The sequence below is a fragment of the Salmo trutta genome, chromosome 22 (genome assembly GCF_901001165.1).
Source record: "Salmo trutta chromosome 22, fSalTru1.1, whole genome shotgun sequence".
In the NCBI taxonomy this organism is placed as follows: domain Eukaryota; kingdom Metazoa; phylum Chordata; class Actinopteri; order Salmoniformes; family Salmonidae; genus Salmo; species Salmo trutta.
In genome coordinates, this window is record NC_042978.1 from 30,404,445 (window position 1) to 30,476,533 (window position 72,089).

The window sequence follows — 72,089 nt, forward strand, 5'->3', positions numbered from 1 at the left end:
CCATAATAGCAAAGTGAAAACAGGTTTTTAGACATTTTGGCAAATTTATATAAAGAAAAACACCTTATTTACATAAGTATTCAGACCCTTTGCTATAAGACTATAAATTGAGCTCCGGTGCATCCTGTTTCCATTGATCATCCTTGAAATGTTTCTACAACTTGATTGGAGTTCATCTGTGGTAAATTCAATTGATTGGACATGATTTGGGAATGCACAAACCTGTGTACATAAGGTCCCAGAGCAAAAACCAAGCCATGAGGTCGAAGGAATTGTCCGTAGAGCCCCTAGACGGGATTGTGTAGAGGCACAGATCTATGGAAGGGTACCAAAACATTTCTGCAGTATTGAAGGTCCCCAAGAACACAGTGGCCTCCATCATTCTTAAATGGAAGAAGTTTGGAACCACCAAGACTCTTCATAGAGTTGGCTGCCTGGCCAAACCTAGCAATATGAGGAGAAGAGCCCTGGTCAAGGAGGTGACCAAGAACCTGATGGTCACTCTAACAGAGCTCCAGAGTTGGGAGAACCTTCCAGAAGGACAACCATCTTCGCAGCACTCCAAAAATTAGGCCATTATGGTAGAGTGGCCAGATGGAAGCCACTCCTCCATAAAAGGCCCATGACAGCCTGCTTGAAGTTTGCCAAAAGGCACCTCAGAGCATGAGAAATTAGATTCTCTGGTCTGATGAAACCAAGATTGAACTCTTTGGCTTGAATGCCAAGTGTCACGTCTTGAGGAAACCTGTCTCCATCCCTACGGTGATGTATGGTGGTGGCAGCATCACGCTGTGGGGATATTTTTCAGGAGACTAGTCAGTGTTGAGGGAAAGATGAACTTAGCAAAGTACAAAGAGATCCTTGTTGAAAACCTGCTCCAGAGCGCTAAGGACCTCAGACTGGGGGCAAAGGTTCACCTTCCAACAGAACAACAACCCTAAGCACACAGCCAAGACAATGCAGGAGTGGCTTCTGTACAAGTTTCTGAATGTCCTTGAGTGGCCCAGCCAGAGCCCGGACTAGAACCCGATCGAACATCTCGAGAGAGAGACCTGAAAATAGCTGTGCAGCAATGCTACCCATCCAACCTGATAGAGCTTGAGAGGATCTACAGAGAAGAATTGGAGATACTCCCCAAATTCAGGTGTGCCAAGCTTGTAGCGTCATCCCCAAGAACACTCAAGGCTCTAATCGCTGCAAAAAGGTGCTTAAACAAAGTACTGAGTAAAGGGTCTGAATACTTATGTAAATATGATAATTCAGTTATTTATTTTCAATACATTTGCAAAAAGTTCAAAAAAACTGTTTTTGCTTTGTCATTATGGGGTATTCTGTGTAGATTGATGAGGATTACATTTTTTTCCATTTTAGAATAAGTAACGTAACAAAATGTGGAAAAAGTAAAGTGGTCTGAATACTTTACGAATGCACGGTATATACACATACATTCCCGGTCACTTAGAAATGTCCTTGTTTTAGAAAGGAAAGCACATTTCTTGTACGTTAAAATAACATCAAATTGATCATAAATACAGTGTAAACATTGTTAATGTTGTAAATGACTATTGTAGCTGGAAGCTGCTGATTTTTTTATGTAATATCTACATACCGTAGGTGTACAGAGGCCCATTATCAGCAACCATCACTCCTGTGTTCCAATGGCACGTTGTGTTAGCTAATCCATGTTTATCATTTTAAAAGGCTAATTGATCATTAGAAAACCCTTTTGCAATTTTGTTAGTACAGCTGAAAACTGTTGTTTGATTAAAGAAGCAGTAAAACTGGACTTCTTTAGACTAGTTGAGTATATGGAGCATCAGCATTTGTGGGTTCGATTACAGGCTCAAAATGGCCAGAAACAATTAACTTTCTTCTGAAAATCATCAGTCTGTTCTTGTTGTGAGAAATAAAGGCTATTCCATGCGAGAAATTGACAAGAAACTGAAGATCTCGTACAATGCTGTGCACTACTCCTTTCACAGAACAGCGCAAACTGGCTCTAACCAGAATAAAAAGAGGAATGGGAGACCCAGGAGCACAACTGAGCAAGAGGTCAAGTACATTAGAGTGTCTAGTTTGAGAAACAGATGCCTCACAAGTCCTCAACTGACAGCTTCATTAAATAGTACCCGCAAAACACCAGTCTCAACATCAACAGTGAAGAGGCGACTCCGGGATGCTGGCCTTCAAGTTGCAAAGAAAAAGCCATATCTCAGACTGGCCAATAAAAATAAAATATTAAGTTGGGCAAAAGAAGACAGAAACTGGACAGAGGAACTCTGCCTAGAAGTCCAGCATCCCGGAGTCGCCTTTTCACTGTTGACATTGAGTCGGGTTTTTGATGGGTACTATTTTATGGAGCTGCCAGTTCAGGACTTGTGAGGCATCTGTTTCTCAAACTACATTTCAGAAGAAATGTCTTTGTTTCTGGCCATTTTGAGCCTGTAATCGAACCCACCAATGCTGATGCTCCAGATATTAAACTAGTCTAAAGAAGGTCAGTTTTATTGCTTCTTTAAAACCTGTTGGGGCTAGGGGGGCAGTATTGACAATTTCGGAAAAATGTGCCCATATTAAACTGCCTCCTACTCAAACTCAGAAGCTAGGATACGCATGTTATTAGTAGATTTGGATAGAAAACACTCTGAAGTTTCTAAAACCGTTTGAATGGTGTCTGTGAGTATAACAGAACTCATATGGCAAGCAAAAACCTGAGAGAAATCCTACCAGGAAGTGGAAATCTGGATGCATGGGCTCCCTTCAAGTCGTTTCCGATTGAATACACTGTGACGTAGTAATAATTGTGCACTTCCTACGGCTTCTACTAGATGTCAACAGTCTTTACAAAGTTGTTTGAAGTTTCTACGATGAACAGAGACCGAATGACAAGGAGGGGAAGTTGTTGAGGCAGGGGGTGACATCACTTCTTGGGGCGCGTTCACGAGCGAGGATCCTCCCGTTCCAAAACCTTTTTCAAGACAGGAACTGTCCGGTTGAAATATTATTGAATCTTCACGTTCTGAAGGCCCTAAAGATTGATGTTTTACAACGTTTGACATGTTTGAACGAACGTAAATACAACTTTTTTTTACTTTTCGTCGCGACATAATTCGCGCGCTTTCTACACTTGGAGTAGCTTACTGGACGCACGAACAACAAGGAGTTATTTGGACATAAATTATGGACTTTATCAAACAAAACAACATTTGTTGTGGACCTGGGATTCCTGGAAGTGCCTTCTGATGAAGATGATCAAAGGTAAGGAAATATTTCTAATGCAATGTATGATTTTAGATGTCCCCAAGATGGCGGCTATCTGTATAGCCTAGTGTATTTTTCTGAGCTCAATACTCAGATTATTGCAAAGAGTGCTTTCCTCATGAAGCTTTTTTGAAATCTTTCATAGCGTTTGCATAAAGGAGATGTTCATCTATAATTCTTTGAAAGACAGTTTAATTTTGTATCAATGTTTATGGCAAGTATTTTTGTAAATTGTGGCGCTGCTTCACCGGCAGTATTTGAGGGAAAATATTTTCTGAACATCACGCGCCGATGTAAAATCCTGTTTTTATATATAAATATGAACTTTATCGAACAAAAAATGCATGTAGTGTGTAACATGATGTCCTAGGAGTGTCATCTGATGAAGATCGTCAAAGGTTAGTGCTGCATTTAGCTGTGTTTTGGGTATTTGTTATGCATGCTAGTTGCTTTGAAATGGCTGTGTGATTTATTTTTTTGCAGGGTACTCTCCTAACATAATCTAAGGTTTTGCTTTTGCTGTAAAGCCTTTTTGAAATCGGACAACGTGGTTCAATTCAGGAGAGGTGTATCTATAAAATGGTGTAAAATAGTCATATGTTTGAGAAATTGAAGTTATAGCATTTGAGGTATTTGTATTTCGCACGACGCGATTCCACTGGGTGTTGACTAGGTGGGACGCAAACGTCCCACCTTGCCCAGGGAGGTTAATCAGGACAACAGTTTTCAGCTTTGCTAACATAATTGCAAAGGGTTTTCTAATGATCAATTAGCCTTTTAAAATTATAAACTTATCATTCTCTAACACAATGTGCCATTGGAACACAGGAGTGATATTTGTTGATAATGGACCTCTGTACACCTATGTACAGTGGGGGAAAAAAGTATTTGATCCCCTGCTGATTTTGTACATTTGCCCACTTACAAAGAAATGATCAGTCTATAATTTTAATGGTAGGTTTATTTGAACAGTGAGAGACAGATTAACAACAAAATAAATCCAGAAAAACGCATGTCAAAATGTTATAAAATGATTTGCATTTTAATGAGGGAAATAAGTATTTGACCCCCTCTGCAAAACATGACTTAGTACTTGGTGGCAAAACCCTTGTTGGCAATCACAGAGGTCAGATGTTTCTTGTAGTTGGCCACCAGGTTTGCACACATCTCAGGAGGGATTTTGTGCCACTCCTCTGTGCAGATCTTCTCCAAGTCATTAAGGTTTCGAGGCTGACGTTTGGCAACTCGAACCTTCAGCTCCCTCCACAGATTTTCTATGGGATTAAGGTCTGGAGACTGGCTAGGCCACTCCAGGACCTTAATGTGCTTCTTCTTGAGCCACTCCTTTGTTGCCTTGGCCGTGTGTTTTGGGTCATTGTCATGCTGGAATACCCATCCACAACCCATTTTCAATGCCCTAGCTGAGGGAAGGAGGTTCTCACCCAAGATTTGATGGTACATGGCCCCGTCCATCGTCCTTTTGATGCGGTGAAGTTGTCCTGTCCCCTTAGCAGAAAAACACCCCCAACGCATAATGTTTCCACCTCCATGTTTGACGGTGGAGATGGTGTTCTTGGGGTCATAGGCAGCATTCCTCCTCCTCCAAACACGGCGAGTTGAGTTGATGTAAAATAGCTCCATTTTGGTCTCATCTGACCACAACACTTTCACCAGTTGTCCTCTGAATCATTCAGATGTTCATTGGCAAACTTCAGACGGGCATGTATATGTGCTTTCTTGAGCAGGGGGACCTTGCGGGCGCTGCAGGATTTCAGTCCTTCACAGCGTAGTGTGTTACCAATTGTTTTCTTGGTGACTATGGTCCCAGCTGCCTTGAGATCATTGACAAGATCCTCCCGTGTAGTGCTGGGCTGATTCCTCACCATTCTCATGATCATTGCAACCCCACGAAGTGAGATCTTGCATGGAGCCCCAGGCCAAGGGATATTGACAGTTCTTTTGTGTTTCTTCCATTTGCGAATAATCGCACCAACTGTTGTCACCTTCTCACCAAGCTGCTTGGCGATGGTCTTGTAGCCCATTCCAGCCTTGTGTAGGTCTACAATCTTGTCCCTGACATCCTTGGAGAGCTCTTTGGTCTTGGCCATGGTGGAGAGTTTGGAATCTGATTGATTGATTGCTTCTGTGGACAGGTGTCTTTTTTACAGGTAACAAGCTGCGGTTAGGAGCACTCCCTTTAAGAGTGTGCTCCTAATCTCAGCTCGTTACCTGTATAAAAGACACCTGGGAGACAGAAATCTTTCTGATTGAGAGGGGGTCAAATACTTATTTCCCTCATTAAAATGCAAATCAATTTATAACATTTTTAACATGTGTTTTTCTGGATATTTTTGTTATTCTGTCTCTCACTGTTCAAATAAACCTACCATTAAAATTATAGACTGATCCTTTCTTTATCAGTGGGCAAACGTACAAAATCATCAGGGGATCAAATACTTTTTTCCCCCACTGTAGATATTCCATAAAAAATCTGTCGTTTCCAGCTACGACAGTCATTTACAACATTAACAATGTCTACACTGTATTTCTGATCCATTTGATGTTATTTTAAATGTACAAAAAATGTGCTTTTCTTTTAAAAACAAGGACATTTCTAAGTGACCCAAACTTTTGAACTGTAGTGTACATTGCATTTGGATTACTGTTACAGTGCTATTTGCATTGTTAATTAGATTCGTTACGACATTTGTTGATTTCTTGTTGTGTTTAAAACATTTTATTTGTGTACTTGTTTGACATTTCACTGCATTGTTAGGAGCTAGTAATATACGCATTTCGCTGCACCCACTATAACATCTGCTAAACTGTGTACGTGACCAATACACTTTGATTTAATATGATTGTGTCTGTGACATTGTAACATGTCTTTCTTTTACATTTATAATAATAATCTGTTTGAGAATAATTAAAGGTGTGTTCATAAATTCACTCTGTCTATCTACTCCGATCTCAGAGCACTCTCGTCTGAGTGTGCGAGAGCACGTAATAACTGATGAATTTACGAACCCTCAACACACATTGAATATGGCCGTTGTCAGTAAACACCTGCAAAAAAGCGTAATTAAATTGATGCCAGCAGCACAGTTACAGTCGCCAACACCCTGGATAACATGAACACAGCCTAACCAGCTCTGCTAGGGCAAGTAAATTGGTCAGAGTGAGGTGTTCTCTCATTTGTGTGTGGAAGTAGCTAGCAAGCTAGCAACGTTGGCCAGTTAGCTTGGGTGCTTGACTGACGTTGTGAGGTCAGAATGGTCAGATCGCACTCTGAGTGCACTCTGGCACTCAAGATTAAATTTACCAACACACCCTATACTGTATGTCTCTCCTATGGGCAGTCATGTCTTACTGTCATGTTCAGTTTGGAAAAGTAACCGCATTATGAACAGTGAAAGCATAACACGCAACCCAGTTGCAATAAGACAGCCATACATGTACAAAAGACAATTTTATATATCTAACACTTTTGATTGACAGCTCAGTAAAGGTCAGACCTTCCTTCATCAAAGCCTGGCCTCTCCTCTGCCCACTCAGTGTCTCATAAGAGAGATGCCAGGCTTCCGCAGAATGAATAACAACTATTTACAAACTCACAATAATGAATTATAGCCAGCCAGCCGCCTCTGCAGCACCAGAACGAGCTTTAGAACTGAGCCTGGTAATTGCAGAACGAGCAGAGGGCTATTAAACATAATTATAGGCACATACCTGGGGATCTTTTCATTTTTACCTCATGAAGAATAAATGGGCAGACAGAATTTATTTTCCATATATTTCCTTTTACTCAGAAAATTCCACTGCCGTTTTTAGCTCAATTACTTAGTAAGGGGAAATGTTTAATTGATTGCAGGGTTGATTTGAGGTGAGAGGATGTAAAGATTTTGTCTGTTCTCTGTCTCACCTCTCTAATGGGGTGAGCTCACCAGGTGTAGGTGGGCAGGGTGGACTGATGATTTTTGGAGAAATAATTATATAATTCTGGATAGAGTCAAATGACCAAAGAGACAACCAGAACCTTAATCTTTCATCTCTTCACGGCAGCCATTTTCTAGCTGTTTTGAAAACAATTATTCTCCAATATCTGACACCCCTGCATCCAAAAGACACTAACATTTAGTTATGCATTAGACAAACACCTCAGCATCAAGCCTGCTTCATCCACATTACACTCTTTCGAGTTTAGTTTCTAATATGAGCAGGATTTGCTAAGAGGAGCGCAGACAAATGGAGGTGACAGCCATTGACCTTCATAGGTGTGTGACCTCTCCTTCATCTGCTCCGCTGGACAGCCATACCATGAGATACGGGCCATGTTAGTAAATGAGATCTGGCACCTTATAGACCTGACATGAATACTGCAGGTATGGATCTGTGACCCAGTGCACTGGATGGCCATCACTCCTGGTCCTAGAGGGCAGCTGGGGTGTCTACTGGTCTGCTCCAATTCAACCTGTTGCAGATAATGGAAAACAATACCGTGTGGGTTTTTAAAGCCACAACCCTAAAGGAACCAATTTTACAATAATCTCAGCTTTGCTCACTCATATCTGCATTTTTGGTGTGTGTGTCCGTGTGTGTGTGCACATTCACTGTACAACAATATATTGCTTAAATTGTTCCTGTTACAAAGTCTACTTAATTAGGATGGAGAAGCTTGGTCACCATCCATAAACTAACCGCATAAATTAATGAAATAGAGGTTCATGATTATTTGATCAAACTCTGCTATCATGTTTAATTTCATTCACTCAGTTCCTAAGTGGTTTTAATTGCTGCGATAAATGTGTCTGACAATGAGATATGACAACAGCTGTTACTCGGCTCTAAGTAAGTTTGACAAATATTCTCCACAGTTGTTACTCCATGATGTTTTAATAACAAGTTATCTACAAATCTGACTGACACCACTGTATTCTGGTCGTTATGGAAAGTGCACTGTCACTGAAGCAAAATAACATATAAAAGAGTTACAAACAAACAGATTGTACCATCTATCTTAAAAGGTTCCTCCAGTTGGCTTCAGTGTACACTGTATAAATGAGCAGGGTTGTATTTAAACAAGATGGTGAAGTGGATGTGGAGAGAGTTACATATTTGATTTTCTAGATCTGTTTTTGTTTTCGGTGTCAGAGTTTTTGTGTGTCTTCTGTGGACAAAAAAAGCCCCAGCTTCCAGCATCTCTCAACCATTTGCAAGTCATTGAGTCACAACCCAACTGAAAGCCAAAAGACACAATTCACGTGTCCTTATTGTGTCTCTGTAACGGTTAAGTACATACTTTTAAGGTCTTGTAATCCAGAGAATCAACAAACCATTGAAAGTCAAACCACTGTAGCAGTATACCATGTAGCCGTCCAATACTTCCCTTGTAGCCGTTGAGCTTTAACGTCTCCCAGTCGTTCCATAGTAGCTGTTAACTACACAGCTTGGTGGTCTCGTAATCCAGAGAGTTTGGCAGGCGGTTGCTGAAGGCCTGCAGGGAGGCGTGTATGCGGACCACCTCACTGGCGGTCAGTTTGAGCCGGTGTCTGAGCAGACAGGCGAACAGGTCCAGTCTCTGCTGACCTGGGGGGGACAGTCTGTTGACCCGGTCCCTGATCTCCAGCAGCTGCAGCAGAGCCGTGTCCTGGGATCCCTGGGTGTATGGGTAGTCCAGCTGCAGGATCAGGTCATGGATTGCTTCCGGGTCAAAGTGCATGCTGTAGCCAAATACTTGGATGCTGTTGATCTTCATGTAACCCAGGTTCCGTGAAGGGTCTACCATTTCTAATGGCTCATAGTAGAGGCTGTCGTTCACAGCCCCCGCCGGACCTCCAGCGCCCTGCATCTTTATCCGGCTCCGCAGGTAGATGTGGATGGTCTCAAAGAAGGTCTTCCACTTGTTGCCCAGTGTCAGGGTCCAGTTGAAGCACTCCAGGGGTAGATCCAGTTTGGTGGCTGTCCAGTCTGGGAAGCTGTTCTCACTGACTGGAATGTACCAGCTCTCAGAGTGGCTGCCTCCAAAGGGGTTGATGTAGAGGGTGAGGACGGGCTCCAGGGTGCTGTTCTTGGTCAGGCAGATCTGGAGAGACACGCCCAGCAGCATGTGGACCAGGTTGGACTTGTACTTGTTGCTTTTCAGCGTCAGCAGCATCCTCTTCCTCCAGGATGGGTCAAACCAGCTGTTCAGACGCATGTCATTGCTGATGAAGATGGCGTGGACCTGGATGGACAGATACGGTTGTTTAAGTTGTTAAGACAATATGTCTATCTACTTTTTCAAGATCCTATTCAACTTCATTACATTTAAAATATCTCTACAACTTATCCACAAAATCGTTCACAAAATCAAACAGCCATGTATTTACCTCCAGCCTACGGTCGGCCCTCTGCAGGAGGTATCTCAGCTCCAGGTCCTGTAGGTCTGTCTCAAAGCCCAGGTAGTTCTCTGTTGAGTCAGCCACCATGGGTCTGCAGGCCCCCTGGGTTAGGGCGTAGCCAGGGTTGCAGCTCCCACATCGTGTGTGGTTGTCTGGGGCACAGGCTGCGCATGCGGGACCCTCTCCGATGGCACATGGTGGGGGCAGCTGGCAAGGGCTGTGCTCGTAGCTGCAGGTACAGCTGTGGAGCTCCTCAGAGAAGGAACCCAGCTGGTTGTTCTCAGAACAGTAGAGGAGAGACTGGAAGTGTATCAGCCAGTAGGATTGGGGCCTGGGACGTAGACAGAGAGACAACATAAAATAAAATATTTGGGAATTAAAATTGATTTGAATTTAATTGGTTTATTTAGAAACTTTTTTGCACAATTATACACTACATGACCAAAAGTATGTGAACACCTGTTCGTCAAACATCTCATTCCAAAATCATGGGCATTAATATGAAGTTGGTCCCCCATTTGCTGCTATAACAGCCTCCACTCTTCTGGGAAGGCTTTCCATTAGATGTTGGACCATAGCTGCGGGGACTTGCTTCCATTCAGCCACAAGAGCATTAGTGATGTTGGGCACTGATGTTGGGCGATTATACCTGGCTCACAGCGGGCTTTCCAATTCATCCCAAAGGTGTTCAATGGAGTTGAGGTCAGGGCTCTGTCCAGGCCAGTCAAGTTCTTCCACACCGATCTCGACAAACCATTTCTGCATGGACCTCGCTTTGTGCACAGGGGCATTGTCATGTTGAAATAGGAAAGGGCCTTCCCCAAACTGTTGCCACAAAGTTGGAAGTACAGAATCGTCAAGAATGTCATTGTATGCTGTAGAGTTACGATTTCCATTCACTGGAACTAAGGGGCCTAGCCCAAACCATGAAAAAACAGCCTCAGACCATTATTCCTCCTCCAACAAACTTTACAGTTGGCACTATGCATTGGGGTAGTTAGCGTTCTCCTGGCATCCGGCAAAAAGAGATTTGTCCATCGGAATGCCACATGGTGAAGCGTGATTCATCACTTGCGTTTCCGCTGCTCTAGAGTCCAATGGTGGCGAGCTTTACACCACACCAGCTGACACTTTGCATTGCGCATGGCGATAGGCTTGTGTGTGGCTGCTCGTCCATGGAAACCCATTTCATGAAGCTCCCGACGAACAGTGCTTGTGCTGATGTTGCTTCCAGAGGCAGTTTGGGGCTCGGTAGTGAGTGTTGCAACTGAGGACAGACGATTTTTACATGCCACGCGCTTCAGCACTCAGCGGTCCCGTTCTGTGAGCTTTTGCAGCCTACCACTTCGTGCCAGAGCCACTGTTGCTCCTAGAGGTTTCCACTTCACAATAACACCACATACAGTTGACCGGGGCAGCTCAAGCAGGGCAGAAGTTTGACAAACTGACTTGTCGGAAAGGTGGCATCCTATGACGGTGCCATGTTGAAAGTAACTGAGCTCTACAGTAAGGCCATTCTACTGCCAATATTTGTCTTTGTAAATTGCATGGCTGTGTGTTCGATTTTATACACCTGTCAGCAACGGGTGTGGCCGAATCCACTAATTTGAAAGGGTGTCCACATACTTTTGTATATATAGTGTACCTCGTAAAAAATCGAATCAAATCAAAACAGGTATTATTTTAATGGGAAAATATGCTTCTGTGAGTAAAAAACGAAATAAAACATATACCATTATTAATGCACTCTGCGAAAGTACACATCTTTGAAAAAAAGAGAACAATATTGTGAAAGAGGCATTTAGAGAGCAAAATCAATAGGACTAATGGTGAAAGTTAGAACACAAAGTGGAGTTTTAACCGACTCAGAAGTCGTATTATTAGTCGCTCTATAAATCGAAGGTGACTTCTCTCTCCACATTATTCCTTCATAATGTGTAAGAAGATGGCGCTGCAGTGGATTATTTTTATTTTATTTATTTATTTTTATTTAACCTTTATTTAACTAGGCAAGTCACTTAAAAACAAATTCTTATTTACAATGACGGCCTACTCCGGCCAAACCCGGACGACGCTGAGCCAATTGTGCGCCGCCCGATGGGACTCCCAATCAAGGCCGGATGTGATACAGCCTGGATAGCAGCAGTCTTATGGGCACCTGACCAATTCTGCTCTTTTTTGTGTTTTTTTTACACTGATCTTAACTGTATTTGTACATAATGTCTCCACCATAATTTCCTATGACCAAAATCAGCTTCTGGACATCAGAACAGAGATCACCAACCTCGATTTGGACGAACATTTCTACTTCAAGGAGTTGGCAGCTCTGGACGTCCTGCTCACTCCGGACCAGGCCCTACTCCCCGGGACTCGAAAGAGGAAGCAGTGGCGAAATAGACTGCCATTAACCTCTGTTCTATTGGCGAACGTGCAATCACTGGAGAACAAACAGGATGAGCTACATTTGAGACTATCCCATCAACGGGACCTGAAAAACTGTAATATCCTATGTTTCTCAGAGTCGAGGCTGAACGAGGACATAGATATACATCGTGCTGGTTTTTCTATGCATCGTCAAGACCGGACAGCAGACTCAGGTAAGATGAAGGGAGGTGGGTGTGTCTTTGGGTCAACAACAGCTGGTGCCCAATGTCTAATGTTAAGGAAGTCTCCAGGTTTTGCTCACCTGAGTTAGAATACCTCATGATAAGCTCTACACTATACTATTTACCAAGAGTTTTAATCTATATTATTCGTAGCTGTCTATTTACCACTAAGACCGCACAAAATGAGCTGTATAGGGCCATAAGAAAACAAGAAAATGCACATTCATAGGCCGTGAATCAAGAAGAATCTTTTAATACCAAAACAGAACATGATAACGAATTAGGGCTATTATTATACAGGCTATTGTTTTTATTATTTTTTAAATTACACAGGAGCCGCATATCATCAGGTAGGCCTATATGCACTTGTAACTTTTTTTCATTCTGGAAACTGTCATTTTCTCATTTATTATATTTTATTCCAAGATATTGTTGTTCCAAAATAGATTTGTCTTGACTGTGATTAGGGCATGGGAATATAAGAGCATTTGCTAAGCTAAATTAACAAACCAGGCATGCATAGAACACCACATGATCCTCAAACCAAAGACTAGACAAACTCATGTATCTAAAACTTTATTTAAAGGCACTGTAGAATGAATGTACAGTATAGCCTAATAAGGCATTTTTCTTTTCATTATTATTTAATTCTAAATAATACTTTTTTGAAATGTCATTTTATACAGCCTATACTAATAGGCATGTTGTTGAAGTGCTGTTATTGATGTGTTGTTGAAATGCTGAGCGGTCCTGCCAGCCTGTAGCATGTCACAAATGCTTCACAATTTATTTCTTAAATGGCAGGCTAGCCTTGAAATATTAATATAGCCTAAATAATTATACCTGGATTGCTCCTGACTGATTTAGAGTTAGTATGTTGTTTAATAGCCTGTTGAAATGTTGAACTTCCATTGATAATGACAGAATCACACATTACTTCCCATTCAAAGTAAATGTTTTGTCTCCTCGGCTACAGAAGTTTGTAGTGCAGCCTCTGAATGTCATACAGACAAACCAAAGATATCCCATATGCATCAGTCTCAGCTTTCCCGTGCATTTTACAGCTTGTGTCTAGCATTACGGAATAAAGCGTTGTTATAGATCATAACAAAAGCCACAATACCATCACATACCCTCACCCACGCCCTCAATTTGAGCCCTAGTTTTAACTTAACACATTAAGCCCTTCCCTCACTGACACTGAGATATTTAAGGAGTGCATGGTGACTGAAGGAAATGGCTGACAAAATCTATGGATAGTAGACAATAATTGTGTCTGTCAAATAGGTAGGCCTACCTCTTATTCCTTGAATAGGAAGAAATAGGCTCCAACACAAAGACCTCTTGTTGTTAGTAGCCTAAAGTCAAATTAAAATGAAGACAGTTTAAATGAATTAGGACTGCTCAAATGAACCACCCATGCGCTGTCCATCTCCGCAGCTACCGCTTCATAGTAATGTAATTTATGTAAATTACTCAAATGGCTTAATGTGAGGTCAATAATGCTGATAAATAGCTTCATTATGTGCAACGAAACATATATATATATATATATATGAGGGAAGGGCTTAATGTGTCCGCGTACACAATAAGAGTGTGCAAAGCAGTATATAAGAGTGTGCAAAGCTGTCATCAAGGCAAAGCTTTGCTACTTTGAAGAATCTCAAATATAATTTATATTTTGATTTGTTGGTATTTGTTGCGTCAAAAGACAGGTATTCATATTCAAGGCGTTCAGATTTTCAACTGATTTCAAAGATAAAACACCGGCAGGGGGCGAAAGAGTGTATGCATTGTGGAACCCATCATTAGCTTGTGTTTCCCTGGGGAACATATATACTGGTGCACCTTTGTGATAGCAGGTGGTGAAATGTTTGGTGGAAAAGCCTTTCACTGGAAGTCCTTCACGGAAGAGGAGACTCATCCATACACATTCAGCTCATTTAGGATTCTGGAGACTCAACCGGTAGGCACATTTTAGACCAATTGTCTAATTTAGTATATAGTATAATTTAGATATGACTACATTGAGATTATGTATTTAATTTGAAATGACCTTACTTGAAGTAATGTATATTTATTTTGGTGTTTTGCCTTTAAAGGTTATCAACCTAACCAACTAACTTAACCAACTAACTAAAGAACTAATTAACTAACCAACTAACTAAAGAACTAACTAATTAACTAGCTAACTAAAGAACTAATTAACTAACTAACTGACTAAAGAAATAAAAGAAGTCAGAAGAAAATTGAGTTGTCCCTTGCGTCCTTCAGTCCTTAAAGGCCTTTTTCAAGTTTGGGCAAAGAGCTGCAGTGTGAACCATACACAACTTGACAAACACTTTTTTGGTTACTACATGTTTCCATATGTGTTATTTCATAGTTTGATGTCTTCACTACTATTCTACAATGTAGAAAATTGTATAAAAAAATGAAGACTGAGTAGGTGTGTCCAAACTTTTGTCTAGTACTGTAATGCCATACATTTTTTCGACAGGTACTGGGGGACAATCAGATGAGTCTTGTGAAATCTGTGGGTGTCCTAGAGGAAAACAACTGACATGTATGTGTTCATGACAGTCTCTCCTTTACACAAATGTGTATCTCAAACTGTTCGGAAGCTATAGACAGAAGTTGGAAGATCAGCTGTACCGACTTTAAACGAGTCCCAAGACGCTTGTAGGAATCATAGAGAACACCATTGTGTTTGTGAGAGTCTCATTTTTCCACAGAATGGGTCATAATGGATTCTAGGCCAAACGGTTCGGACACTACAGATGATTTCGTGAGAAGATTGATTTTTGGGATATCTTATGGTCTGACAAACACTGCTCTAGCAGATGCGGAAGTGTTACATAGGCGGATGCAGGGGATTGAGATGCATTCAATGCAAAAAACAGATATTTCTAGCTTAAACTGACAGATTTTTACGGACAACAGCCTTATTAAAACAAGTTGTTTCGTTTTGTTTCGAATTTGATTATAATTATTGGGCTCTTTTTAGACCTTATCAATAAATTAATTGCTTATTGACAAGGTTCGGCATGTCCATCCTTAGCCAGAATGCAATGTAAAGTAGGCCTAGCCCTTATATCAGTATGCATGCTATGTATATACACTGCTCAAAAAAATAAAGGGAACACTTAAACAACACAATGTAACTCCAAGTCAATCACACTTCTGTGAAATCAAACTGTCCACTTAGGAAGCAACACTGATTGACAATACATTTCACATGCTGTTGTGCAAATGGAATAGACAACAGGTGGAAATTATAGGCAATTATCAAGACACCCCCAATAAAGGAGTGGTTCTGCAGGTGGTGACCACAGACCACTTCTCAGTTCCTATGCTTCCTGGCTGATGTTTTGGTCACTTTTGAATGCTGGCGGTGCTTTCACTCTAGTGGTAGCATGAGACGGAGTCTACAACCCACACAAGTGGCTCAGGTAGTGCAGCTCATCCAGGATGGCACATCAATGCAAGCTGTGGCAAGAAGGTTTGCTGTGTCTGTCAGCGTAGTGTCCAGAGCATGGAGGCGCTACCAGGAGACAGGCCAGTACATCAGGAGACGTGGAGGAGGCCGTAGGAGGGCAACAACCCAGCAGCAGGACCGCTACCTCCGCCTTTGTGCAAGGAGGAGCAGAAGGAGCACTGCCAGAGCCCTGCAAAATGACCTCCAGCAGGCCACAAACTTGCATGTGTCTGCTCAAACGGTCAGAAACAGACTCCATGAGGGTGGTATGAGGGCCCGACGTCCACAGGTGGGGGTTGTGCTTACAGCCCAACACCGTGCAGGACGTTTGGCATTTGCCAGAGAACACCAAGATTGGCAAATTCACCACTGGCGCCCTGTGCTCTTCACAGATGAAAGCAGGTTCACACTGAGCACGTGACAGACGTGACAGAGTCTGGAGACGCCGTGGAGAACGTTCTGCTGCCTGCAACATCCTCCAGCATGACCGGTTTGGCGGTGGGTCAGTCATGGTGTGGGGTGGCATTTCCTTGGGGGGCCGCACAGCCCTCCATGTGCTCGCCAGAGGTAGCCTGACTGCCATTAGGTACCGAGATGAGATCCTCAGACCCCTTTTGAGACCATATGCTGGTGCGGTTTGCCCTGGGTTCCTCCTAATGCAAGACAATGCTAGACCTCATGTGGCTGGAGTGTGTCAGCAGTTCCTGCAAGAGGAAGGCATTGATGCTATGGACTGGCCCGCCCATTCCCCAGACCTGAATCCAATTGAGCACATCACATATTTAGCCATGGAGGACGTTCCGATTGGCCAGTGAGGGGCAAAGCCTTGACACACCCACAACTGGTTTATTCACCAAAAGTCAGTTTGTGCCACCGCCAGCACTGCTCTGATACCTTTTGGTTTTGAAAATAGCTAAAATATTTCTGACACACCCCCGAACCTACAGCGCTACCGCCAGCGCTTAGATTTACCATTGCGTTAGGTTTGTTAACCGATTACAAATTACATGACCCTCCCCTGGACTAAATAAAAAATACTAAACCCTCAACTGAATGAAAGTGAGAAAGCATGACACGCCCATTTTCTTCCGGGTAACAATTGTGTACATTTCGAACACTTCCTAAGATCAAATCCTACTACGCCGGCTCTGACACTCAACAATGTGTCAGGACATATAAACTATCACAGTTAAAAAAAAAGGAAACCCAGCCACGAGCTGACCAGCGACGCGAGTCTACCAGACAAGATAAATGCGTTCTATGCTCGCATCGAGGCAAGCAACACTGAACCGTGCATGACAGCACCAGCTGTTCCGGATGACTGTGTGATCACACTCTCCGTAGCCGATGCGAGACCTTTAAACAGTTTAACAGGGCCAGATGGATTACCAAGACGCATACGCAGAGCATGTGCTGATCAGCTGGCAAGTTTCCTTACTGAAATGTTCAACCAATCCCTGAACCAGTCCATAAAACCAACTTGTTTCAAGCAGACCACCATAGTCATCATGCCCAAGAACGTCAATGTAACCTGCCTAAATGACTATCACACCCACATCTTTAGCCATGCAATGCTTTGAAAGGATGGTTATGGCTCACATCAACACCATCATCCCAGACACTCTTGCTCCACTCCAATTCGCATACCGCCCCAACACATCCACAGATGACGCAATCTCTATTGTACTCCACACTGCCCTTATCCACCTGGACAAAGGGAATCGATATGAAAGAATGCTGTTTATTGACTACAGCTTGGCATTCAAAACAATAGTTAAAATTTAAAAACGAAAGTATTTGGGTATGAAGACTGAGTTGCATATACAGGATTGATGTCGTAGTTAGCAATATAATCTAATGAGGCTATACCAGAACTCAGCTATGTGTTATGATATTAAAGTTGGGGACCGTGGGACTGAACACTTCCCTCTGCAACTGGATCCTGAACTACCTGACGGGCCGCCCCTAGGCAACAACACATCCGCCACGCTGACCATCAACACGGTGTGTGCTTATTCCTCTCCTGTACTCCAAGTTCACCAACGACTGCGAGGCCGCGCATGACTCCAACACCTTCATCAACTTTGCAGATGACGCAACGGTGGTAGGAACTCACACAACGACGATGAGGCAGCCTATAGGGAGGAGGTCAGAGACCTGGCAGTGTGGTGTCAGGACAACAACCTTTTACTCAACGTCAGCAAAACAAGGGGGGAGGGGGCACGCCCCCATACATGTTGAGGGGGCTGTAGTGAAGCGGGTCGAGAGTTTCAAGTTCCTCAGTGTCCACATAACTAAGGAAATAACATGGTCCACACACGCACTCAGTTGTGAAGAAGGCACGACAGCATCTCTTCCCCCTCAGGAGGCTGAAAAGATTTGCCATGGATCCTCAAAAAGTTCTACAGCTGCACCATTGAGAGCATCTTGAACGGCTGCATTACCGCTTGGTACGGCAACTAAAAGGCGCAACAGAGGGTGATGAATACGGCCCAGAACATCACTGTGGTCATAATCTCTGCCATTCAGGACCTCTATTCCAGGCAGTGTCAGAGGAAGGCCCAAAAAAATGTCAAAGAATGTTCTCTCGGCTACCGGATGGCAAGTGCACCAAGTGCAGTGCACCAAGTCTGGAACCAACAGGACCATGAACAGCTTCTACCCCGAAGCCATAAGACTGCTAAACAAGGCTGCTAAATAGCTAATCAAATGGCTACCTGCATTTAATTTTTTTTTTTACTAATTCTCTTGCACTGACTCTCTGCACACACACTGGACTCTACACATACACTCACACATACTTACATTTACACCCCAACACACACAAACACTCACACACACACACACTTTCACCTTCACCCTGCTGCTACAGCTCAGCATGTTATCTATCCTGTTGCCTAGTCACTTTATCCCTACCTACAGCTGAAGTCGGACGTTTACATACACTTAAGTTGGAGTTATTAAAACTCGTTTTCAACCACTGTACAACTTTCTTGTTAACAAACGATAGTTTTGGCAAGTCGGTTAGGACATCTACTTTGTGCATGACACAAGTCATGTTTCCAACAATTGTTTACAGACAGATTATTTCACTTATCATTCACTGTATCACAATTCCAGTGGGTCAGAAGTTTACATACACTAAGTTGACTGTGCCTTTAAACAGCTTGGAAAATTCCAGAAAATGATGTCATGGCTTTAGAAGGTTTTGATAGGCTAATTGACATAATTTGAGTCAATTGGAGGTGTTCCTGTGGATGTATTTTCAAGGCCCACCTTCAAAGTCAGTGCCTCCTTGCTTGACATCATGGGAAAATCAATAGAAATCAGCCAAGACCTCAGAAAAGAAATTGTAGACCTCCACAAGTCTGGTTCATCCTTGGGAGCAATTACCAAACGCCTGAAGGTACCACGCTCATCTGTACAAACAATAGTACTTAAGTATAAACACCATGCGTGGTCCACGCAGCAGTCATACCACTCAGGAAGGAGACGCGTTCTGTCTCCTAGAGATGAATGCACTTTGGTGCGAAAAGCGCAAATCAATCCCAGAACAACAGCAAAGGACCTTGTGAAGATGCTGGAGGAAACAGGTACAAAAGTATCTATATCCACAGTAAAACGAGTGCTATACCGACACAACCTGAAAGGCCGCTCAGCAAGGAAGAAGCCACTGCTCCAAAACCACCATAAAAAAACCCTGACTACGGTTTGCAACTACACATAGGGACAAAGATCGTACTTGTTGGAGAAATATAACTTTTTGGCCGTAATGACCATCGTTATGTTTGGAGGAAAAAGGGGGATGCTTACAAGCCGAAGAACACCATCCCAACCATGAAGCACGGGGGTGGCAGCATCATGTTGTGGGGGTGCTTTGCTGCAGGAGGGACTGGTGCACTTCATAAATCGGATGGCATCATGAGGATGGAAAAATAACTGGATATATTGAAGCAACATCTCAAGACATCAGTCAGGAAGTTAAAGCTTAAATGGGTCTTCCAAATGGACAATGACCCCAAGCATACTTCCAAAATTGTGGCAAAAAGGCTTAAGGACAACAAAGTCAAGGTATTGGAGTGGCCATCACAAAGCCCTGACCTCAATCCCGTAGAACATTTGTGGGCAGAACTGAAAAAGCGTGTGCGAGCAAGGAGGCCTACAAACCTGACTCAGTTACACCAGCTCTGTCAGGAGGAATGGGACAAAATTCACCCAACTTATTGTGGGAAGCTTGTGGAAAGCTACCTGAAACTTTTGACCCAAGTTAAACAATTTAAAGGCAATGCTACCAAATACTAATTGAGCGTATGTAAACTTCTGACCCACTGGGAATGTGATGAAAGGAATAAAAGCTGAAAAAAATCATTCTCTCTCTCTCTCTTTCTGACATTTCACATTCTTAAAATAAAGTTGTGATCCTAACTGACCTAAGACATGGAATTTTACTTATATTAAATGTCAGGAATTGTGAAAACCTGAGTTTAAATGTATTTGGCTAAGGTGTATGTAAACTTCCGACTTCAACTGTATATACAATAAGCTACCTCAATTACCTCGTACCCCTGCATATTGACTGATAGTCCCTGTATACAGTGCATTCTGAAAGTACTCAGACCCCTTGACATTTTGTATTAATTTGTTTTTCCCCTCATCAATATACACATAATACCCCATAATGACAAAGCAGATTTTTTCAAATGTTTGCAAATTCATTAAAAAAAGAAACTGAAATATGACATTTATATAAGTTTTCAGACCCTTTACTCAGTTCTTTGTTGAAGCACCTTTGACAGCAATTACAGCCGTGAGTCTTCTTGGGTAAGACGCTACAAGCTTAGCACACCTGTATTTGGGGCGTTTCTCCCATTCTTCTCTGCAGATCCTCTCAAGCTCTGTCAGGATGGATGGGGAGTGTCGCTGCCCAGCTATTTTCAAATCTCTCCAGAGATGTTCGATCGGGTTCAAGTCCGGGCTCTGGCTGGGCCAATCAAGGACATTCAAAGACTTGTCCCGAAGCCACTCTTGTGTTATCTTTGCTGTGTGCTTAGGGTTGTTGTCCTGTTGGAAGGTGAACCGTCTCCACAGTCTGAGGTCCTGAGCGCTCTGGAGCAGATTTTCATCAAGGATCCGTCTGTACTTTGCACCGTTCATCTTTCCCTCGATAAGGGTTTCCTCCAGACTTCACACTTGGCATTCAAGCCGAAAGCTTCAGTCTTGGTTTCATCAGACCAGAGAATCTTGTTTCTCATGGTCTGAGAGTCCTTTAGGTGCCGTCTAGCAAACTCCAAGCGGGCTGTCATGTGCCTTTTACTGAGGAGTGGCTTCTGTCTGGCCAATCTACCATAAAAGCCTGATTGCTGGAGTGCTACAGAGATGGTTGTCCTTCTGGAAGGTTCTTTAATCTCCACAGAGGAACTCTGGAGCTCTGTTAGAGTGACCATCGGGTTCTTGGTCACCTCCTTGACCAGTGCTCTTCTCCTCCAATTGCTAAGTTTGGTTGGGCAGCCAGCTCTAGGAAGTCTGTTGGGGGTTCTGCACCAATTAAAGAGTGATGGAGGTCACTGTGTTCTTGGGGACCTTCAATACTGCAGAAATGTTTTGGTACCCTTCCCCATATCTGTGCCTTCACACAATCCTGTCTCGGAGTTCTACAGACAATTCCTTTGACCTCATGGCTTGGTTTTTGCTCTGACATGCACTGTCAACTGTGCGATCTTATATAGAGAGGTGTGTGCCTTTCCAAATCATGTCCGATCAATTGAATTTACCACAGGTGGATTACAATCAAGTTGTACAAACATCTCAAGGATGATCAATGGAAACAGGTTGCACCTGTGCTCATTTTCGAGTCTCAGAGCAAAGGGTCTGAATACTTATGTAAATAAGGTTTTTCTGTTTGTTATTTGTAATAAATTAGCAAAAATGTCTAAACCTGTCTTCGCTTTCTCATTATGGGGTATTGCGTGTAGATTGAGTAAAAAAAAATATATATTTTAGAATAAGGCTGTAACATAACATAATGTGGAAAAAGTGAAGGGGTCTAAATACTTTCCGAATGCACTGTATATCCATGTTTTTTTCTACTCTCTGTATATAGCCATGGTATTTTCTACTCTCTGTATATAGCCATGTTATTTTTGTACTCCCTGTGTATTGCCATGTTATTTTGTACAACCTATATATATATATCTATCTATCTATGTTATTTGTACTCGTCATTGTTATTTACTGTGTATTTATTCCTCTTGTTGCTATTTCTATTTTAATTTTTTATCTTTATCTTTAACTCTGCATTGTTGGAAAAGTAAGCATTTCACTCTTAGTCTGTACTTGTTGTTTATGAATCATGTGACAAATTATATTTGATTCAATGATTTGATTTGATTTCATTGTTAGCAGTGGAACTGGCCCCAGGAAGTGAAATCAATCATATATCGTCTGTGTGAAGTGCTGCGAACGAACGGGACGTAGGGGAGCCTTTCAAGTGTTGGCCTTTCAAGTGTTCCACTTCACTCCCAGGCAAACTGACAAACATTCCACTTTCTCTCTCCATCTCTCCACAGTCTATGGAGATTTCTCTTCACAAAAAAAAGTATAGTACTTCCAGTTTTCTTCAGAGCAGCAGTAATAAAGTAGATAAACATACTTTGGCTGGCTCCCTGTTTCTCCCACTCACACAGGGAGAGGTAGAGAGGATCGCTATCAGCTTCCTGGATGGGTGATTAAAGTGTAATTGGGGCTCAGTGGTAAGAGGTGTATTGTAGGAGCAGAGCGGGACTCTCACCATTCTCTGGGTAGGCGGATGTGAGGCTGCCTCTGGCACCTCTTGCTGAGGCTGAAGAGCTTGAACACCACTCTCTGGGCTCGTCTGAAGAGCACACTCATGCTGTTCTCCAGCTGCTCGTAGCGCCACTGGAACACGCCATCCAACGACCAAAGGTGCTGGATAGTCGACACGTTCAGGAAGAAGTTCTGCGGGAGCCTCATAAGGAAGGTCTTGAACTCATCTGTCAGAAAGAGAGTGAAAATTAAAAGAAGAGGCAACTTTTTTTTTTAAACGTGATTGTTTTTAAATGAACATGCCATGAGTATGGCCAGGGGACATCTGTGGAGGTAGAACTTTCTTAACCCCTGGAAATGATTTAAAGTAAAGAAATGAACAGGACACAATGATTTAAAGTAAAACAATGAAACAAATCTGCTTACAGAAGGTATAACTGTAAAGGCATTGGGATTTTCTCTGCACATTCTGTTTGGTCTTATGTTTGAAAAGAAAGTGCACACGATCACTTCAGGCATGTCGCCACATTCCTCAAGGCTAAAGGAGAACAATGTAATTGGTTCCAGAACTGCCACATTCTACGTTTCCGTGGTTACTTTCTTCCTGCTGGCATCCCATTCCGCTGATAGAGCAGAACGTTGACACGTTTTTGATATCCTTTACCGAAGGACACGTTTACGACCACACCTGAGAAACTCTTTATTCCTGGCACTGCCCTGCACTCTCCTCTCCTCCCTGCTATTAAAACATAAACTTTGAAAGTAATTGCACAGATATTTCACACACCAAAAAATAGATGAGAAAAAAGGCCCATCCATTCTGATTTCACCTCAGTAACCATGGCCACTGCAGGGTGACCTAGAGAGGCAATAATACCCCCAGATTATACTAAGTGCCCTCATTCATAAGCTGTTACTATGCCAATGTGAAACACTGGACTTGTAATAAATGTTTTTTATGTATGATTAATCTGCTCGAGACATATTGTAAACTACCTGTGCAAGGAGATGTTGATTTTGTAATCCAATCTTGTCAGGTTGTGATTTGCTATACACAGATCGTGTGCCAAGTCCCCCATGGTTTACACTGTTTCAACTGTATATATCAATATGTCTTGGGTACACACCGAGGAACGGTCCTCCACCTTTAAGGGTGTGACATACAATAAAACACTTTTATTCAGCTAACATAGTCCACTACAGAAACTTTTCAAAGATTGCCCACATGAATTTATCAATTATCAACTGCATGCACAACGAGTAAGTTTACAGCTAAGCTAGCTGAAGAAACCTGTAGATATTGCATGTCAACTGAGTGGCACTGGACACTTCGTATATCAAAGTAAACGTGTAATAGCTTGAGCATCTTAATATATAATAGGATCCAAAACAATTTTGTATTCATTTTTTATTTAAACTTTATTTTGACAGGGAGTCAGGCTGAGACGAGCAGTCTCTTTTACAGATAAGCCCTATATGCCAAGGCAGCAGCTACTCTTCCTGGGGTCCAGCAAAATTAAGGCAGTTTATACAATTTAAAAAAAACATTACAATACATTCAGACTGTGTGCCCTCAGGCCCCGACTCCACCACTACCACATACTGTATATACAGTAAAAAATCCATGTGTACGTGTGTGTATAGTGCGTATGCTATCGTGTGTGTGTGTGTGTGTATGCATGTGTCTGTGCCTATGTTTGTGTTGCTTCACAGTCCCTGCTGTTCCATAAGGTGTCTTTTTAATCTGTTTTTTTAATCAAATTTTACTGCTTGCATGAGTTACTTGATGTGAAATAGAGTTCCATGTAGTCATGGCTCTGTTTAGTACTGTTCACCTTCCATAGTCTGTCCTGGACTTGGGGACTGTGAGGAGGCCACTTGTGGCATGTCTTGTGGGGTATGCATGGGTGTCTGAGCTGTGCCCCAGTGGTTCAAACAGACAGCTCGGTGCATTCAACATGTCAATACCTCTCATAAATACAAGCAGTGATGAAATCAATCTCTCCTCCACTTTGAGCCAGGAGAGATTGACATGCATATTATTAATATTATCTCTCTGTGTAGATCCAAGGGCCAGCTGTGCTGCCCTGTTCTGAACCAATTACAAAGTCCTTTTTTGTGGCACCTGACCACACAACTGAAAAGTAGTCGAGGTGCGACAAAACTAGGGCCTGTAGGACCTGCCTTGTTGACAGTGCTGTCAAGAAGGTAGAGCGGCGCCTTATCATGGACATACTTCTCCCCTTCTTAGCTACTTTTGTATCAATATGTTTTGACCATGACAGTTACAAATACAATGCTTATAGTTTTAGAAATATTTAGGACTAACTTATTCCTTTCCACCCACTCTGAAACTAACTGAAACTCTTTGTTAAGGGTTGCAGTCATTTCAGTCACTGTAGTAGCTGACATGGATAGTGTTGAGTCATCTTCAAAGTAGCCACCCTTTGCCTTGATGACAGCCTTGCACACTCTTGCCATTCTCTCAACCAGTTTCATGAGGTAGTCACCTGGAATGCATATCAATTTACAGGTTGCCTTTTTAAAAGTACATTTTGTGGAATTTCTTTCCTTCTTAATGTGTTTGAGTCAATCAGTTGTGTTGTGACAAGGTAGGGGTGGTATACAGAAGATAAACCTATTTGGTAAAATACCAAGTCCATATTATGACAAGAACACCTCAAATGAGCAAAGAGAAATGCCAGTCCATCATTACTTTAAGACATGAAGATAAGTCAATCAGTAAATCAGGCGTTCATGGTTGAATTGCTGCAAAGAAACCACTACTAAAGGACACTAATAATAAGAAGAGACTTGCTTGGGCCAAGAAACATGAGCAATGGACATTAGACCAGTGGAAATCTGTCCTTTGGTCTGTTGAGTCCAAATTGGAGATTTTTGGTTCCATCCGCCGTGATTTTGCCAGATGCAGAGTAGGTGAATGGATTATCTCTGCATATGTGGTTCCCACCGTGAAGCATGGAAAAGGTGATGTGATGGTATGGGGTTGCTTTGCTGGGGACACTCGCTGTGATTTATTTAGAATTCAAGGCACTGTTAACCTTTCTGGAAGGGGGTTCCGCTAGCGGAACACCTGGCCTACAGCCAGTGAAATTGCAGGGCGCCAAATTCAAACAGAAATCTCAAAATTAAAATTCTTCAAACATACAAGTATTATACACCATTTTAAAGATAAACTAATTCAACCACAGTGTCCGATTTCAAAAAGGCTTTACCGTGAAAGCACACCATGCGATTATGTTAGGTCAGCGCCTAGCCACAAAAAACCATACAGCCATTTTCCAAAGAAGGGGATGTGGCACAAAAGTCAGAAATGGCGTTAAAATTAATCACTAACCTTTGATGATCTTCATCTGGTGGTACTCCCAGGACTCCTTGTTAGACAATAAATGTTTGTTTTGTTCGATAAAGTTCATCTTTATGTCCAAAAACCTCATTTGAAATTGCCGTGTTATGTTCAGAAATGCATTGTCTCAAACAAACATCCGGTGAAAATGCAGAGAGCCACATCAAATTACAGAAATACTCATCATAAACATTGATATAAGATACAAGTGTTATACATATGATTAAAGATACACTTCTTGTTAATCCAGCTGCTGTGTCCGATTTCAAAAAGGCTTTACGGGGAAAGCACACCATGTGATTGTGTTAGGTCAGTGCCTAGCCACAAAAACCATACAGCCATTTTCCAACCAAGGAGAGTTGTCACAAAAGTCAGAAATAGCATTAAAATTAATCACTTACCTTTGATGATCTTCATATGAAGGCACTCCCAGGTCTCCATGTTAGACAATAAATGTTTGTTTTGTTCGATAAAGTTCATCTTTATGTCCAAATACCTCCTTTTTGTTCGCACGTTTAATCCAGTAATCCAAATGCACAAAGCGCGGGCACAAAGTCTAGACAAAAGTCAAAAAAGTTCCATTTGAGTTCATAGAAACATGTCAAACGATGTTTCTAATCAATCCTTAGGGTGTTTTTTATCATAAATATTCAATAATGTTTCAACCGGACAATACTGTTTTCATTAGAAAGGAAAAGGAACGGAACTCGCATATTCTAGCTTCTGGGCCTGAGTAACAGGCAGTTTACTCTGGGTACGCTTTTCATCCAAACTTCCCAATGCTGCCCCCTATCCCAGCATGGCTACCACAGCATTCTGCAGCGATACGCCATCCCATCTGGTTAGTGGGACTATCATTTGTTTTTCAACAGGACAATGACCCAACACACCTCCAGGCTGTGTAAGGGCTATTTGACCAATAATTAGAGTGATGGAGTGCTGCATGAGATGACCTGGCCTCCACAATCACCCGACCTCAACCGAATTGAGATGGTTTTGGATGAGTTGGACTACAGAGTGAAGGAAAAGCAGCCAACAAGTGCTCAGCGTATGTGGGAACGACTTCAAAACTATTGGAAAAGCATTCCAAGTGAAGCTGGTTGAGAGAATGCCAAGAGTGTGCAAAGCTCTCATCAAGGCAATTGGTGGCTACTTGAAGAATCTAAAATGTTTAATATATTTTGATTTCTTTAAAACTTTTTTGTTTACTACATCATTCCATATGTACTATTTCTAGTTTTGATGTCTTCACTATTATTATACAATGTAGAAAATAGTAAAAATTAAGAAAAACCCTTGAATGAGTAGGTGTGTTCAAACTTTTGACTGGTACTGTACATATTAAAACACATCAATATACACTATACACATCAATATAAACATCAATATACTGAACACATACATTTTCGCATCAATACACGAAAAGCAAAACAACTTATTTGAGAGAGTCTTGGTGATTATTCCACAAGTAAGGTGCACTAAAAAACTAAACTAAAAGCAGATCAAAGGGATCTCTAGAGTTTCTAGGCGGTGTCAGAGGAAGGTCCAAAAAATGGTCGAAGACTCCAGTCACCGAAGTCATAGACTGTTTTCTCTGCTACTGCATGACATAGTCACTTTACCCCTACCTACATGTACAAATTACCTCAACTAACCTATACCCACTCACATTGACTCAGTGTTGCTTTTTATTTTTTTTATTTTAGTTTATTCAGTAAATATTGAAATATAAAACTCTATTTTCATAAAACTGCATTGTTGGTTAAGGGCTTGTAAGTAAGCATTTCTAGGGGGGCAAAAATCCGATACAGATTAATCGACAGATTTGTATATATATATATATATTTGTAATAATGACAATTGCAACAATACTGAATTAACACTTATTTTAACTTAATATAATACATCAATAAAATCAATTTAGTTCAATTTGTTCAATGTTCATGCAAAAACAAAGTGTTGGAGAAGAAAGTAAAAGTGCAATATGTGCCATGTAAAAAAGCTAACGTTTAAGTTCCTTGCTCAGAACATATGAAAGCTGGTGGTTCCTTTTAACATGAATCTTCAATATTCCCAGGTAAGAAGTTTTAGGTTGTAGTTATTATAGGACTATTTCTCTCTATACCATTTGTATTTCATATACCTTTGACTATTGGGTGTTCTAATAGGTACTTTAGTATTGCCTAATCTCGGGAGTTGATAGGCTTGAAGTCATAAACAGCGCAATGCTTGAAGCACAGCGAAGAGCTGCTGGCAAATGCAGGAAAGTGCTGTTTGAATGAATTCTTACGAGCCTGCTGCTGCCTACCACCACTCAGACTGCTCTATCAAATCATAGACTTGATTATAATAACACATAGAAATACGAGCCTTAGTCATTAAAATGGTCAAATCCGGAAACTCTAATTTTGAAAACAAAACGTTTATTCTTTCAGTGAAATACGGAATCGTTCCGTATTTTATCTAACGGGTGGCATCCCTAAGTCTAAATATTGCTGTTACATTGCACAACCATCCATGTTATGTCATAATTATGTACAATTCTGGCAAATTAATTACGGTCTTTGTTAGGAAGAAATGGTCTTCACACCGTTCGCAACGAGCCAGGCGGCCCAGACTGCTGCATATACCCTGACTCTGCTTGCACAGAACGCAAGAGAAGTGACACAATTTCCCTAGTTAAAATAAATTCATGTTAGCAGGAAATATTAAGTAAATATGCAGGTTTAAAAATATATTAGATTTTAAGAAAGGCATTGATGTTTATGGTTATGGAACACATTGATGCAACGACAGTGCTTTTTTTTGCAAATGCGCTTGTTAAATCACCTGTTTGGCGAAGTAGGCTGTGATTCAATGCTAAATAAACAGGCACCGCATCGATTATATGCAACGCAGGACAAGGTAGATAAACTAGTAATATCATCAACCATGTGTAGTTAACTAGTGATTATGTTAAGATTGATTTTTTTTTCTAAGATAAGTTTAATGCTAGCTAGCACCTTACCGTGGCTCCTTGCTGCACTCGCATAACAGGTAGTCAGCCTGCCATGCAGTCTCCTCGTGGAGTGCAATGTAATCGGCCATAATCGGTGTCCAAAAATGCTGATTACCGATTGTTATGAAAACTTGAAATCGGCCCTAATTAATCGGCCATTCCGATTAATCGGTCAACCTCTAGTATGGCGTGTCGTGTGGGTGAGCAGTTTGCTGATGTCAACAGAGAACCCCATGGTGGTGGTAGGGTTATAGTATGGCCAGGCATAAGCTATGGACAACGAACACAATTTTGTTTTATCAATGGTAATTTGAATGCACAGAGAGACCATGATGTGATCCTGAGGCCCATTGTCGTGCCATTCATCTGCCTCCATCACCTCATGTTTCAGCATGATAATGCATGGCCCCATGTTGCAAGTATCTGTATACAATCCCTGGAAGCTGAACATGTCCCAGTTCTTCCATGACCTGCATACTCACCAGACATGTCACCCATTGAGCATGTTTCGGATGCTCTGGATCGACGTGTACGACAGCGTGTTCCAGTTCCCGCCAATATCCAGCAACTTCGCACAGCCATTGATGAGGAGTGGGACAACATTCCATAGGCCACAATCAACAGCCTGATCAACTCTATGCAAAGGAGATGTGTCACGTTGCATGAGGCAAATGGTGGTCACACCAGACAATGATTGGTTTTCTGATCCACGTCCCTATCTTTTTTTAAGGTATCTGTGACCAACAAATGCATATCTGTATTCACAGTCATGTGAAATCGATAAATTAGGGCCTAATATATTTATTTCAATTGACTGATTTCTTTATATGAACTGTAACTCAGTAAAAACTTTGAAATTGTTGCATGTTGAGTTTGTTTTTTGTTCAATGTAATTCATTATCATTCTTTTTGAAAGATAGCTTTTTATCAATCCTGACACCCAGATATTTCTAAGCGGGAACACGAGGACAGGAGGACACCACCATGCATAAAGCATCAGATACATTTTTATGTGATTTGGAGAATGACATTGACCTGCATTAAGTATTGACCTGCATTAAGTACCTATTTCAGTTCAACAAAGGCTTTCTGCCAAGCAATGAAGGTAGATTGAAGCTCCGAATGAGCCTGGTCAACCATGGGGGCAATAGCAAACACAAGTGTCATCTTCATTTTTTTGCAGATAGACCAACATTTGTATATAGACAGTAAAATGTACATGACCTAAAATCAATCCCTTTTGTAATATCAAGGAAACCTTTCGTAAAACATTTCAGAAAATATAATTGTTGGAGGTGTAACAACCTTTGTGGAGATCGAGCACATTTAGCGAGCACATTTAGCCTTCTAAACCCTGAGATAATCGTCAGATTAAAAATATGTGTCAATGACTCTGCAATCAGGGGAGCAGAAAGCTGCAGCAAGAAACGATAAAGCAAACCAGTCCAATTGATTTTTTTAAGCAAGGCGTTAAAAAGTGGAACATTGCTGAAATGAAAACAAAGATTCACTAGAAGTTGACTGATCTTCCATTGAGCCAACTAGACGCTGGTAGAGGGAAAAGCAGTAGACTGACTGACCAGGCTAAATGCAATCACAATTTATTTCAAATAAAAAGCCTGCTGAGATAAAATGCTGATTAAAAGCATCACATATCAATTTTTTCTCAGTAATGATGCCAGTGTCTGACACAACTTGCTTAGGCAGGGAAGGACAGGAATTTCCACACTTCAGTGCATGAACTCTTTTCCAACATTTTGACGGATCACCAGCAGAGTCTGAGATAGAACTTAAAAAAGTAGCTTGATTTAGCTTTCTTTATTGAGGAAGTACATATATGTCTCCATTGCCTGAAACACTGCCAATCTGCTACCAAGTCGGTTTTCTAGCCTTGGCCCAAGCCTGATTTCTCATTATAATGAGATCTATAAGTTCAATACAAAACCAAGGATTTGTTCTATTTTTATCTCTAAGGCGTGTTTGTCTACTAGAAATATAAAAATACATGAGAAAAGTTCTAGAGCCAATTTGTCCTCACCTGAATCCTCAAACTCCTTGTAGAGTGTCCCCCAGGTCTCAGTGATCCTCTGTAGACTGTCCTCCATGGCTTGGATGTCCATGTAGGGACAGTTGCATTCTGGGAACTTGGTGTCACACTTGCACCAGCAGTCATTGTCCTTACAGACGAAGCCCCCCTCCCCGTTACAGGCGATGTAGCTTAGAGCAGCCTGGACAAAACTGTCCCTCAGGTAGTCTGGCAGGATAACCTGCAGGCCTGTAAAACAACACAACACAGCCAAGATTTAGTACCACCATCAAAGTGTACAGTTATGGTACTGTATGAGAGGATAGCAATAAGTGATTTATAGTGGGTGAATCACAAGGCAGTTCAAGTGTAGTTGTTAGCCTTGGTACACTAACAATGTCAAATCAAATCAAATGTTATTGGTCACATACAGATGGTTAGTTGATCTTATTGTGAGTGTAGCGAAATGCTTATGCTTCTAGATCAGACAGTGCAGCAGTATCTAACAGGTAATATCTAACAATTTCACAACAAAACCTAATATCTAACATATTCCACAACAAAACCTAATACACACAATCTAGTAAAGGGATGGGATAAGAATATATAAGTATAAAATATATGGATGAGCAGTGACAGAGCAGCTAAGATGCAATAGATAGTAAAGAATAGATAGTGAAGGATACAGTATACATTATATACATATGAGATGTCACACCCTGGCCATAGAGAGGGTTTTGTTCTCTATTTTGGTTAGGCCAGGGTGTGACTAGGGTGGGCATTCTATGTTCCTTTTTCTATGTTTTGGTATTTCTTTGTTTTGGCCGGGTATGGTTCTCAATCAGGGACAGCTGTCTATCGTTGTCTCTGATTGGGAACCATACTTAGGTAGCCTTTTCCCACAGGGTTGGTGTGGGTAGTTAATTTCTGTTTAGTGTTTTGCACCTTACGGAACTGTTTCACTATTCTCTTTGTTATTTTTGTTTTAGTGTTCAATTATTAAAATAATCATGAACACTTACCACGCTGCGCTTTGGTCTACTCCTTCTTCCACAGAAGAATGTTACATGAGATGAGTAATGCGAGATATGTAAACATTCTTAAAGTGGCATTATTAAAGTGACTAGTGTTCCATTTATTAAAGTGGCCAATGATATCAAGTCTGTAGGTAGGCGGCAGCCTCTCTGTGCTGGTGGTGGCTGTTTAACAATCTGATGGCCTTGAGAAAGAAGCTGTTTTTCAATCTCTCTGTCCCAGCTTTGATGCATCTGTTCTGACCTCGCCTTCTGGATGGAAGCGGGGTGAACAGGTAGTGGCTCGAGTGGTTATTGTCCTTGATTATCTTTTTTGCCTTCCTGTGACATCGGGTGTTGTAGGTGTCCTGGAGGGCAGGTAGTCTGCACCCGGTGATGCATTGTGCAGACCACACCACCCTCTGGAGAGCCTTGCAGTTGTGGGCGATGCAGTTACCGACTGGATGCTCTCAATTGTGCACCTGTAAAGGTTAGTGAGGGTTTTCGGTGACAAGCCACATTTTTTCAGCCTCCTGAGGTTGAATAGGCGCTGTTGTACATTCTTCACCACACTGTCTGTGTGCGTGGACCATTTCAGTTTGTTGGTGATATGTACACCGAGGAACTTAAAACTTTCCACCTCCTCCACTGCTGTCCCTTTGATGTGGAAAAGGGGGTACTCCCTTTGCTGTTTCCTGAAGTCCACGATCATCTCTTTTACTTTTGCTGACATTGAGTGAGAGGTTATTTTCCTGACACGAGACTTCAAGGGCCCTCACCTCCTCCCTGTAGGCTGTCTCGTCGTTGTTGGTAATCAAGCCTTCTACTGTGGTTTCATCTGCAAACTTGATGATTGAGTTGGAGGCGTGCATGGCCACACAGTCGTGGGTGAACAGGGAGTACAGGAGGGGGCTGAGAACGCACCATTGTGGGGCCCCAGTGTTGAGGATCAGTGGGGTGGAGATGTTGTTTCCTACCTTCACCACCTGGGGGCAGCCCGTCAGGAAGTCCAGGACCCAGTTGCACAGGGCGGGGTCGAGACCCAGAGTCTCAAGCTTAATGATGAGTTTGGAGGGCACTATGGTATTGAATGCTGAGCTGTAGTCAATGAACAGCATTCTTACATATGTATTGCTCTTATCCAGATGGGATAGGGCAGTGTGCAGTGTGATGGCGATTGCATCGTCTGTGGAACTATTGGGGCGGTAAGCAAATTGAAGTGGGTCTAGGGTGATATGATCCTTGACTGACTCTCAATGTAAGAGCAGAACAATGATGGTCCAAACTGTATTTTATTCTCTACAAGCGTTGTCATGGGATGTGTGGATCTCTTTGAAGATGCTATTGTATGGGAATTGTTGATAGGGAGTGCTAAAAACCTTAAGAACGTGAAATATTTTTATTTCTTAGTAACATTGTGTGATAATGCTGTGCAGGATTTGCAGAACAGGAACACATAATCAAAGGTCTGACATTAAAATGCAATATACGTGGTATGAATCAAAAACAAACAAACCTTGCAAGTGGACTTTGTTTTCCGGACTCTGAACCAGAACAGAGCTGACAGAATCAAGGTTGTCATAGTTACTGCATCCGAGAGGGCCTGTCCGGGTCTCTGTTACCTGGACAACAACAAACACACAATGCTTTGAATACACATTCCTTTTAACATCAGAGCAATGTAAGAATGACAAAAATATATTTATGCATCATGCATTTCCTTTGAATTGACATCCTGGCAATCTTACACCCACTCTTTCCCTGGATTCATGTGCATGCTTTTCCGTACGATGATTGACATTAGTATACGTACATTAACTATTCCAAATTGAACAAATATAAAAATACTACTACTTCTACAGTACTTCTGTATGAGACACATAATGCCAAAAGAAACACTTCTGAGAGTGTCTGCTCTCTGCTGGGGAAAAGCAATGAAGTGGTGGGCATGTGTGTTCCCTGGTGAGATGAGTGTTCAACCATGGGTTCCTGCTTCTTGTGCTCTATGAGTCAGAGCTGAGCCCCTATTATATACATTACACAGGCCCTTTAATGAGCATCACCCACAGCTCTGATTAGATAATGAAGCACGGCTAGCAGAGAGACGCAGAACATTGCAGTGGTAGAGCATATGTACAGTACGCCCTCTCCTCTCCTCTGCTCTCTCTCTCCTTCCTTCCACCCACATACAACACTTAAAGGTCCAATGCAGTCATTTTATCTCAATATGAAATCATTTCTGGGTAATAATTAAGTTAGTTTGATTGTTTTCAATTAAAATGGTAAAGAAATATACAAAAATATCTTCTTAGAAAAGAGCAATTTCTCAAGCAAGAATTTTGCTAGGACTGTCTGGAAGTGGTCTGAGTAGGGGAGGGAAAAACATAAAACTAGCTGTTATCTGCAGAGAGGTTTGTAACTTTCTTTCTTATTGGTCTGTTAAGTTATTTACCGCCTGGTGATGTTACCAGGAAGCCAAACCTCCATCCCACCAAAAGAGGCTGAAATTGCAAGCGCTTTTCAACAGCTCATACACTAAAAGGGCACTATCATCATTTTCCACGATTTCAGAGTATTATTCCCACCTCATAATGTGTAAATATATATAAAACACAGGCAATTCATGTTTTTTACTGCACTGGGTCTTTAATTGATTACATACATTCCTTTGTTACAGGTATTCTTATGCACCCACAGTGAAAATGGCAGCGGTGTTGTTCTTATTCTCTCCCACTCAAAAAAAAGAGAAACATCAGAGTGGTGTTGAAGGAGAGCTTCTAACAACTCAGCCATGACAGGTCTTTTCTGTCGTATTGACTGAGACATCTCTCCTGACCTTTCCCTGGCAAACCGTCTCTGCCAGACCTCATCATTCTTTCCATTCTCCCTCGCTAGCAACATGAAATCTCTTTCCAGTCCTCTTCTGTTGATAGAAAGCTCCTAATTGATTGCCATTTTTCTCTCTTTGTAGGAGAGGGACAGTGTCGTCAGCCCAGAGACGTGCCCAGGTCTAGCCTGTCACAGGACAGTTGGTGGGGGATAGACAGCTAGGAAACAAGGGTCAGTCCATCAGTTACACAATCAAACACAGTCTCAAAGTGCTGACAGAGGGAAAGACTAAAGAGAGACCTGAAGCTAATGCTGTGTAGGGGGAAACTTCTGGAGCTTTTCAATCAAACCCTGAACCAGCAAAATCTGGGTGTCTGGGAAAATGAATAGAATGTGTAAATCAGAGAGAGGGGAGACCATCTGTGTGCAATGATTTTGACATTATTATTAACAGCACATTGTAAATCACAAATTTCCTTGATATGGGATTATACTGCTGATAAGACTGTGAGGAAATGAGGAACAATGCAGAGTTTTGAGACACTTGAATATTGAATCTATACAGAGCATTATTTGATATGCCATATGATAGCCCATATGGCACAACGTTGACTGATGAGCACGGCATTCAATTTCCTCTATGGATAGCAGCTGCTTTTCATTGCAGATATATTCTGGTATATTACTAAATGCTTAATGGCACATTATTGGCCACCTGTATCTCTATGCTGCTGCTGCTGGAGGGATTTCACATGGAGCACAGAGAGAGACTGTGTTCTAGTAGTCTCAGCTAAGCTTCTTTTCCTTCTTCTCTGCTTCTGCTTTTCTTCATGACCACTAGGGTGAAAGGATTGATAGTACACCTGTATATCTTAATTTGATCACTGTTGTCGCAGAGAAATGCTAATTGTCATTTCCACTTTTAAATGTCAGACATGATTTATCCTAACTAAAAATGCATCAACCCTTCCCGAAAATGGCCACGAATTATAATGCACATGATAATTCACATTTCCGGTTGCTGCAGGATTCATTTCCAGCTGAGAAACTGGTCAAATGAAGAAAGACATATTACATATGCACAGTACTATGATAGCTAGATGAAGAAAAGAGGAGGAAGAGATTAGCTAAAAGGCAGTTATTTAAATTATGTGGTAACTTAGTGGCAGTTACATTTGCCCAAGACTCACTGGCAAGTGAAGGGGCAGGACTTTAGACTGGAAATGAAAGGTACAGATTGTAGCTTTAAGACTGCTGGATACAGTGCCCCTTTGACAACACAGACAACAATCGATTGAGTACCGGAGTGGAAACGTAAAAAATGCAATGCTGCCATAATGGGAACATAATGCAATACTGGGACTGTCTGAGTGGAAATAAATATGAATCCACACGGTGTTGTGAGAGCGCCACTGCTGAGAAACTTTCTCTCATTGTTCATCATTCTGCAGACATACTGCCAACCATCGCATGGGTCAGGTGGGGATATCAACATCGATTTAGCTGGGGAAATTGTCAAATCATAACAAAAATGATCCCTGCCGCTCTGGTAACAGCTTGAGTCATTACTCATTATAGCAACAACCTTCTCTGAACAGAGGTAGAGAGGTAGCAGGCTGCACCGTGACCTCTTTAAGAGGGAGAAGATTTCCACAGCAAACCCCCAGCACACCAGAGCACTAACAGGCTTTTCCTCTGAAATGAGCTCCCACATTTTCCCTCCATACGGCCACAAGGGGGGGGGGGGGGGGGCAGCGGAAGCACCGGCAGCCTCATCTGCTATCCTCCTACCTTCCCCTGTCCAATTCACATTCACATGGTGGAGCGGTTGGTTGTGTCTGTCCCGGCGTCACGGGGGTTGACGCCCTGTGGAAATGATGCGTGTGCTGAAGAATCCCTCCGCCGCCTCCCTCCCTCTCAGTGATTCACTCTGCTTCACTGATGAGCTGCTCAACCTCTCTGCCTCTCTGCTCTCACCTGTCACTCTCAACACATCTCTGCCTTTGAACCATTAAAGTTGGCGCTCACACACATACCCACACTTACACACACACACACACACACACACACTACAAAAGTGACTCCCAACAGAACAGACAAAGCAGCATTTCTCGCTTTCTGAGTAGTGACTAGATACCTCTGCTGTGATAGAAATGTCCGACCTCCCACACATCCTTGTGGTTCAGGGAGTACAGAGCTTTGATAGCTGTTATTCATAGTTTGCTCCGACAAATTCAGAGAGGCCGGATGCCACACACAGATGTAACTGTCACTATATAGCAACATGAAGGATCTGAAAGGTTCATGTTTGCTATTTTTGAAAAAGGGTGTGTGCACATCCAACAACTTTACAGGTGCAGGGTTAAAAAAATGGCATAATAAAGAAACATAAATATTTGCACACTTTAGTTCAGCCTGACAAAATCCATCCTGTCGAAATGTTGCAATAAACGAGGGGAGGTATTTATATCACTTTCCTTATTCACACAACATTGCAGTAACCTACTGGTACAGTGAGGGGAAAAAAACATTTGATCCCCTGCTGATTTTGTACGTTTGCCCACTGACAAAGAAATGATCAGCCTATAATTTTAATGGTAGTTTTGTTTGAACAGTGAGAGACAGAATAACAACAAAATAAATCCAGAAAAACGCATGTCAAAATTGTAATAAATTGATTTGCATTTTAATGAGGGAAATAAGTACTTGACCCCTCTCAATCAGAAAGATTTCTGGCTCCCAGGTGTCTTTTATTCAGATAACGAGCTGAGATTAGGAGCACACTCTTTACCTGTCTGGGCTAGGGGGCAGTATTTTTACGGCCGGATGAAAAACGTACCCAATTTAAACAGGTTACTACTCTGGCGCAGAAACTAGAATATGCATATTATTAGTAGATTTGGATAGAAAACACTCTGAAGTTTCTAAAACTATTTGAATGGTGTCTGTGAGTATAACATAACTCATATGGCAGGCAAAAACCTGTGGAAATTCCAAGCAGAATGTGGAAAGTCTGAGAATTGTAGTTCTTCTTTTGATTCTCTATCGAAGCTACAGTGTCTGTGGGGGACGTTGCACTTCCTAAGGCTTCCATTGGCTGTCTAAAGCCTTCAGAAAGTGATTTGAGCATTTTCCTGTCACTGGGCAGATAATAGGAGCTCAGTTACTGAGTGGTCTGCCTGGCAACAAAGGGATTGGATATGCGAGCGCGAGCGCGCCCCTCCTTCTTTTTCATCTTGAATGAATATGCTATTGTCCGGTTGGAATATTATCGCAATTCTACGTTAAAAATACCATAAAGGTTGGTTTAAACAGCGTTTGACATGCTTCTAAGTACGGTAATGGAACATTTTGACTTTTCGTCTCTCGTTCCGCACTCGCGCGATATGCCTTTGGATAAGTGATCTGTACGCACGAGCAAAACGGAGGTATTTGTACATAAATATGGATTATTTCGAACAAAAACAACATTTCTTGTGGAAGTAGCAGTCCTGGGAGTGCGTTCCGACGAAGATCAGCAAAGGTAAGAGCATATTTCTAATACTAGTTCTGAGTTTAGGTTGCCTCGAACTTGGCGGGTGTCTGAATAGCTCACCGTGATGGCTGAGCTATGTACTCAGAATATTGAAAAATGTGCTTTCTCCATAAAGCTATTTTAAAATCTGACACAGCGGTTGCATCCAGGGGTAGTCTATTGGGGTTTTATTGACACATGTCCTTGCTTGGAAAATGGCTGTGTGATTACTTTTGTCTATGTACTCTCCTAACATAATCTAATGTTTTGCTTTCGGTGTAAAGCCTTTTTGAAATCGGACAATGTGGTTAGATTAACGAGAAGTTTATCTTTAAAATGGTGTAAAATAGTTGTATGTTTGAGAGTTGAATTATGACATTTTGTTGTTTTTCAATTTGCCGCCTTGATATTTCACTGGCTGTGTCCCGCACGCTAGCGTCCCACCTAGCCCATAGAAGTTAAAGGGAGTGCTCCTAATCTCAGCTTGTTACCTGTATAAAAGACACCTGTCCACAGAAGCAATCAATCAATCAGATTCCAAACTCTCCACCATGGCCAAAACCAAAGAGCTCTCCAAGGATGTCAGGGACAAGATTGCAGACCTACACAAGGCTGGAATGGGCTACAAGACCATCGCCAAGCAGCTTGGTGAGAAGGTGACAACAGTTGGTGCGATTATTCGCAAATGGAAGAAACACAAAAGAACTGTCAATCTCCCTCGGCCTGGGGCTCCATGCAAGATCTCACCTCATGGAGTTGCAATGATCATGAGAACGGTGAGGAATAAGCCCAGAACTACACGGGAGGATCTTGTCAGTGATCTCAAGGCAGCTGGGACCATAGTCACCAAGAAAACAATTGGTAACACACTACGCTGTGAAGGACTGAAATCCTGCAGCGCCTGCAATGTCCCCCTGCTCAAGAAAGCACATATACATGCCCGTCTGAAGTTTGCCAATGAACATCTGAATGATTCAGAGGACAACTGGATGAAAGTGTTGTGGTCAGATGAGACCAAAATGGAGCTCTTTGGCATCAACTCAACTCGCCGTGTTTGGAGGAGGAGGAATGCTGCCTATGACCCCAAGAACACCATCCCCACCGTCAAACATGGAGGTGGAAACATTATGCTTTGGGGGTGTTTTTCTTCTAAGGGGACAGGACAACTTCACCGCATCAAAGGGACGATGGACGGGGCCATGTACCATCAAATCTTGGGTGAGAACCTCCTTCCCTCAGCCAGGGCATTGAAAATGGGTCGTGGATGGGTATTCCAGCATGACAATGACCCAAAACACACAGGCAAGGCAACAAAGGAGTGGCTCAAGAAGAAGCACGTTAAGGTCCTGGAGTGGCCTAGCCAGTCTCCAGACCTTAATCCCATAGAAAATCTGTGGAGGGAGCTGAAGGATCGAGTTGCCAAACGTCAGCCTCGAAACCTTAATGACTTGGAGAAGATCTGCAAAGAGGGGTGGGACAAAATCCCTCCTGAGATGTGTGCAAACCTGGTGGCCAACTACAAGAAACGTCTGACCTCTGTGATTGCCAACAAGGGTTTTGCCACCAAGTACGAAGTCATGTTTTGCAAAGGGGTCAAAAACGTATTTCCCTCATTAAAATGCAAATCATTTTATAACATTTTTGACATGAGTTTTTCTGGATTTTGTTGTTGTTACTCTGTCTCTCACTGTTCAAATAAACCTACCATTAAAATTATAGACTGATCATTTCATTGTCAGTGGGCAAACGTACAACATCAGCAGGGGATCAAATACTTTTTTCCTTCACTGTATGTCCTGTATGTCACAACATTCATCCCAACAGCTACAGTGCTCAGTTCAGATGAGGTATGTCAACGCCTGGCCCGGGAAATACCCCACCTACTGATCAACACTCCTGGCTCTTCACAACCTGACACTTCTTACAAGGGGCATTCCAGGATCTCTAATCAGCTAACCAACTGTGCTGCTCCACTTGAACAAGTATGATTGCAGGAAGTTTCAAGTTTGATGGAAGGTCAGTGTGTGTATGTGTGTGGGTATGTGTGGGTATGTGTGGGTGTGTATTTGGGTGTTGGTTGTGTGTGTGTGTGTGTGTGCGTGTGTGTAGGGTGTGTGCTTGTCTGTGTTTGTGTGTACCTTAATAGCTGTGGATGCTATCTGGATGTGGTGCAGCTTGCGCAGGGTGCTCTCTCTGTCTATGAAGTAGGAGGCAGCCAGCTGATGCAGAGCCTCCAGAGTTACGCTGGACGAGTTGCCAGAGCCAGAGTATTCGCTCACATCCGCCTTCTTACTCAGCTTTCTCTTGTCCACAAATATCGTTAAGGCCTCTTCCCCTGCAAACACAAAGATGGCGTTACGACAATGTTTGCCGATGCTGTTTAAACAGGCTTTTTTTTCAGCTGTTGGGAGAACGTTCGCTGGCTAACATGGTTTTAACAGTCTATACAAATGTCAGTTGACATTATTTAGATGGTTTCTGAACTACATAATCAACAGCTACCCAGTTTTAGTAGTATGGCAATCAATAGGAATAATATAGTGTATTATTCACTGCCAGGTATTATGACTATTAACCATGTGCTATTTGGGAGAATATGAACAAATATACATCCAGAGTCAACCATAAAGGAGGGCATCATATCATATTATCAATGGTAGTCAGTGTTTTGTGTTCTTCTTCCTCTGCTGCAGAAAAGTGCCCTTAAATCCCTATGTAATTTATTCATTTATTTCATGAAGTCCATGTGTTCCAGAACACGGACAGGCAATCCATTTATAACCCCATTCAGCAGCCAGCAGCACATCTCTGGCTCATGGCCAAGCAACAGCTCCTCATCTTCCTCTCCTCATACAGAGCTACTCTGGTTGTGTGCCAGAGCATGGAGGTTGCATCGCATCAGCCAGTGCAGCTGTGTGTGTGTGTGTGTGTGCGTGCGTGCGTGCGTGCGTGTGGCCACTCACAACTACGACCTTTCCAGGAGCCCGGCTGAGGTAATCGACAAGTGTTGCTTTCCAATGGGAAACCCATTCCCTTGGTTTCCCCGACATGCACAGGGCTTTGTAGCTGAAATAAGCTTCTCTCCTGTAAAGAGCAACCACCCTCATGGCGTTGTCCACATGACTATCAAAAGCACTGGGGAATGACTGTGTAGCTGAGGGTTATGCAGTACATGTACGTGTAATGAGGTTTTTACATGGGCTTTCATTATGTAGACAAAAATCTATTCAAGAAAAGTCTTCCACTGAATTGCTACTGTATACCAATATTGGCATAGAAGGTATGTACATGTCCTGCCCTCATTAGCTTTTTGGTGGTATTGGGACTTTACAAACACAGATAACTGACAGATTATTAGAATACCGTACCCCTCTTTCCTAACCATTAGGGGGATTAAAAAATATGTCCCTGTATCAGTGAATAGGGGTCAACTACTACTACCTACTCCAGGGGTAAGCAACCCTGTTCCTCGAGTGCTGCAGGTACTGTAGGATTTTGTTCCAGGTAGGCAGCACACCTGACCAACTGAGCTAATTGATCAGTTCAGTGATTGACTAAATTCCACAAACCTGGTCTTCCTGCGGCACTCCAGCACCAGGGTTGCCTACTCCTGACCTACTTCATCATTCCCACAGAATCCCCTGATCAAACACTATATAGGGAATAGTGTGCCATTTCAGACATAGTGGTGTGTTTACCTCCCAGCGTGGCCGACAGCAGGAAGTGTGTCCCATACTTCCTGATCAGGTTGTCAGTGATGAGTTGGGTGGTGGGTCTCCGACCCAGGAGACGGATGTTACGGATGAACTCTGGTGTCAGGGGCAACGGCGACTCCAGGAAGTCTCTCCTCTCCACAGCCAGGTTGTTTACCTTCCATCTCCCAAACTCTCTGGAAAGAAGAAGACATGGAGGAGAAGACTTTAAAATGTCCTTGAAACTGTTCGGTAAATAAGGCTCACTAATGATGTGATGGTATTAATGGTTTTCTGTCGGTCTGTCCTGTCTGCAGAAGGGTAGGGGAGAGGTGAGTCTACGGGGGCAGCTATCAACCGCAATGCCTCACTGCATCCTTAGCTTTAAGTTCTGATGGAGAGAGTGAGAGAGTGAGAGAGAGTGAGAGAGAGAGTGAGAGAGAGAGAGAGAGAGTGAGTGAGTGAGTGAGTGAGAGAGTGAGAGAGTGAGAGAGAGAGAGAGAGAGAGAGAGAGAGAGAGAGAGAGAGAGAGAGAGAGAGAGAGAGAGAGAGAGAGAGAGAGAGAGAGAGAGAGAGAGAGAGAGAGAGAGAGAGAGAGAGAGAGAGAGAGAGAGAGAGAGAGAGAGAGAGAGAGAGAGAGAGAGAGAGAGAGAGAGAGAGAGAGAGAGAGAGAGAGAGAGAGAGAGAGAGAGAGAGAGAGAGAGAGAGAGAGAGAGAGAGAGAGAGAGAGAGAGAGAGGAGAGAGAGAGAGAGAGAGAGAGAGAGAGAGAGAGAGAGAGAGAGAGAGAGAGAGAGAGAGAGGAGAGAGAGAGAGAGAGAGTGAGTGAGTGAGTGAGAGAGAGAGTGAGTGAGTGAGTGAGTGAGTGAGTGAGTGAGTGAGTGAGTGAGTGAGTGAGTGAGTGAGTGAGTGAGTGAGTGAGTGAGTGAGTGAGTGAGTGAGTGAGTGAGTGAGTGAGTGAGTGAGTGAGTGAGTGAGTGAGTGAGTGAGTGAGTGAGTGAGTGAGTGAGTGAGTGAGTGAGTGAGTGAGTGAGTGAGTGAGTGAGTGAGTGAGTGAGTGAGTGAGTGAGTGAGTGAGTGATAGATAGATAGATAGATAGATAGATAGATAGATAGATAGATAGATAGATAGATAGATAGATAGATAGATAGATAGATAGATAGATAGATAGATAGATAGATAGATAGATAGATAGATAGATAGATAGATAGATAGATAGATAGATAGATAGATAGATAGATAGATAGATAGATAGATAGATAGATAGATCCAAAGCAGGTACCATTTGGAAGATGAATGTAGCTGGGGAGGAGAATGCTCCCAAAGCCTGCAACTGACAGGTGCTCTCCTTAATAAACACATCATAATCAAAATGTGCAGTGACAGAGAAACCCATAGACATCGGCGGATCTCTGACAGTCAATACAACTCATAATGAGGAAAGAAAGTAAAGTGACCGAAAGGAAAGGAAATGCTAGAGGCAGCTGTAAAGTTCTGATTTCTCATCAGCGTCTGTAGCTTTGACATCTTCTGTTTACATTTACAAACATTACTAAGTTATTCTGTATGCAGCTTTAAAGACGGGAGCATTGTTACGCCTTGAAAGACTTTGTTTGCGTTAATCCCCTGTGTTTAAATAATTACAGTATCTAAACACTGGTTCAGTTTTAATTGGCTCTGACAGGTTCAGATAATATTTCTGTGAGGGAGGTTGAAATTAACATGCTCTGTCTGTGTCAGTTAGCTGGAGGCTACAGTAGAAGCAATGTAATGTAAAAGAAATTATGTGCAATATTTTACATCCTGATGCTGAATATGGAAAGCCTTTCTTCTTGCCAGTTTTTTTTCTCCTTTCTGCCCGTCTGTCTGCCCGTCTGCCCGTCTGTCTGTCTGTCTGTCTGTCTGTCTGTCTGTCTGTCTGTCTGTCTGTCTGTCTGTCTGTCTGTCTGTCTGTCTGTCTGTCTGTCTGTCTGTCTGTCTGTCTGTCTGTCTGTCTGTCTGTCTGTTGTTCTCTCTGTTTCTCTTTCTGTCTCCTATCGCTATATTTATTTCTCTCTTCTCCAACACACACACATACAAACACACACACACACACTCCCTAACAAACCTCGCAGGTGCAAGTTATCACTAAATGATGCACTGCGCTGTGAATTGGATGCTTGTCTGCTGTAATCAGAATAGGTTCGCCAACCTGTGCTGTAGGTGATGGATGGAGGGGGCGTGGCCTTTTGATAGGAGATATATCACATTAAAGCAGGAGTAATGATGAAAAGCCTCTTTTTAAGGATCATATGGGGCAATGTGGAAAATTGTAAAATACTTTCATGTCTGCTCTCATACAGGTAATGAAAATATAGCAATTAGTTTAATTTGTGTGATGTTAGCATGCCTAATCCACTTATGGGAAAGCTTTCTCAAATCAATACATGAAACATACAGCTTAATGAATGTATGCACACCCACATACTTCTACTTTTAGACATGTCCCTTGAGTAATTTTTCGGTCAGTTACACCAAGCATAACCATTAATCCTGACCTCTTTTCACTCCATACATATAAATTATCTCTTCAACTGGGCCACCATAGCATTCCTCACCAGTTATATCTTGCTTTGCTATGTGAGAGCTGAGATTCGGCAGTTCAAAAGCATTGCATGTAAGAAGTGAGAAAGGAGCAAGAGAGGAGAGAGAGGAAATAGGAGAGAGAGAGAGAGGAGCGAGAGAGGAGCGAGAGAGGAGAGCGAGAAAGGCGAGCGAGAGGAGAGTGAGAGGAGCGAGAAAGAGAGAAGAGCGAGGAGCAAGAGAGGAGGGAGAGAGGAGAGAGTAAGGGAACAGGTAAGGAAAGTGTAGCCTCAAAATCATTCTGTCGTTGGTTTCTCCAGTTATCGTTGACTGTGATAAGCTGGACTTGTCTTATCTTAAACCCCCCATAGGGCTAATGGTACATCCAACAAGGAGTGGGATGAAATTAAATGGATTTTACCATGGAGCAGTTTTTGGGGTTCTGCGGTCTTTCCTTAGACTACACCATGACGTTATTCTTCTTATCTGTCTCTCATCACTGTACTGTACGTCACAGGAGGTTGGTGGCAGCTTAATTGGGGAGGGCAGGCTCGTGGTAATGGCTGGAGCAGAATAAGTGGAACGTTATCAAATACAGCAAACACATGGTTTCCATGTGTCTGATGCCATTGAATTTGCTCCATTCCAGAATTATTATGAGCCGTCCTCCTCTCAGCAGCCTCCACTGTTGTACGTAGCTACCTTGGTTTCATTTGAGATATCATTCATTCATTTTCACACATCTCTCTTATGGACTATTTCTCCTAGTGGAGATTTCCGAGAATTGGGATACATTGCTTTTCTCTGGGTATGAAATAAGAAGGCCACTGTAACACAGATCAAGGTCTTTTAAGGTTTCCAAAAGACATTCTCAAATTCGATGCATTGCAGCCGTACAGAAATACGGCATTCATACTGTGAACTTCTCTATACGATTTGGTGCCAACACTCACTTACGTTTCTCAAATGCAATATGTCAAAAAACACAAGAGCTACACAAGCGTAGCCTACAATTTCCTACACCCTGCTGTCTACGGCAACTGTCACTTGGCAATGGTTGCCTAGGACTGGTGGTGCAGCGGAACCCCATCTCTACGCATGTTGACTGAGGGAAAAGCTGTTGCATTCGCCAAAACAATGAGTGATTCCCCAAACAGGAAAACAGCCTCCATTTCCTGTTGGAGGACCCATTAAAATTCTTTCATATTCAATCAAGAAGAGAGGTGGAAAATTGAAAGAGGGATGAGATGGTGCAATTTCATTACTGCAATGATGGCATAGTAACACACAGCCACTGTAACTAGAAGCACCCACTTGCGGTAATTCATCTTCTCTCTGTCAGTGAAGATTATGAGAATTTAGCAGAGATCCAAAACTCTGCAGGAGCAAATAATGTCACTTTCCATCTCCTCATGTCTGTTTTGCTGTGAAATTATGTGTTATGGGATAGGGAATAGATTGTCAGATATCAGAGGTAATTTTAAACAAACAAACTGTGTGGTGGACTGTTTGGCTATGCCGCTGTCACTGGGAATTGGCAACAGAGTGGACATATTGGATATATGCATGTGAGTACGCCACAATAACTTCTCATATTAACAGAGACAGAGACAATTAGTACCACCTGCATGCACTTTAATCCAAAATGGCCACCACACAATGCCACAGTAAAGCCAACGTTGTCTGGCAAAGCAATTCTACAGGATTATATTCTATGTGATAGCTTTTTATAGATAGTAGTTTTGCCACTGGGAACCATTGTTGATGTGTTGAGATCACCTGGGGAAGTTTGAGGGATGAGAACAGATATCAGTAACAATCTGTTTGACAACTAAAGGCACACTGGATTAATTTACCACCTTTCCTCATACTGTAAAAACCTGCAGTATAGTTTCCTCCTGGGCACACACTGGTTGAATCAATGTTGTTTTCTTGTCATTTCAATGGAATTAGGTTGAACCAATGTGGAATAGACATTGAGTTGACATCTGTTCTCAGTAGGCTGTCGCCTTGTACCATTAAAGCTGTTGATTTTAAGGGAACATTGTATAACTTGATGCAGTCCTTATGTAAGATACTGATAAGAGACCAAAGTCTGTAACAGATACAATTACCTTGAATTATCCCTATATTCCCCCATAGAAATATAATCAAAGTGATTATATGTCTATGATGTCCCAATTAGCAGTTGTCATCTCAGCACAAATTTTGTCTGGTCGATTAATACCAGTTAGCAATTTGCTATGTTTACATCCAATTGGCGATATTCTAAAATCTGCATTAAAGAAATATGCAAATTTTCCCACCAGAGATAATGTTTCCATCAAAATGACTTGTTGCCGATAAAAAGTTGTACATGATGACATCAATTACTTTTGCGTTTTTATATACCGATAAAAAACTAGACTGATTGTCTTATCACTAAACATTTTGCGTTATAAAGAATGTCCCCACTCTGGTATTTGCATGTGCGCTCTTGCCAACAGTTCGCAGACAGTGCGCAGATTCTGTCTGCGAGATTCCTATTACGGACAAAAGCAAGATTATTAAGCATCGAACATCATGTCAACAGAATAAGACCCTTGATATTTATTGGAAAGTTGCATCAAACCCGTCACCGTGCACTTTCACCACCCTGTGAAGTTCATCATAACGTATGTCGACTGTAGACTAATAAAATGCATGCTTTCCGGAGTCGTAGTGGTAGGACCACAAAACATATCACCATATCATTGCGTGACTTCAAGTTTACTTCGATATGATGGTTATTATATAAATATTTGCGCATAATATTTGCGCATCATTAATTTTACAGACACAAAAAGATCCCACCCTATCAACCGTATTTTGTTTTGTAGACATTTAGAAGGTTTACCGACTGTTTCCATCAGGACGGTCGTGACATGTACTTTACTCACATAAAAAGATTGGATGGAAACCTGGTTTATGAAAGAAAAAAAACACAGCCGACATAAAATACAGTGCTCAGCATTTCTACCAGCCAACGAAAGGGCTTTAATAATATTACTGTTAATCAAGGGTTGGTTGTAATCTAGCGCGCCTCAGACACAACCTTGCAGCTGACAGTAGACTCTCAGGGGATGGTGTGATAATGCAGAGTAATAACTATTAAGAGCCCACTAATCACTTGGCCACATGATAAGACTATTAATCTTACCGCCAATGAAGCTCAGTCCCGAGAGCTGTGATGGGCCTGCACTAGCCAGAGGAGAAATATTAAAACGCTTTAACGCGGGAAGCAGATCACCATAGCCCATAAAACACCCAGCACAAATCCATAGATGTCAGAATCCCGTCTGCGGTTTCCCGGTCCGTGTTCAATACCTTTCCAACTCACGACGGACAGGATATATGACACACTTTCCACTAATTTTATATCACGAGCCAATATGTGAAAATGTGTTCAACGTTATGACAAATCATACGTTTTTCCCCGTACACTACAGTAATCAATATATTTTACCTGAACAGATATCAGAATATGCATATGGCCATGTGCTTGTAATTACCTTGATACACTCAAATCATTTAACTGTACTATTTACCCACAATGGCTATATTATGTAGGTGCCTAGGTGCATACTGTAGATACAAAACAGCTACAATAGTAGATTGATTTTGATTAGTTGATTAGTAGATTGATTGATTAAGAAATAACCACAATAGCTACACAAGTAGGTGCCAAACTTAAACATTTAAGTTTTCCCCTCCTTTTCTCCTTGAAAGCCATTTATTTACTTAACCTTAGTTGACTTAATTGCAGTTCCTTTAATTCAATAAGTTTCCACTACTAGACTATCCTAGATGGGGTGAGAACTTTCCACATCTCTTTTCAAGGCTTTCCTTCCAGTGGTATTTACTTCACGACTTTAAACCCCACATGACACTGAACGTGCTTTAGCAATTTGATAGTGGATATAACATTCAGCCTGCTTTGGTGTACTAACACGTTGGTAGGTAGTTTCATCTGTCCATCTGACTATTGATTCTCCCTATACCTAATCTAGACTACCTGTGGTCTGACTCTCCTATATATCTCTGAAGAGAACACTGCTATGAGACTCACCTGTTTACCTGTAAACCGCCCCTACGTCAGAGTTACCTAAACTTAGTCCTCGAGACCCCTTGGTTTTTGCCCTAGCACTACACAGCTGATTCAAATAATAACTAATCATCAAGCTTGGATCATTTGAATAGGCTGTGTAGTGTTAGGGCCTGAGGACTGAGGTTGGGAAACACTGCCCCATGTACAAGCCCTGCTATACAACTCACCGGTATATCTTGTAGCGGGTGGAGAAGCCCTGCCGGTTCCTCTCAACGAAGTCTGTGTACTCCTGGGAGTGGTGGAAGGGGCCCTTGTCGGACAGGAGCCAGTCCAGGGGCCCTCCGGGGCGGTTGTGGGGCAAGCTGGTCGACATAGGAGCCCCGGCCCAGAGCCAGACCCAGCAGTGCAGGCTGACACTGAGGAAGCCCCATAGAGCCATCAGAGATTGAGGGAGCGAGGGAGGGAGGGAGTGAGGGAGGTAGGGGTGGAGGGAGGAAGGAAGGGAGGGGTGGAGGGAGGGAGGGAGGGAGGGGGAAGTAGAGGGAGGGAGGGGTGTGGGGAGGGATTGAGGGAGGGATTGAGGGAGAGAGGGGTGGGTGGAGGGAGGGGGAGTGGTGGAGGAATGGGATCAGTAGTGGAAGGGGTTCCTACACTTGAGCTCACTCCTCCTCTGGGATGACCGGGGAATCTGCATTCCCTCACATCCACTGTAGCACCTGGGAGAGAAAGACATAAATAATTGTCACTTGAGAATGTACTGTTCTTATAATCATCAGGCACCTTCATCTTTTAAGAGATCCCATACTGTATTTTACACGTCAAACAATCAGAACTCTGATCTCTTTAGCTCTTATGGAGTAAGTCACTAGTCATCTGTTTTGAGACTACACTTCTATTCCACCTCTAGTCCGAGCCTCCCATTACTCAACATCTCCCTCCTAAGGGTTGTCAATCTCTCCCCTGCAGCTGGGTCCAAACCAGATGCTTGGTTTAAAAAAAATCCCATTACTGTATTCTGATGACAATCTGTCAAGTGAACTCAGCCATGTGACCATGTGTGTGGGAGGGTTTCAGAAATCATTATTCAAAACAATACCGCAAGACGCCGGGGGGTAGACGTGAGGGCAGGTGCTAGGAGATGTGTGACAGAGAGTGAGAGAGTGGGAGAAAGAGAGAGATGGAGAGAGAAAGATAGAGAGAGCGCGAGAGAGAGTGTGGGAGAAATAAAGAGAGATGGAGAGAGAGAGACAGAGAGAGAAAGGGAGAGGGTGAGGTAGTCTGAGAGAGAAAGGAAGAAAGAGAGAAACAGAGGCATAGAGAGTGTGGAAAAGAGGCAGATAGAGAGAGCGACAGCGAGAAAGAAAGGGAAAGGGTGAGGTAGTTTGAGAGTTAAAGGAAAAGAGAGCGAGACAGAGGTTAATGACTGATGTTTGACCCCACAGAGAGAGAATATGGACTGCCATGAATAAATGTGCTGGTGGTTTTATTAGATGAGTCACTGTCATTCACTCTGTATGCCACTCAAAAGCCTTGCCCTTTCTGACCCTCTGTGTGTGTGTGTGTGTGTGTGTGTGTGTGTGTGTGTGTGTGTGTGTGTGTGTGTGGGCGTGTGCGTGTTTGTATGGCCATAATGAACTGCAGACTGGGTGTTAATTCACAGATAAGTGGATATCCCTCACTGATGCAAACACAGGCTTTATCTGGTTCACAATGCTTTTTCCTATGATTACACCAGATTCAAATGCTCTGGTTTTGCTGCATGACATTTAATTCCTCAGTGCAGACATCCGTGCATGGCCATGCATATTGATGAGGTGTGTGTTTGTGGGCTTGTGTGCATGAGTGCGTGCATGTGTGTCTGTGTCTGTGTGTGTGTGTGTGTGTGTGTGTGTGTGTGTGTGTGTGTGTGTGTGTGTGTTGGGCGGGGGGGTTTGGATCTGAGTACACAGCAGGAAGCAAACAATGGAGCGCTGTTCATTTCAGCACAGTGGTGTTCCACATAGTGAGATAGAGATGGTGAGGGAGGTAGGGGGGCTACGAAACTATCCAACCATGGCAATCCTCAGTAATTCCCTTTTAACTTTGTTTTTGTTGCTGTTGTTAATGTTAAACAGTGAGATCGTTTTCCAACTATAACAATTTTCATCTTGTGGTGTTGTATCAACTCCATTTTCAGGCAACAACTACGCTATCTACTGGACCTCTCAGCAGCACATAGGCCTAGGGTTTACATGAGTTTTTGTAAACATGGTTTAAAAGTGACCTTGGCTTGCAGCGAGGGGACTGTCTATCCTGTTAATATCAGAATAGAGGACAGGGGTCATGTTTAAAGACACTTTAATCCTATCACCCCACAGGCATGGGGCCAAACAAACGCTAATGCAGGAAGGAAAATTCTCTCCCTCCCTCTCTCATTATCTTTCTTCTCTCTCCCTCTCTGTTTACCCTCTCCTCCTTCTCATTCTCTTTCTCTATTCTCTCTACCTGCTTAATGTAAAAGTCCAATAAATAAAAATATCTGTCTACAGATTCAGACATCACCAGCTCTATAATCACATTATCAGACACAACACGTCTAACCAGACTGTTGTTATTATCTGTCTGAATCATATCAGGTGCACACCATTCCCACTTGAGAAGGGCATTACTGGATCACATTTGTGCATATGTGAAAACACAAACTTTACATATTCATCAAATGTCATTAAATCGCCTTTCTTTGAGACGCGAGCAAAGCTGTGCATGAATATAACATATAGATTGCCGTGGCCTAGGCTGTGGTTTTGAAGTGAAAGGCACGTTCATTATTACCAGCAGTACGAGAGAGAACAAGGGCTCTTGTTGTTCAACTGAAATATGATTGTACACATTGTGGGCCATCTTTAACCCAGGTCTGTGTGAAGCCACCACACAAAGGCCAGTGATGGGGGTGTGTGTATGTTAGGCAAGAGACGGGGGGACAGGGGGACGTGTCCTCTGGGTGAAAAGAGTGTAATTGATGGAAGAAAAGGTACAGAAGAAAGGCTATACAATACATAATGAGCCGTGTAGGTCTTTCAGAGTATAGAAAGGAATGTAGAATACCTCTCCAATAGTAGATGGAAAGAAAATATACAGATAATGAGAGTAATCAATTTACACTGTATTATAGTCAGTAATTACCAAATGACGAAAGGTAAATATGTAGACAATTGTCATTGCTGCTCTCCAATCACTCACAGCAAAACTAAATTCCATATGATTAGTGTTTTTTCATTGGGCATCAATTTTCTTTTACCTATTCATACTTAATACTGCAATGTACTAAATCAGGGTCGCACAGAGTGATTCTTGGTAGTCTTACGCAAATATACTTTGAAATAAAAGTATACACCTCTCACACATGGTTATGGGCTTTAAAAAGAAGACAACAGCACCAAGTCAGATATAAAGTTGAAATGTATTACAATTTGAGTTGGCATCCCAACATCACACTTTTCTATACAGTACCAGTCAAAAGTTTGGACACATTTAATCATTCCAGGGTCTTTCTTTATTTTAACTATTTTCTACATTGTAGAATAATAGTGAAGACAGCAAAACTATGAAATAACACATATGGAATCATGTAGTAACCAAAAAAGGGTTAAACAAATTCTTCAAAGTAGCCACCCTTTGCCTTGATGACAGGTTTGCACAATCTTGGCATTCTCTCAACCAGCTTCATGAGGTCGTCACCTGGAATGCATTTCAATTAACAGGTGTGCCTTGTTAAAAGTTCATTTGTGGAATTTATTTCCTTCTTAATGTGTTTGAGCCAGTCAATAGTGTTGTGACAAGGTAGGGGTGGTATACAGAACATAGCCCTATTTGGTAATAGACCAAGACCATATTATGGCAAGAACAGCTCAAATAAGCAAAGAGAAACGACAGTCCATCATTACTTGAAGACATGAAGGTCAGTCAATCCGGAAGACTTCAAGAACTTTGAATGTTTCTTCAAGTGCAGTCTCAAAAAGCATCAAGTCATGATGAAACTGGCTCTCATGAGGACCGCCGTAGAGGATAAGTTCATTAGAGTTACCAGCGTCGGAAATTGCATCCCAAAAAAATGCTTCACAGAGTTCAAGTAGCAATCACATCTCATCAACTATTCAGAGGAGACTGCGTGAATCTGGCCTTCATGGTCAAATTGCTGCAAAGAAACCACTACTAAAGGACACCAATGAGAAGAAGAGACTTGCTTGGGCCAATAAACACGAGCAATGAATATTAGACTGGTGGAAATCTGTCCTTTGGTCTTATGAGTCCAAATTTGAGGTGTGTGTCTTTGTGAGACGCAGAGTAGGTGAACGGATGATCTCTGCATGTGTGATTCCCACCATGAAGCATAGAGGAGGAGGTGTGATGGTGTAGGGGTGCTTTTCTGGTGACACTGTCAGTGATTTCTTTAGAATTCTTGGCACATTTAACTGCCATGGCTACCACAGCATTCTGCAGTGATAGCACAAACCAGATGGGATGGTGCATAATTTGTTTTTCAACAGGACAATGACCCAACACACCTCCAGGTTGTGTAAGGGCTATTTGATCAAGAAGGAAAGTGATGGAGTGCTGCATCAGATGACCTGGCCACCACAATCACCCAACCTCAACCCAATTGAGATGGTTTGGGATGAGTTGGACTGCAGAGTGAAGGAAAAGCAGCTAAACAAGTGCTCAGCATATGTGGGAACTCCTTCAAGACTGTTGGAAAAGCATTCCAGGTGAAGCTGGTTGAGAGAATGCCAAGAGTGTACAAAGCTGTCATCAGGGGAAAGGGTGGCTACTTCAAAGAAGATCAAATAATAAATATATTTAGATTTGTTTAACACTTTTTTGGTTACTACATGATTCCTTATGTGTTATTTCATAGTGTTGACGTCTTCACTATTATTCTACAATGTAGAAAACAGTAAAACTAAAGAAAAACCCTTGAATCAATAGGTATGTCCAAACTTTTGACTGGTACTGTACATCACAGAAGACTGAAATATAACAAAACTGTATGACATAGAAACACTGGCTTTTTGTCGTGTTTTTAAAAATAATATTTATTAATTATGAAATTATGAAGAAAAAAAACTTTCCACCAATGATGCCAAAGAGGGAACTTTTGGTCATTGACTGTAGGAAAGGTCTATATGTCACGTTCTGACCTGTAAAGGTGTTATTTGTTAGTGTTTAGTTTGGTCAGGATGTGGCAGGGGGTATTTGTTTTATGTGGTTCAGGGTGGTTGTGTGTATGTGTCCATGTAGAGAGGGGTGTTTGATTTATTAGTCCAGTGTTTTGGTTATTGATCTATGGTAGTGTATTTCTATGTTCTGTCTAGTCATTTGTATTTCTATGTTTAGTTAATTGGTGTTGGGGCCTTCAGTTGGAGGCAGCTGTCTATCGTTGCCTCTGATTGAAGGTCCTATAATTAGGGGTGTGTTTGTATTGTGGTTTGTGGGTAGTTGTATGCTGTTTTGTGTTCTTCACCTGACAGAACTGTTAGTGTCGTTTTCGTAATTGTATACGTGTTTCATTTTGTTTCACCTTCTTCAGTATTAAAAAGATGAGTATACAACTCCCGTTACACTATACCATGGTTATAAACATCACTTGATCCTTGACAAAATAAAAAAATGCATTAGCTTTCAACAATAAACAACTTTCCTTACACACAAATCCTTAACGTGGCCGACTTTAGGTTGTGCTCCACATCAATCTACAGCCTGTGACCGACCCGAAGCAGAATCACCTCAGCCTTGTCACCCGACACACCATTCATTATTCAAACTTTCTATCCAACAACATTTGTGATGGAACCCAACCTACAAGGTTTCCATAAGTGAATAAAAATACACAGATTGTAATCTGTCATTTATATTGCATCTATATGACAAGGTTTTGTTTATTTCACAAAGGGACCATTTCATTTTGGAACTGCAGATATTTTAGGTATTATGATCCATTGCCATTTGGTAGTTTATACCAAATGGCAATTCAGATTAATAAAAGCCCATCTGCTTTAAACTCTGTACTGTTTTTACGGCCGGCATAATGGCTGGCTATATTCATTAAGCAACACCTAATATCAGCCATTCTAGATGAAGTGAGTGATCTGTCATAGATCCATAGGAAAAACCAACTTATCTTCAGTAGGTTACCAAAGAGGTCAGAGGTCATTGTGGAAGATTGTGGAATTCCTTTAAAGTCACCTATTCAGAAAACCTGACAAGACATGAATCCAGTCCTGGAATTACCAGTGCCTCATTCCTCACAGGCATGGTACTAGGTCTACAACAGGTGACTGTATAGACACTAGAGCAGGGGTACTCAACTGTTACACTATGAGGTCCGGAGCCTGCTGGTTTTCTGTTCTACCTGATAATTACACACACCTGGTGTCCCAGGTCTAAATCAGACCCTGATTAAAGTGGAACAATGAAAAAATGCAGTGTAACTGGCTTCGACGTCCAGAGTTGAGTTTGAGGGCACTAGAGCATACATAAAGGAAAGAGAAAATGTGACCTCTTTGAGAAATGTTCTGAGATTATGTCAATGAATGGAATTATTAATAATCAATATTCATTATTTAGCAAAGATTTAGGGCAATCATCTCAATGTAACATCTAAATTGGTCAAAGAGCTATAGAACCAACCATCCTGGCCCCTTTTCAAGGCTTACAGCACTATGTACTAGCAAACTATGCTGCATGCACGAAGAGAGTGAAGACATTAGTAGCGTATTATAGTTACTATTATTATTATACTATTACTGTACTAGTATTATATTTTTTTAAATGTCCTGTTTTCCTGTTCTGTCTAAAACTGTCAGAATAAAGAGCAAACTGTCACGATTCCCACCGACGGTGGCGCCCCCTCCTGCTCGGGTGGCGCTCGGCGGTCGTCGTCACCGGCCTATTAGCTACCACCGATCCCCTTTTTGGTTTTCCCTTTTTTTGGTTTTGGGCACCTGTGGCCAATTAGCTATTAGAGGGGGTATTTAGTTTAGCTGGCCCGTCCGTTGTTTGTGCGGGATTCATTTTGTTCTTTGACGACGTGTTGTTCGTCGGCTTTACCTGGTCGTCTATTCTGTATTTATTCCCTATGGTTGGGAACTTTTGTTTATTCAGTGTTATTAAAAACACCACTCCCTGTGTTCGCTGCTTCCTGCGCCTCATTCCTCCTACCCGACTACCGAAGCCATTACACAAACTCAAACCATCAACAACAAAAAATATAGAATTGTATATTTTGTTAATAAAAATTGTTTTTTACTGCTGTGCATGATTGCTGGTCAATTCAGTCAGAGTGTGTACAACTACAACTACTACTACTAAAGGTCTAAAGTCTGTCTCTAATGTACCTGTCTTGTTGACAGACACTTAACTTACATCCAGAGACTGTGCCATGTTTACTTCACAGTGTCAGCCCTACCGCAGTGGTTAGATATTCTCTCCCTCCATGGCTTAGAGGATATACTGTACTGTTGTACGCTTGATGAGATTTGGGAACTCCCCAACCTAATCTGTCTAAAGCATTCCACCAGCCGCATTCAGAGGGGAGAGAGAGAGAGAGAGAGAGAGAGAGAGAGAGAGAGAGAGAGAGAGAGAGAGAGAGAAGGTGGGTGAATGAGGGAGAAGAGAGAGAGCAGTGTGTCTCAGAACATCTGTTCAGCCACTATACCCATTAGGACACCGGAGCCATACAGATGATGCGCCTTCCCTTCGCTGGCACAGCAACTATGCTAATGTGCGGAATGGCTTTCACTTTTTGATATCTCCCAGCTTTGAATACATTTGAAGGCGGAGGGAGGGAGGGAGGGAGGGAGGGAGGGAGGGAGGGAGGGAGGGAGGGAGAGAGAGAGATGGATGGAAGGAAGGAAGGAGGGAGGGTGAAGACGAGGAAGGGGAGATCAGGGTGGTAGGTGGGGGGGTTGATTAAAGAGTTTCATTAGAAGTTCATCAACAGGATCCAATTTGTAACTGGTGCACTTTGAAACTAGTCTGCGAGCCATCCCCAAAAGCATCTTCAAAGTGTGGAAACAGGAAGTGATAAACTTTACATCTTCCCCTCAGTGCTGACTAACAAGGTTTTTGGCCCTAATTAACCCACATACAGTATCTCCCCTCCCACGGTACAACTGTCAACAATACCTTTCATACAGATGCCAGGGGGGAAAGCAAAGCCTTTGTGAAATGATATTATGTCTGCATGTCCACAGCTCCTCGCCTGTAGTCGACTGTCTTACACGTAAACACATAAAGAAAAGCTTCTATGTCATGCAAATGACTAGTAGGGGGTGGGGAAAGCATCATAGAGAAGATATCCCATTGAAAACATTTCAAAACCAATATAAGAAGGCAGAGAGATTCTGTTGGGGTGTTAGAAACAGTGGCAGACAGTGTCAGGTGGTGATAGACAGAATTAAATGTAATTTCTAATCTGGCTGTCACTTTGAGTAATGGACTGTTTGAGTACAGATTGATGCTTCAGGGGACAATAGATGACTGCCTGGCAGTGGTGTAATACAGTATGCAATCAGAGCAGCATGTTAGCTAGTGGATGCTATGTAAGCTAGCATGGACTACAGCAAGTTATTGACTGCTTGGAAGGAATAATAAATGAATTGAACAAACATGTGAAGCTACTTTATGATGGCCGGTACTCTAACTTGTGTTACGCATCACAGGCTGATTCATCTTTCTGTTTGAAAAACATTAGGCACAGTTCACTGCAAAAGAAAAACAAACAATTTCAGTGTAGTGAAAATGTACAGTTTCCCTGTTCTTCCAGCCCCCAATCAGTTTGAAATGAGCATTGACTCAACTGCACTTTATTGTCCCTCTAATCACTCCGACATCAATGCAAATGTATTCAAAAATCTAATCAAACACTTCATGAGCTCATGTTGTGCAACATTTCTATAGGCTATGCAATTGCGGGAGAAAACAGTGATGGCCTCTATCAGCTTTCTATAGGCTTGGCCTACTATATTTATTTCTCAACTTTCCTAATATTAAGCACATTGCTTCTCTTTACAACAGGAGTATAGTCTATCTGGCTAGCATGAAAATAAACCACTAGGAAAAACGTCCTCCATTCTCGATTTATGTGCATAGATTACATGTTTTTTCACGCTGCCCCTGTTTCGATACAGGTGCACGATAATGGTCCATTCTAAATCCAAACAAATGTCACACATATTATTTAGTATATGTAAAGACAAGATTAAATTAAGAATATTCTGACAGGTAACAATATTAGCTTATCACTTGTGAATGATGCCCAGCATAAGAAACAAAGCCTTTTTTTTGTGACTTGTTTGAATCATAGTCGCACACCTCATGCAGCCATACAAACTTTATTAGAACGTATAGGCTTTTGGGCTAAGCCCTAGCCTATAGGCCTATATGTTTTAATAAGGTTGTATCACAACTAAAGTGGCCAAATAACTTCTTAAAATTAAACACATGAATCCGCTTTACAAGGGGTGTAGAGCCTAACTGGCATATATAAGCAGCGCGTGAGTTTCCAGTTTGGGGAAGATAATTTTCACCATAAAAATGCACCTTTATAATTAAAGGGTTACATTCAAAATTGCATTTCCAGTCACTTTTGATAATGGTGTTTTCCGCTAATGGAACATTCCCGCTTAAAGCCTACTACCATGTGTGCATTGATGAGCTTATAATGTGAAGAAATAGCCTAATAGTTTATCAACATTTTAAGATAAACGTTCTGATCTGTTGCGTCAGTCACATTGCATACAAAAATGTTTGATGCCAGAGGTTGTATTCACTTGGGATCTATCGCACCCCACAACTGTCCCAGACTATGTTTGGAATATTTATTTCTCGCACAGAATAGGTCAACTTTTGTACTACAGGGGATAGTAGATTGACATAGGCTCGTGCTTTTTCTGTTCGTTAGGCCTACTGATCTTGTTGGCTGACGAAAAGTTAATGTGGACAGTTCTTCCAGTATCTTCAATATGTACCTCGGAATTGGATAAGGACATGCGCGGTGGCGACGCCGGTGTGTCTGTCTTAACTAGTAGCCTGTGAGAAAGACCTGATCACGTGACGCAGAGCTGTGAGTGAGAGACACCTCGGATTGCACAGCACACTTAAGAGAAGGGCAAAACGCAGCACTCCGGGCCGCAAAAGGCATGGATTTTTTTAGGGTGTATTACGGCCACAAAGGGTATGACATGGTAAAATTCGAGGCATTATCAAGTGCTTGTCAAATTGTGAATGGGAGACTATTGGAGTGTGTACGGCCTGCACAAAATACAAAGCAGAGCTCATGCCTTTCAATCAACTTTTTCGAATCATCCTTAGAGTCTCATCATGCAGCCATACAATGTATTAAAAATCAAAACATATAGCCCAACATTTGTAGAACAATTAAAGCTACATTAATAGCTATATATTAAGCATACAGGATTAACTATTTATTTGTTAACCGCTCAACATAGAATAGCTGCATGTGCTCACTCCCTCAAATCGGTTGGAGAAAGTATTGATATTTTATTCAGCTTTGTTCAATTGTATTCTTCATAATATAAAATAATGCCACGGAATTATAAGCAAATCTTGTCTGATAAATGAACTAGTGTAGCCCACAGCCATTTGACGTAGCCACATCAGGACCTAACATAAGGACAACTCAGAGTATGCTATTCTGTTCTTCTGAAATAGACTACATTTTCTTCATATCATGCTTCTTTAGACCTGTCTAAAATAAATAATGGATTTATTGTGAAGGTGTAGGCTATATTATATGGATTTATTAGACGTTTTACAATGGCTTTGTTGGGTTCTAATTCTCATGGTAAAAAACTCAACAGACATTATGAAAGCTTAACCAAGTTTAATTCTTCCCAGAGGGTCAATACAGCTGCATTCAGACAAAACATGTTTCCACCAACACAAGTATATATACTCCAATTTAGGCACTCCTCCTTCTCTCCAATCCTTACATCTTTTATGGTTAGACAGGAAAATGAAGTAATAGGGTAATAAACCCTAATTTCACCCTCAAGGGGATCTGACCTGACCTCAACCCCTCATTTGCCTAATCCACAGATGTCCATCCGTATCCCCTATAGCCATCCTGTGACTTCCTCCCGTCCACCCAACACATTCCAAAGCCATCTGGCTCCTACATATAACCATTCATTTATGATGTAAAAAACATTCTCTATCACCCCTCAGATACTATAGTCTTACTTCTGATGTATCATGTCTCTAGGATAGCAATGTTCCAAGTTTAACCCAAAATCCAACAGCTTGTAGGTGTGGAAGCCAGGAGATGCTAAATGTGTTTATGTTAATTACGGTCAATTACCGTGAGACAGACAGTTATTTGCTTGACAATCACCGGTTGACGAAATTTTGTGACCGCCACAAACCTAGTTTGGGGGATTAAAGATTTGAATTGTATCTAATCAATTAGCGGAGTGCGTGTGTGTGTGTGTGTGTGTGTGTGTGTGTGTGTGTGTGTGTGTGTGTGTGTGTGTGTGTGTGTGTGTGTGTGTGTGTGTGTGTGTGTGTGTGTGTGTGTGTGTGTGTGTGTGTGTGTGTGTGTGTGTGTGTGTGGTGGGTTCAGTGAAGTAGAGTACTTTTCCTTTCCTCGTTGAATAAAAAAAAACATAAAAAGCCCACTTCGCTAGTCAGTTCTGGGAAAGCAATGGTAAAAAAAAGAGTCTTAATTATGGCTATCCAGCTCGTAAAGTTCTCACTTGTACATTTTTATTTGGCTGCATATCACTGGGAGGCGGAGTGAGCAAAAGCTGTTATAAATCTGAGTAAAGCACACATAGGCCTCTTCTGAAAACGAGTCTCCAGGTACAAGCATGCCCAAAAGGTGCCTCCTGAATAAAGAGCATTAGTTCTGCTGAGTTAATAGCTGTAAATAGTAAAGAGAAAACTGGCTAACAGGTATTCCCTTTACGGTACCTGAGCTAGTGTGTGTGTGTGGAGAGAGTAATAACATTGTCTATCTACGACTGTACACTCCTTTATAGTATCTCTATCTCTTGTGGGATCAATGTGTGTGTGTGTGTGTGTGTGTGTGTGTGTGTGTGTGTGTGTGTGTGTGTGTGTGTGTGTGTGTGTGTGTGTGTGTGTGTGTGTGTGTGTGTGTGTGTGTGTGTGTGTTGTGTGTGTGTGTGTGTGTGTGTGTGTGTGTGAGAGTGAGAGAGACGAAGAAGAAGGGTAAGAAATAGACAGAGAGAGGGCATGACATTTTTGTTATATACCAACAATGACAGCGTTTTCAAGAACACATGCAGCTTGTCTTTCTCACTCATTTCTAATATTGAGGGGAGGTTTGTGAGTGTGTATGAGTCCACAGGATGTGTTCCACCACTGCCTTGCATCAAATTATTTCAGTTATCAAGCATTCCTGGAAGTATCTTTTTTTAATGCCCTAATCAGTCAACCTATCTTTCTGTGACCTGCTCAGCTCTCCTTAACTCTCTTCTCTCCCCTTTTCCTCTTCCCTCCCTTTGTCTCCTTCCTTCACTTCTTCTTTATTGTCCTTCTTTTTCTTTTCCTCTGTTTCTTTCTCTCCCTTATCTTTTGTCCTTTCTTTCATTCTCTCTCCTCTCTATCTATCCGTCAGACTCAGTTCCGAATCAGGGCCGCTGCACCAGTGATCCACCAGTTTGCTCATTATCATAAAATAATGGGTGGTGGGTATTCACCACAAAGCCCCTGTTCCTGCCAAGACGTGCCTGACTCCTGCCTGTTTGTCCACTCTCTCTCTTCCCTTATATCTCTTTCTTTAAGTCTCTTCAATTCTCTCTTTTTTCTTGTCAATATTTCTCTCTTTTCTTCTGTCTCCCCTATTAATATTTGATGTGATAAAATTGCTGCAGCAGTGTTCCATGTGTGACTCATTCATTAATGTGGGTGCTTGACAGCAGCAGGCCCTTCCTCTATCTTAAAGACTATGTTGATCCTTTAAGGAAGAGGCCCCATTGAAGCGTCACAGTCGTTTGAACACGAGGGCATCTCACTGACTCCTGTCTCATCTGATCTATGTCCACATCTCACAGTAGGAGCAGATAAATAGGTCATTGAGAAAGCCGCAGCAGTTATTGATGTCTTGTGTTTGTGTCGTGTGTGTGTGTGTGTGTGTGTGTGTGTGTGTGTGTGTGTGTGTGTGTGTGTGTGTGTGTGTGTGTGTGTGTGTGTGTGTGTGTGTGTGTGTGGGAGATAGGTTAAGGAGGGAGGGGGGTGAGAGGGAGATATAGGGAGAGAGAGGGGGATATAGGGAGAAGGGTAGAGAGAGAGAGCGATGGGGTGTGAGAGCTATAGGTTGTTGTCAGTGTACAGTATATAAAGGTGCATACCAATTGCGTACATGTCTGTGTGTGAGCAAAGAAGACCAGAAGACAGATAGTGTGTGTGTGTGTGTGTGTGTGTGTGCGTGCGTGCGTGCGTGTGAGTGATTGAGTGAGTGTGTGTGCATGTGTGCATGTGTAACTGCATGTTGCTTTGTGTGTAAGTGAATGTGTGCATGTGTGTGTGAGTGTGCATGTGGGAGTACATGCATGTCTGCACTTGTCAAGGTGTTTGTGAATGTGTGTATGTATTTGTGTGTATTTGTGTTTGTGTGTGCTTCGGTATGCTCTCAGTCTCCAGTCTGCGTTGTTTCTATTCTGCTGCAGCCAAGACCTCTATACAGCAGTGAGGACATAGTCAGACAGAGCCAGTATTTCATGTTGATGGGGTACAGCTGGGCCACCAAACACTCTCACAATATACCACAGGACATGAATGCAGCATTCATCTCTTCAGTCTGCCCGTGGCAATGGACTCACTATGCATGCAGTCTCTGGAGATACATTTCTCCAAGGCCTCCACAAAGGAACAAGAGATTGAACCCTTTGCTCATTTCATTTTAGGGAGCTGGGCATGCACCGATCTTTTGGATACGTTATATGAACACTTATACTCACATGCACACTCTTTCATGCACGCACACACTCCTCTAGGGTTTTGGCTCTCGGGCTTCCTGAGCTAACGGCTTACGTGAGAGACTCACAGACTATGGCAGTACTCACTCCCTCCTATTATAGTGATAAACAACAGCCTTCATAAGCTTACCCAATGGAGCCTTAACCAGAGACATCCATACATCTCTATTATAGATATATCTCTACAATATCTCAAGAGATGACTCATCAAAGTCCACCAAGTCCATATTTTTTCATAGTCTCTCCAAAGGCATAGATAAACTATATCATTCAAAGTCCATTGAAACAAAACTCGCAGACCATTGCTAGATAGAGTGACTGTCTATTATTTTGGTATGTTTACCGAACATGGATTTATGTTACATCAACTCAGGAGTAGGAGAAGCTAGATATGCAACAGCATGAAGTATACAGTATTTAGATTTAGTATAATTTTCTGTAAGGGATCAAAAAGACTGTATAAACCATTTCATTAAATCAAAATACTCTAACTCCATAAAAAACACAAAAGCCTCTATTCAAATGTAGCACAAACGGATGACGTTATGTCATTGTGGGTTACTGGGTTCATTCAATTTAACAAACCCAAGATATTCCATTTCGACTTAGGAGCAACTTTGTACAGTCTGGTTTGGGCATACAGGCTTTTCATGACATCCTTTCCTGCATTCAAAACCTGCCTTGATTCCCATTTCCCAAGCCTTTAAGAGGCTCGAGGGTGAAATGTATAATTATGAAATCAGAGGGAAAATTGTTTGTGGATGGCTGGAAGCGGCTGGTTCTACTTGACTGACTGGCTGGCACTTGGCTTGGCAGACCTGCTCACAGCACATCAGCATTACAGATCTGAACCCCAGCTCTGCTCTGCTCTGCTGGCAAGCCCATACCACCCTCAGGAATTCAGACTGGGCGTCACGGTGGCAATGGGAAAAAAGGGGAGCAAGGGAGGGAGGAAGATATATATATATATATTTTGTGTGTGTGTGTGTGTGTGTGTGTGTGTGTGTGTGTGTGTGTGTGTGTGTGTGTGTGTGTGTGTGTGTGAGAGAGAGAGAGAGAGAGTTTCAGAAAGTGAGAGACAGGTATGAGAGTATGTCATATGTATGCTTCACCTGGGTTTACACAGCAGTTTTATATATGCTACCTCTGGCATTCAGTTATACCCAATATGTCCCTGCATTGTGTGAGTGTCCATGCAACTTCAGGAAAATGCAAACCATTACACAACAAAAAACATGCTCCATTCAGGCTTACAAACAAAATGTATTATAAAAGATAGATATCTCAACTCACCGCGATTCAGAACATCGGACAAAGTTCAATTCAGCATCTTCAAATATTTTGCTGAATCAACGGATATGTCCCTAGAACTGCCAACATTGTTGAAAACCTAATTTCACCTTGATCGGAGTGAATTAGTTCACACTTGGACAAGACCAACAAAACCCCACAACATCCAAAGAGAGATAGAGGGGAAACGATTCGGCGAGAGTCGGGGCTGCTCTACGCCTCAGCAATCCTTCCTATCGCTCCAGCCCACTGAGGAAGTTCGAAGCAAAACGCTTTTCATTATGGAGCAAAGGGACAATGTTAAGCAAAGGCTTTGACCTTTCAAGGGATAATTACTTTCAAAAATGAAAGCATCGACCGAGAGTGCGGGGTAAAGAAAGAGGAGTAGAGAGAGAGAGAACTCGCAAATGTGCTTCTTGATGTGGGAACGCGTGCGAGCCTCCCGTTACAGAAACACCAGCGGGCGACTGACGGGAGGGCAGATGCGGCGGAATGCAGTTCGGTAATGCTTCACGGGATGTTTAAGTGCCTCTGGCCGGTGGTTAAATATTCCTTTATAAAGTCCGCGCCATCACCGCGCTCTGCTTGACCCGCCTACTCCGCAGCGGCGACAGAGTGGGGGACACACATTTCAATAGGTGGGCGCTGGCAAGCACCAGACACGGGCTTCTTTAGCTCTCTATCCCTTTTCCCCCTCTCCCACTCAGTCACATGTTTAAAACACAAGTAGCCCTCTGTAATAGCTGCAAAAGGAGGATAGCCTATACTTAAGACCGCTGACGTGGCAGGAATGATAACAAGTGCTTTGGAGACAGCTTTGACGCAGGCACCACTGATATGCAATGGCCAGGATATGGGAAATTGCTTACAGATTATGGATTCCTGGATTTATGTCTGGAGATATTTGATGTTTATTTGCTCGTGACTTTTTGGATCTATAATTCATTTGATGTCTCTCTGGAGGGCAGATTAATACATTTGAAGAGGCTAATATATCTCACCAAAATAAATACCTGTAGGCTAATGCAGTCTCTGCGCCATTAGTTTAGTCTTCATACCTGTCTGACTGTCATACTTAGCTCTGTCTGTCTGAGTAGGGGACGGGAGGGGAGTGTGGAGAATGGTTCAGTGCCTGATTCTCTTCTCTCCTGTCTTCAGCCCCCATATATATGTGCATAAGGAATGCGTCACAGCACTGCAAAGGCAGATAATTGAGTCACCAGCTGAGACTCCATACAATGAATGAATGCTGGCATCTAACAGTGAATATGAAGGTGTACATTGAGACACAATAATCTGAATTGATGATATCAGTGATCATGTGTTTAGTTTCTAACCTAAGCTAAGGGACCAAAACTCCAAAACATCAGTAAATAACCTCCCTGCTTCCTTGAAGTAGGCCTATTCACGGATCTATGCGTGATTGGAAAAGTGATGCAGAGGATTCCATTTTACTGCTCACATCAATCCAATATGGTCAGCTCTGTGGTTGTGGTGGTAGAAAGAAAGAAAGAAGCCAAAGTGAGTGGCCATGTCTGAAGTCTGTTTTGCCTACTACTAAAACGACATACTGTGTACTAATACTACATACTATTTAGAAAGTACCGTTCCGTAAAAATGAAGTAAGCGACACATCAACTCCCTAGACTCACTATAAGAATGCTTCATCTAATTCGCAAATGCGTTGTTTCCTGCCATTCGTTTATTTTTCTACAGCCCTTCACCTAAGCTGATTATCAGCTGTTGTCAAACACACATGGGTCAGAAAAGACGATACTTTCTCAATATATGCATTTTTTTTGTTTACAATCAAGCGTCAAGTTCGACTGATGCGCGTACTTGCTCGCAAAAAAAACTGTAGCAGATAGCTAGCTATACGCTGTCCGGACCTTGAACAACTTAGCAGTGAGTGAGTGATGATCATGAAAACACACAAAAAGACTGATGGCTGTAGCTATGCTCAACAAGTATATTATTATTCTGGCTTTATCTAGCTCTATTTGTGATATTTTACCTTGCCTGACTGGTAATCAATCATCCGATGACATCTGGGATGTTGTAGAAGATAACTATCTGAATAGCATACTTGTTTGCTAACTTTAATGATCTGCATTTGAAGTCAGACGTTCATGAGGCAGCCTGGAAATGCATCTATAGCAAGTAGAGAATTCTACTAGATGAAAAGCCAAATGAGTATGACATCATGCCATTTAAAGCAAATTCAATTAAAACAATTCCACATACCATAAAACTTTATATTTTCGCATACCCAAAAAGCCTATTTAGAGCGCAAGTACGGCTGTTCGTACATGGTCAGAGTTTCCTCAGTGATATGGTATGGGAGCTGTCCATGGTGCTGAACTTCCTGTAAATAAGCCTCAACGAATAACTCCACTAACGTCAGTGGCTTGCAGACTCCATCTGTGGCTTCTAGAGGCTCACCGACTGTGGTATGGTAGTTTATGTGAGCTGTCCACAGTGCTGAACACATATCAACCTCAATGAATAAGCCTTCAACTTGCCATCATTTCCATGATGATATCTTTGTGTAGTTTCCCCAGTGTGGGAGTTGGTCCTCAGTGCTATAGCATTTGAGCTGTCCTTGGTGCTGAAAACTGTAACTAAAAACCTCAGTGAATAACCCTTCAGCATGGCATCATTTCCCTAGGGATCTTTGTGGTAGAGTCTTCATCAGGGGTATAAGTGCATATCAAGACTACTCTGACACACTCTGTTCTTGGATAATTGGCACTCATCTATTTGCTCCATTAGGTGTTACTTTGGCAATAGCTTCTCTTCCTGGGGCCCACAGAAAACACAGAAAACAATAATACACACATAAGCATAGGTATTGTAGAAGTAACCACATAGAGTTTCTAGCACAGAGATGATGACTATAATGTTCAGAATATTAATATGGTATACTATCATTTACATTTTCACAATGTAGATCCATGCAGACACGCCACACAGAAATGCACTGTGGCCCAAGATAGTTATTATCTTAGTTATTGGTTTGTATCGGGTCACTAATGATAGAGCAGCCCAGTGTAATGTTGTTGCTGACTGTATTACCTGTCATATTATAGATCTGGATACAATGTACTGGAGAGAAAATAAGTTCCCAGAAGACCAAAATACATTAAAATAACATTTTTAAAAAGTCTACCTTTGCACAGTGTTGTTATTGAAGAGATAAAAATCACTTAGTCATACTTTTCAGTAAAAATAACTTATCACCATAACAAAAATTTAAAGTAAAGTGCTCTCTATTTGAAATCTGACACCACCTCCTCCTTCAGTCCTGACCCATGAAATATTTTAATTCCTTTGATTTCAGCATCAACCTGAAATTAGCTCCATTAGCATATTCATGAGTGTTGTTCCTAAAATGGATCTCCTCTGAGGGACCATGGTGGCAGTGGCTGAGGCAGGAGGCAGGAGCAGCTCAGTGGGTTTCCTGTTGCATAGTGTGGGTCTGGAACAGAGTCGTGAGACAGGCTGGGGGTGGGTGACTAATTCACACCTTAACCACAGTCTCAATCACAGACCAGAATAGTCCGAACGGAAGAGATTCGGGAGAGAGTCGTGCTAACCTAGCTTCGCCGTCCTATTGGTTGACTGTTATCATAGGTGCATGAACAGCTGTTCCTGTCCCTGTTCTGTCTTAATGTTTGCCGTAGAAAACTTTAAGCAGAGTGATGTTTAAGGGACAGGGAAAAAGTTATATTTATGGCTCTTTTTTGACTGCAGCAAACTATAATGTATCATCTGATTTGTTATATATTTTTTCTCATTCTTCCCACCACCTCATCAGATCCCTGTAGCCGTCATTCTCTGCAACCTCTTTCTAAGCACCAAAGGCCCTGAGGATCATCTCTCCAGAGTCTGGAAACTCTCTCCCAATCTGAAGACTAATGCCACCTGAATCCCCATGTAATTTGACCTCAGCCTCCTTCTATATCCCTCCATGAACAGCAGAGGACAGTTGATTCAGATAACTCCATTCAATGGGGCCTGGTGGAAAATGAATCCAGGGCGCTTCCACTAAGAGCTCATTCTTTTGAGCTCCGTTTCTCTGGTTATCACTTTGCAGAATGGTATCAGGCCGGCAGGTATCTCTGCTATATTTAAAACAGGTGGGATTATATTCATTCCTTCCCTTGGTGCGGAGGAGGAACACACCATACCTCATACAGATGAATTATCTCTGTCGCCAACCATGTTCTCTTCCTATCTAGTAGTGGGGTACAGATTATGCATTCAAACGTAAGCAGTCACAGGCGGTACATATCATTTTTGGATTATGGTGCTTATCAATTCATGCATACTGTTGGGAAAAGGAAAAGTTCTGAACTATTTTGAAACCTCTGAACTATTGAGTTACTGGGATAAATGCAGCTAACTCCTTTATATTTTTATTTTGAATTCATTCAAACAGCAATGATTTTTTTCATTGGGCAGTTTATTTTAAGGAATACTGAAGGTTGTTTCTGTATGAACACGGAAATGGATTTTGCTATATAGATTAAGGCATATTGATTAATCATCAAATCATATTATGCTTAATACCTATAAGTACACCATTATGGATTTGTGGTATTGTGCAATATTCAAATGTATTTTGGAGGTGTAGTTACTTAACAAGACCAAAGACATTCTGCTATTTTGAACATAGAGGATAGTGTTAAAATACTTTTCAACCTTTCTTCAATTTGATCACAATTTTCCATCGAAAAATTGCAGTTGTGTTCCCCAATATCCCCATCAAAACTGGCATTAGACCATAAAAATCTAACTAGTTCCCTATTACGACATCTATCAAACCTGATCACGGACACACAAGGGAAGAGAAATCAACTTTATATCCAGAAACGGTTTCTCGCTGGCGTAATAACTGTCTGTTTGATTTGAAACAACAATGGTGGTGATACTAATCAAGGTCTTCGCTTGAGGGAATCTTCATGGTACAGGAGACTCAGTGCTTAGCAGAATGTCTGCTATTCCAGGGGGATTGTAGGAATGATAAGCCACTGGAGAGGATTAGGAAAGGTATGCTGCTTTGTCTACACTTTTAGAATAAAGGGTTCCTAAAGGATTCTTCGGCTGTCCCCATAGAAGAACACTTTTTGGTTCCAGGAAAACCCATATGGTTCCACGTAAAACCCTTTTGGATTCCATGTAGAACCCTCTGTAGAAAGGGTCCTATATGGAACCCAAAAGGGTTCTACCTGGAACCAAAAAGGGTTCTTCAAAGGGTTATCCTATGGGGACAGCTGAAGAACACTTTTAGGTTCTAGATAGCTCCTTTTTTCTGAGCGTGTACCTCTCAGTAGGCACAGATCACATTCAGAATCTCAGCGATAATGTCCTTTTCTTTTCAACAGCATTGTCCTCCATTTTCTTTTAGCATTTCATAAGCACGGCTCTGTGAGGCTTATCAAAGCTTATTGAAGTTTTTATGTGTTGAGAATTAAATTACTTTAAGAAACACAAACAAATAAGAACAATTCTTTGGTTATCTTTTCAGGCACATTTGGAAGGATATACAATGCATTTGCTCTCTAATATTTCATGTTTTATTATGTTTTGTGCAGAGGATTTGTGCCAAAAGCCTAGAAGATGAATGGATGTAACTCCCAGATAGTATCAGGCTCTGCCCCTCTGTCAACACTGTGTAGCACACTGCTGAAGGACAGAGCCAGGTGGGAACGGAGCCTTGTATGGTTTTGTACCTTTTGTTGCCGCTCGGGAGGTGGGCCATCATTGATACGGGAGAAGCAGATAGGCAGGATATTTGTCAGCGGTGATATAGTGCTGTGAGCGAGAGAGGCCCAGCTCCTCCATAACAAATCCATCATCAGTGATGATGGGGGGATACAGTAGAAGACAGCCACAAGCTGCTACAGCACTAGGAGGCTGGAAGGCTGGATGACGGACCACACTGATGAAAGTGAAAACTGTCTTGTGTCCAGCTCAGCAACACAACCCACTCATACAGTACAGCTACAGCTTCTCTCTTTACAGGCACACACATACACACAATCAATTGTTGGAACTCTGGGAGTTCCCAACAACCTAACAAACATATGTAATTGTAGTATTTTCCCACAAGGGAGACTAATGGCATTGTGAAAGGCAGTAAAGGACTTCACGCCTCCATGAGCTAGCTTTGTATCTGAAGGATATCTTCCATACAAACAGAAAGCATGTGTGACTGATCTGGGTTCAATCCAGGGTAGTCTACACACCTCAAGACTGTGTTAGGTCAAGGCTAGCTGGGAGGTAAAGGTTAGGCTGGAAGCTAGCATGAGTCTTCATGTTTCAGCAAGGTTACACCATGTTAGGGTATTACACTGAACCACCTCCACTACATATTGGTTTGAAGAAGCAGACAAGAAGGGGACAAGCTTTGAGTCATGGATGGACCATGTCTTTGAAGGACACGTCCTCCACCAACAGTTAGCTCTGGCTTGAAAAAGTAACCAACTGGGCAAAAACTGGTTGAATCAACGTTGTTTCCACTTCATTTCAACAAAATGATTCAATTTGATGATGTTGAATCAATGTGGAAAACTGATTGAATTTACAAATAATCATCAATGTAAAGGAATTCCTTTTTCTGTCACCCAACATTTAACCTAAATCCAATGACATGATGACATTTTTGTTTTTGATTTCACACTGAATTCACATTAGTTGACTAGATTTTGGAATTATGTCTCTGGCCAGTAGGAAGAGAAGGTAATATGAAGGAATGTGAAGTGACCAACTCACATTATCCCTGTGTGTATTTCATGGCAGTTCTATGTGCCCCCAGCTGACAGGGATAATTCAGACAGGAGAAAAAGACAGCTTTGTGACTGGGTTGGGAGGAGCAGACTGGAGATAAAACATTATGACTCAGCAAAAGGTATTGCCCCATTAAAATTAAATTTACTACTGGCTTCAGACACATCTTTAGCTCGGTAAGCTGTGACTGTAGGCCTCAGTGATTGGCCATGTAGAGGACGTAACAAACTGACACAGCTTCTCTGCAATGTTGAGCCATTTATTAGACCTACCACTACTTAAGCTGTCTCAGCAATGATGGGTTTGGCGCTGGGTCGTCCACAGCTAATTTGTCTAAGGACAAAGAACTAAACTGAAGAAGTGTAGGCAAGGCTAGAGTCTGCCTCGGTTGACAAAGTGACTAGCTATCTTGAGGTGTTAAGTTTTCCCTTGAGAGCAATGCCATCACTTTAACCGCTAGGTTACCTGCTGCACTTAATGTACACTTCTGTATGATTACTGCAATTTATTTGTCCTCAGTTATTCGTGGCCAACAATTTATTCTTTGTTCTTTAATTACTGTGCTTTCAATCTATGAATAACAGACATGCCCTATTCAGATATGTGAATAAAAAACAGTTATCTTAAGTGGATAATGTGTGAAGAGGACAAAAATAATTAGACTGTAATTGCAATCACGCTTCTTGGTATTTTCATCCGCTATTGTCTCTTGGGTTAAATTTAACCAACTTGCAATTTGGCTGAGCAGTCTTAGTCAAAGGAAGGAATGGTTATTTTGTGAATATATGAAATTAGCGTATACTGGTAGCCTGAAATGTTAATATTTAAATAATATTCTGTACACTTTTCACAGTTTTATCACCAAATTATCAGAACTTGGAGCTTGTATGAGTTGAAAACCAGTTTTCTTAAAGATTTAAAGAGCAGGCAAAAACACTCTGCACCAGAGGTACTCTTAACCCCCGGCGTTGTTTTTCTCTCTCTGTTAGATGCTCGGCAAGGCGAGGGATTCAGGAGCCCTTTAGAAACTCTGACTGGCAGCCATGCTAAATTACAGAAAGGTTCGAGGAGAGCTGGTTCTCCTGAGGTTCCACAGGCTCTAATTCTTCCTGAATCCGGCACGGGCGTTCCCATGTTCCTCAGCCCTGATTTAACGGTTCTAAAACACCCCGTGAGCTCAGCGCTGAACAAAACCCAAATGCTGCTAATGCCAAGTTAATTAACACAGACCCAGATGCTCAGCTCAGAGTGCCAGAGAGGGAATATTGTGCTCTATATCTGTTCATTTTGACACTAATGCCTCGGTGTCAGTGGGACAGGCCTTTGCTAGCCCCTCTCAGCTGCTTGGTTAATTCTGTTTACGCAGCCTTCTCTCTCCAAAAATTGTGTGATTAATTTGGGCATCATGGCTTTTGACGCCGCTACTGTTTGCTGTTGGC

At 42.1% G+C, this 72,089-nt stretch overlaps 1 protein-coding gene across 1 annotated transcript; it reads right to left on the reverse strand.

Annotated features, from left to right (window-relative positions):
- Nucleotides 1-6,715: 6,715 nt before the first annotated feature.
- On the reverse strand, nt 6,716-49,074 carry LOC115158566 (BMP/retinoic acid-inducible neural-specific protein 3). Its single transcript, XM_029707669.1, has 8 exons — nt 48,799-49,074; nt 41,951-42,141; nt 40,391-40,587; nt 33,426-33,531; nt 30,909-31,145; nt 22,510-22,732; nt 9,630-9,972; nt 6,716-9,484 (listed from the first exon to the last, which is right to left on the reverse strand). Exons 1-8 carry the CDS (start codon nt 49,008-49,010, stop codon nt 8,696-8,698), a joined length of 2,298 nt encoding a protein of 765 aa, XP_029563529.1. The 5' UTR covers nt 49,011-49,074; the 3' UTR covers nt 6,716-8,695.
- Between the last annotated feature and the right edge of the window lie 23,015 nt (nt 49,075-72,089).

Excerpts from the sequence above, each read along its gene's own strand:
- LOC115158566 (XM_029707669.1), bottom strand. The coding sequence starts at position 49,010 with ATGGCTCTATGGGGCTTCCTCAGTGTCAGCCTGCACTGCTGGGTCTGG. Across the intron at positions 33,532-40,390 it reads TAGCATCCACAGCTATTAAG|GTAACAGAGACCCGGACAGG; the intron begins GTACACACAAAC and ends GTTGTTGTCCAG. Across the intron at positions 9,973-22,509 it reads ATCCGCCTACCCAGAGAATG|GCCCCAATCCTACTGGCTGA; the intron begins GTGAGAGTCCCG and ends TCTACGTCCCAG.